The following is a 72,089-nucleotide window of genomic DNA, read 5'->3' as shown; positions in this document are numbered from 1 at the left end:
CAATCAAGGGCCAAGCTGATCCAGATTTTGTCACCTGAACTCCAAAGGATTCAAGACCACCTCAGCCACATGGGACATCAGCCAAGACGACACCACCTCAGCCATACTGCCACCTGAGTAACCACCTCATTTGAGTGGGACCCCCTTCAGCGTCTCCCTTATCAATACCAAGTGGGACACACAAGGGGTGTCCCCTCTAGAAGCCACTATTGGCTAGTAGGACCCACCCAATGCCCATGAGATTCCCTTCGTTAGGGCATTGGAGCCCAAGAGTCTCTTATATTAGTATCCCTCATTAGTGTTTTAGTTAATTCTTAGAGTAATGGATCATTTGATTTTATTTTACTTAAATTTTTTGTAATTATTTAAGAGCTCTCTTGGCCTATAAAAGCGGGCTCAACTTAGTGTAGCACCTCCAAAATATGTGATTTTTTTTAAACATTGATTTCAATATGGAACCACCAAAGGAAAAACCAATTTGACTACATTACGTAAAGAAAGTTTTTTAATAAACACCAAAAACATCATTTTACTTTTGGGTAAAATCATAGGTGAGTTACATGTATTGAAACACATCATTATTTATCAATTTAAAGCATTTATCAAATAAATGAATGTTTATGCAATTAGTCTTAAATTTAATAATCACCCACCAAAGTCAAAACCAATTTGTCTATATTATTGTAAGACTCACAAATTTTTAAGTATTTTAATATAATTTTTTATTCTATATGTTTCTTATATTTCTAGAGTATAGAGTTTTTATACTAATTAACTAGAAATATTAATGTAATAGTTGTTTGTTAAACCTGATTTAAAAAGCAATATCTAATTAGTTTAGAAAAAACTAGTTACTTCTGAATTATGCCTTAAACCATGATTTTATTTAATTACAATATTTATGTAAAGATTTTAATTTAGTGGACTAGATCAAGCTAGATGGTCTAAAGTAGAAATAAAGACTCAAAATGAAATTTCAGAAAAATAAAGACTTAAAATAAAATTTTAGAAAAATAAAGACTCAAAATAAAATTTTAGAAAAATAAAAATTCAAGATGAATTTTAAAAAAATTAAAGACTCAATATGAAATTTTGAGAAAAATAAGATCTAATATAGAATTAGCATCAATTGAGGTTGTTAAATGAAATATCAAAGAAATAATAAAATAATAATTAGTTAAAGTAAAGAGAAAAGGTAACTAAGTAGTTATGATAATTTGAATTTAACTAAATGGAAGTACAACAAGAGGGGGGAGCAATTTTTGATAATGATGAGATTTGGATTTTTGAATCCAAGTGAGATACACCCAATCCCAAGGTGAATCTCTAAAATATCATAGGTAGAACAAATAAAGTAGAGAAGCTAGAATCTCTAGCTTGAAATAGGTTTCCATATTAAGAAAATTCTACATGTGATATGGAGGTCAAGAGTTATGCTTGGGAGAAATTTTTTTAGAATTGAGATGATTAGATCTCAACCCTTGATTCCTTATAATAAATCCAAGCCATATATTTTGGATGTAATCATTACCTTAACCCTATAAATACCCCATCAATTTGTGAATGAGAGACATCCAAGAGTTCACAAACTCTTTTTTTCTCTTGTTTCTCTCCCTTATTCATGATTTTTGTATTTCCTCTTTCTTCACTTAAGTGCAGTGAAGGGTGCCAATTAAAAACTCTTCTCTACACCCCTAGTGAGTTGAAAGATCCAAGTGGAGAAGAAGATCAAAGCCTAGTTCACAAGTCAAGTGAATTTATTATTTATACATCTTGATAATTATTCAATTCGTCATCTCTCTTCTTCTATCCTCTCTCTCTCCCCAAACTATATAAACATGTGTTTCTATAATACATGTGGATATAGCAAAGGAATATGCATATTATTATTTATTTCCCTTTCTCATTTCAAGGACCATGATCAACCATAAAAATTAGTTGGTTTCATGGAGTTTTCATCCTTAAGAGTTTAAGCATCCTACAAATTTTTAATTTCTACCTAAGCATACTTAAGAAAATCATGATATTCTCTAAATTGTAGCGATTTTTGAAAATCCATGTGAATGTGGGACTTGAAACTTGATTTCATGAAAAAATCGTGTGAAGATGATGAGATCCACATATAAGAAATGCTTTCTTGAAAATGATTCATGTGAATGTGAAAATCGGATTTTTGGTTTTCAAAATTTGTATGAATACGATGGAATTCACAAGGAGAAAATAAATTATGGAAAATCCTTGAAAATATTAATGAATCTATAAATTGGAATTTGATCCTTTGAGAAATTCATATGGATGAGATATGATTCACTAAATTAGCATTTGGTTTTTCAAGTTACCTATATGAATGAAAGGGATTTCACTAAATGAGAATTTGCTTTCTTGAAGATTTAATGAAAATATGATAAGATTCACAATTTAGAATGCTTCTTGAAAATTTATAAAAAGGAAATGTATCTTGAAGACTTTAATGATCTCTTGAAAATCTACGAGTTTAGGATATGATTCACTCCATGAAAATGAATTTAGAAAAATCAGATGAATATGATTCACTCCATGAAAATGAATTTAGAAAATTTGGATGTATATGATTCAGAATGATTGTGATTTACTCAAATGAAAAATGAATTTTAGAAATTCAGATGAATATGATTTATTCAATAGGAAAATGAATTTGGAAATGTAGATGGATATGATTCACTCAAGAGAAAATGAATTTGATGAACATAATTTCTCAAAGTTAGAAGTGATTCTTGGAATGTAGCTACCCGAATCCCTAAATTTTATTGATGAAAAGCTAAAATGATAAAAAGGGGTCTCAAGAGATAGAATACGTATTTAATACATGGTTCATGAATTGATCTTAGGTTCTATCTTTGAAATTGTAAATCTGCAAATGAATCTTCAAAGGCTTGGACGATTTTTTGAAAGTACCCGAATATGCCTACATGGCTGGACAGACCCAATCCTGACCAGCATGGTCTAGACTAGGATGTCCCAATCAGACCACACGGGTCTGAACCAAACTCGGTTCAAACCTGGGTCACTAATAAAGTTGGCATAGCCAACCAAACTGAGTTCGGTTGGTCTGCACCAAATTCAACTGGAACCAGCTAGTCCAAGTGATTCGGTCTAACAACGGTTCAAGTGTGTGCTGACTGTCCCAGTTCAGACTGGACAAACCAACAACCTCTTGGTTGTACTTGAGGAAATCAGAAATAAGAAAAAAGAAAAGAAAAAGAAAGCAATTATTCTGTTTTTCTGCATTTATGGTATACAACAGGTTTCATTTCAAAAGCATACAAGATTTTAGAAATTGTATCAATATGAAACTCACACACTTTAGGAACAAGGTGTTCAAAAGGTGATACAACCATGAAAAAAAGGAAAGAGTTCATATTCAATACTTGATTAGGCCTGAGTAAATCAATATAGCAAGATTCAAGAGTTAAACACTTATGAGTGCACAATGTTGTTTCCTTAGAAGGACTAGACACGTCTATACTTAGACTCTAGTCAAATATAATTTGAAAGAATTCAGAAGTCTATGCATGCACAAGAGGCATGACAAAAACTCTACAAAGCTTATGACATAAGCTAGGCAACAATGCAATAAAAATACTCATGAGATTCGCAAAACACTCGCAAGAATAATACATATGTTCATGAAAGTGACAAATGCACATTGACGTAGAATAACGTACTTATGCTTGATATCAATATGAGAATGTCTATGTGTGATAGTGTGCTATAGTGCCTACAAAATGAAAGATTAGGTGAAGAAGAAAATGCATATGACATATACATGCATAAGTAGCATATGTTGCATAAAGGCCATTGATTTTGATGTTCATGTTTCTTATGAATTGTCTCTACATGACAATGATGTCTACATGAAATGATATTCGCATCTAAACTATCATGCTATGAATTGATGCAATGACACATGATGAACATCTCTTGACTTATGTATGAAATGAACTAACTGCAGAATGCATTAATACTCTAATAAGAGCTTGGTGGGCTGCGACCCCACACCGTGAGAGGAAGTCTCACTACATGTAGTAACTACCATATATTAAATCTTGGATATACGCCTTCACTGGCAAGGTGCTTGTTTAAGAAGCACATGATTTGTGTTGGGCATAGACCTTGTCATGACATACTGCCATGTAGAGAGTATGGGGCTGTTGAGCCTTAACACCTTGTATGATGCGAGAGCATGACTACTAAATTACCCATAATGAAGATAGAGCCATCCACATCATCTATTCACAAATTGGTTCACCTTAGAGAGGGTGGATGGTACAACCTCGAGTGACAATTGTCGCATATAGATTTAAACTACATGTCATACTGACTTGAAACATGAGGAGCTCAGCGCCTTCAGACCTTCGTCACTCGGAGTCAGGGAGGTCCAGGTCACCAGACAAAGGGTAGACCTTAGTTGCTACAACGATAGGGATTGTAATCCGAATGTACCCATGCACATATCATCTCTCGGTCCTTTGGAGGCCACGACTTGGGTTGGGATTCAGTCAGTAGGTAGTATGACAAATATATAATTTGTGTAATGAACACCGTAGTATACTCTAGCTGACATGATGACAAATATTCTTTCTGTACCAAGAGGAGTAAGCCTATCGAAACTTAATACTAACCCTGCAAATATACAATTAGTTGTGATTTATTTGAGATTATGAGCATGTTGTTCTTATTGCTATTTATGAGATTATGATTTTTATTGATATCTCATTATTATGATCATGCTATTCATATTGTTATCAAGATTGTGAACATGTCATTTCATATATGAGATTATGATCATGCTGATATTGCATAAATGAAATCATGATAGATGCTTTTGAATTACTTATCATAATGCATAATGTTTAAGTTCGTTTACTGGCTCGCAAGATTTTTAACCCCGTTTCATGGAGTGTAGGTGACGAACAATGATGCAGTGCGAGAGCTCGGTGCGGGGCGAGGCCCTAATCCAAACTTCCCTAATTATGTTTCCGATCTTGGAACTAACTGTCAAATGTCTCATCCTTATAGGATATTTTATTAAACCTTTGAATATGTATAAACTTTAAACTATCTGCAATGTTTGAAATGATAATTACTTCTCTTGGTTATGTGATGGATCTTTATTTCAAATACAGAACTCAATTCTGTAACCCATTGAAATTGTCCAACTTTTCAAAACTCAAACTATTTTTGCTTAAAAAAAGGATTAAAATTCTATGTTTTAAAGTTAGAAATTTTAGGGCGTTACAACATTGGTATTAGTGCAAGGTTAGGGAAAATGGAAGCAATGAGAGCTATGAGCGATAACCTCCAACAAGTTGTGCATGATCGCTATGCAACTATACCCTTTACAATGACCGAAACTCTATATAAGAGGTTCATGGATATGAATCCTTCATCTTTTACCAGAAAATTTGACCCAAAAGCGACAGAAAACTGGGTACGAGAAATTAAACAAATTTTCAAAGTCCTATGAATCCCTGAGGGCAGTAAGATAGACTTCTGAACTTACTGATTAAGGGAGAATGCAGAAAGATGGTGGGCTACCATTTTGAAAGTTAAGTTCCACAATGGACCAGTGTTGTGGGAACAAATTGTTAAAGTATTCTATTCAACCTATTTTCCAAAGTACAAGAAGAGCAGAAAGATGCAAGAATTCCTAGATCTTCATCAAGGAGGAACTACCATCGCAGAATACACCACCAGATTTTGAGGATTGAAATGATACTGTACAAACGTCTACAACACCGAAGAAGAACGTGCCATGAAGTTTGCACGAGGGCTCAAACAAATCTTAAGGTCAAAGATCTATACATGTGGACCTAAAACCTTGGATGAGGTCATAGAAATGGCTACTCTCCTAGAGTGAGACTGAAATAATTCTTAGAGAACCCAAAACAATCGAGGGGTTCAACAATCATCAAGTCAGAAGAGTTGGCCTAGAAAAAGATCTTACAACAAGCAATTAGGTGGTCGAAGGTTCATACCACCAAACAAGAGGTCAAGACAACAAAGGGGCACGAACAAGGGCAAACACAACCTTGCCCTCATTACAAAAATTATCATCTGGGGCAACTATGTCCCCGTAAAACCAGAGGATGTTTATATTGTGGCAAGCAGAGCCACTATGTGAAGGAATGTCGTGCAAAGATAATCGATGAATAGAGAAACGAAACGGGAACATCGCAACAACCAGCACAATGACCACGGCAGCAACAACAACAAAAGCTAGCTGGTAAAAAAGCAATAACAGGATGAGTATATGCCACCACCATAAAACAATTGACCAAGGGCGAGTTGGTGCAATATACAATACTAATCTCTGGGTGAGTGATCATGCATACATTTTGTACTTTGATTCATCTTATTTTATGCATGATTCATGTGAAAATCGATTTAAAAACTCATTTTTATCGTTGGTTTTGAGAAACCGCGTTGAAATTACATTTATCGAAAAATCATGAATTTCAAGCTTTGCCCTGCATTTTTAGTGCTTTTATTAGTTTAAAAATTTTCTTATATTTTAATTAGGTTAGGTTTTGATTAAATAATTTTAATTAGTTTAGGAAGTTTGATTTTTAGAAAATAAAACATGTTTTTCTAAATAGGGTCTTTTTTTAAATTATTGAAAACTTTAGACTTGTTTTGAAAAATCTGTTTTAACCTAATATTATATTATAAATAGTATAGTTGAGCAAAGAGGAGACGTCTTCCCCTTTTGAGATCCATGCCCCTCTCTCTCTCCTCTATTGCTTCTCTCTCTTCTCCCCCCTCTCTTCCTTCTCCAACCCGCTCCTTTCCCTTTTCTCTCCCTTCTTTTCTTTTCTTTTCTTTGCTTATCACCTTACCTTCATCCTCGCTGGTTCCTCTTCTTTCCATCCTCGGAGATGGTGATGGACGTGTGATTGCCACGGAAGACCGCTCTCATGCTCAACCCATCTATCGGAAGCAGCCCATGGTTTGTTTCTTTCGTCTTCCTCTTGTTCACCGTAGCATAGGTGCATCATAACAAGCATCGTAGTAAGCATGGCATCACATTAGCATGTTTTCGTTTCTTTGTTACATGATCGCATATTGCATCTTAGAATTGCATAGCATATCATAATCATCTTCTGAAAACTTTCAAAAAAAATAGAGAGTAACTAAAAAGAAAAAAAAGAAATATGTGTCGTTTTGATAGTCTCAGCATTTTTTTATTACTCGTTCTTTTTGTTTGACTCCCTTCAGGTTATTGCAGATTAGTGTAGTTCATTGGGTTAGGTGTGATTTAATCCGTAGCATGTTCGGTTTCATTTGATCTTACTGTAGTTCACGTGACTTGTTTTTCGTAGAAGTAGCCAGTTAGATTTATCGTTTTTCTCCTGTTTTCCTTTCTACTCGGTTTTGACGTGGAAAATGCTTGGTTATTGGCCAAATCCAAATCTGTATGGTGGGTTTATGATCTATATTAATTGAATATTCTGTTGGTAAACACAGATCAGATTCATACTTTGCATTATTGAGTAGGGTAGGTTAGCATCTTCCTGTATTAGCGTCTTTTACATGTGCTGGGTCTCAATAGCATCTTTTCTTTCACATTTTTTTTGTTACAATATCAAGTGTTACAACAGTTAGTTAGCCTTTGTTAGCGCTGTGTCTTGTTAATCATTATTCAGCCAGGATAGTTTTTATTTAGTCCTTTGCATACCACATTTGAATGTCTTTAGCAAGCAAATTTTAATATGCATTTTTTCTTAGCTGGTGCTCATTTTAATTGTTCAATCAACATTCTCTTTCTGATATTTACGTTCATAGCAGTCTCTTTTGTTTATAATTAGTTAATTTTAGTTGTGCATTTAATACATTCTATGCATCATTCATTAATCATTTTTGTTCTTAGTGCATTTTTTTTGTTCAGCCATGTTAGCATTTCCCTAGTTTACTGTTTTCTAAACTGTTATTTATTTTGTCAATCAGCGTGTTCTTGTTTCTTAGATGCATAAGTAGTTTATCACAAGTATTAATGCTAGATGTTTAGGAGTTACATTAGTTAAATGCACAGAAGATAGTCAGGCATGATATAGCTATTAGATGTTCTATTTAGTTGTTTCATTTGCATAGCTATTAGTTGCATTATTGAAGTCATTAGCAGTAGATGTAATTTGGTAATTCTTATTTGTTGTGTTTATTCCATTTTAACATTCTTAGTTATTAATTGTTTAGCTCATTAGAGGTGAATGCATTCAGCATTTTGTTCTCGTTTTCTTCTTAGTAGCATAGTCATAGTTAGTTGCTGAATTTGTTAGTGGTGAGGAATTGGTTCTAATATTTCATCTTTTAGTGTAGTTATTTATAGTTAATGCATTTATGTTTTTGTGATTTTTTATTATATTTCCGTTCAATCTTCCTGTAGATTCCTCATCTCTGCTGCGTGTTTTATGTTTGTGTTTTGCAGGGAAGCGGTTGGACATGCAAAGAGACCAATTTCATGCCCCTGAAGAGTATTCTGAGGTCTCTAAAAGGTCCCCTCAGACCCTCAGAAGTGCCCTTCAGAGAGCCCTCAAGAGGACTGCAAAGTGATATGCAAATAAGAAAAGCAAAACCTCAAAAAGAACAAGACTCGAAGCACTGAAGCCTTTCCTTTTCTTTTTAGACTAGGCTTTTATTTTATTTAATTCAATTCATTGGGTTGTATAAGGCCATTTATTTATTTTGTTTAAGCCCTCTGCATAGGGCAGTATTCTTTTAGTATTCTTTTATTGAATTAATTCTTTTTATTTTGGCAATAAAGAGTAGTTTAGATTGTGTGTTGAATACAAAGTATTTCTCGTTCCCTGAGTTTGACCCGGACTCCACCACTCGTGCGAGCCGGTTTTTATTATTTGGTGTCTGACTTTCACACTAGATTTTTTATATAAAATATCATTTTCAAAACCGTTTTCCAAAACTCACACCAGCGAGCAACCCTTACTTTATTCGATTGTGGTGCCACTCACTCTTTTATCTTGGAGAAATTCATGAAACAATTAGATATACCTGTCAAAATCCTAAACTACCTATTGGAGGTATATACTCCAACTGGTGAACATTCTTTGTGCATCACCTATGTACCGAACATAGAGGTAATGATAGCAGGGAATAACTTACCTGTTGATATAATCCTACTTTATATGATCGACTTCAATGTCATATTGGGCATGGATTGACTGTTCGAGTACCATGCATGAGTTATGTATTGAGAAGGAAAGGTTAGTTTGATAAGACCAGATTGTCTGACTATAGAATTTAAACTGTCTAAATCCACACTGAAGGGTGAAGTTAAATCATCCTTGAAAGCTCAAAGATACATTCAAAAGGGATGTACTGCTTTTCTTGTTAGTATCAATCTAGTTGAGCCTAGAACTGTGTCAATAGAAGAGTTGGATATAGTATAAGAATTCCCTTATGTATTTTCGAAGGAGTTACTTAGACTTCCACCGCAACCAGAAGTGAAATTCAACATCGAGTTAATACCTGAAACAATATCAATTTTCAAAGCACCATGCCGGATGGCGCCAGCAGAACTCGATGAGTTAAAGAAGCAACTGCAAGAGCTTATAAATCAAGGATTCATTCGACCAAGTGTATCACCTTGGGGTGCACCGATATTATTTATGAAAAAAAGGACATAACAATGAGATTGTGCATCGAATACAGGATACTCAATCAAGCTACCATCAAGAATAAGTATTCATTACCCCGTATAGAGGATCTGTTCGATCAACTATAAAAGATAAAAATGTTTTCTAAGATCGACCTTAGAACTTGGTATCATCAACTCAGGATTAAGGACAAAGACTGCCTTTTGAACAAGGTATAAACATTATGAGTTTATAGTGATGTCATTCGGACTCACTAATGAACCAGCAGCCTTCATGAATCTCATGATCGGAGCATTCTAACCTTATGTGGATACATTCATAATTTTATTCATAGATGACATCTTAATCTACTTAGAAGGTATGGAGTAACATCGAGAACACTTGAGGATCATATTAGGAGTCCTTAGAGAATATCAATTATTCACTAAATTTTTTAAGCGTCAATTTTGGCTCAAAGAAGTGATGTTTTTGGGTCATGTGATATCTGAGAATTGAATATCCATGGATCCTGCCAAGGTAGAAGCTGTACTGGATTGAAAGTTGCTGAAAAACATTAGTGACATTAGGACTTTTCTTGGTTTAGAAGGTTACTACCGGCGATTCATTCAAGACTTCTCTAGAATTGTCTTTTCTATGACCAAACTCCTACGCAAAGGAATTAAATTCGAATGGACTGACAAATGTGAGGAGAGATTTTAGATCTTAAAGACAAAGCTTATAACAACTCCAGTCTTAGCTTTGCCTTTTGGTCGAGGAGGATTTGTAGTATATATCGATGCCTCTGGAATAGGCTTAGGTTGTGTGATGATATAGAATAGCCTATGCATCACAATAATTAAAGATTCACAAATGGAACTATCCAACTCACGATTTAAAACTTATAGCAGTGATGTTCACACAAAAGCTTTGGTGATATTACTTGTATGGAGACGAGTTTGAAGTCTTCTTGGACCACAAGAGTCTCAAGTATCTTGTCTCTCAGAAATAATTGAACATGAGACAACGACAATGATTAGAATTCATTAAGGATTACAAATTTACCTCATCCTATCACTTAGAAAAGGCAAATTCATAGCAGATGCTCTTAGTCTCAAATCTGGTAGTATCCTATCTAATCTTGTGAGTAGCTGGAGCCTTGTGAAAGATTTCACCGCATGAAAACCATTTTTAAGTGATCATGGAGTCATTTAATTATCGGGTCTAACCATACAATCAAAGATCATCTCCCGAATCATAGCAGAGCAGAAGTAGGATGTGTAATACAAAAAGCTGAAAGCATAAGCACAATAGGAAGGTACATCTTTTTATATTGCAAATGATGGAAGTATCCGTATAAGTGGATGACTCTAGGCACCAGCTAACCTAGAGTTGAGGCAAGAAATTCTCCATGAAGCCCATAAGACCAAGTACACCATCCATTCTGAAGGTACTAAGATGTTTAAGGATTTGCAATAAAGTTATTGGTAGAACGACATGAAGCAAGAAATAGCGACCTACATCTCTAGGTGCTTGACTTGTCAACAAATTAAGACCAAGCACCAATGGCCTGGAGGAATGATGAAGAAAAATCGAGATTCTTCAATGGAAATAGGAAGACATTACCATGGACTTTGTGGTAAGTTTACCTAGGACTCATAGAAAATACGATGTGATTTGGATTATACTTGATAGACTCACCATGTATGCTCACTTCTTACTCATCAGGATCAATCAACCTTTGGAAAGCCTGGTTGATCTGTATATCAAGGATATCATGAAATTACACGGATTACCACTCTCAATCATCTCAGACTGTGATCCATGATTCACATCATGATTTTGGGGACAATTACAACAAACATTGGGTATGAAACTCAAGTTCAATACTATATTTTATCTACAGATCGATGGTCAATCAGAGAGGATAATTCAAACCTTAGAGAACATGCTACGAGCTTATATGCTCGATTGAAAGAATGACTAGGATATACACCTAAGTTTGGTTGAATTTGCATACAACAACAACTATCATGCAAGTATTGGTATGACTCCATATGAGGCTTTGTATGGAAGGCCATGCAGATCACCAACTTACTGGGATGACGTTGATAAGCGATCAACCGAATCACCAATCGTTTTACAATACTACACTCAGCAAGTCTAAAAGATTTGAGACAGGTTGAAAGTTGCCCAACACAGGCAGAAGAGTTACATCGACCAACTGAAATTCCACTAGAGGGGGGGTGAATAGTGAAATACGATGCAGATCGATAAAATAAAAAATAAGGCAATAAGGCACAACACAATAAACACAGGATTTATACTGGTTCGACCGAGTTACTGACCTACATCCAGTCCCCAAGTAAAACACTTGAGCCTTCCACTATAACATCCGAGTCACCGGATAAATAGTACAACACCCTCTTCCTCAGAGGTCTACTTCTCTCAACAGAGAAGGGAAACACCCTCTTCCCAAGAGGTCTACTTCTCTCAACAGAGAAGGGAAACACCCTCTTTCACAGAGGTCTACTTCTCTCAACAGAGAAGGGATACAACAGAGATCAGAAAGTTACAACACTTTCCTATAGAACCTTCAGAATGATATGCAGAGTATGAATGCACGTATGAAGATTCTCAGAATGATCTTTTTCTTTTCTTACACACTCTTGTATTTTTCTGAGAGCTTTTCTTGACTTTTTCTCTTTCTTTTTCTCTTTCTTTTTCTAAGCTCTTTTCTCAGAGTGTCAAGCAGGAATTTTTCTCGTTGAAAGCTTGCTTGTATTTTCACACTGTTCTATTTGTATATATAGTCTTTAGAAAACTAGTCGTTGTCTTTTTGAAATGATTGTCCTTTTGGGATATGAGAAGTCAGGTCATTTCAAAAACAACTTAGTGTGAAAAGATAAGTGTACTATATTGCTTTTTCAAAAAGTCTTCTTTCCATACGAAGCCTTTTTGGAGTACACTATTCGTTGGTGTATTTAGAATGAGTTATTCTTTGTATTAGGTCTTTTCTCATAATAAATGTTCTGTAGTATTTTTGAACGTTGAAGTGTAGTTTTGTCTTTATTCTAATTAATGATTTGAGGTACATAAGTACTTCTTTACTTTAAATGAGTGTAAGTACAATGAGTGCTTTGAGATATTTATTTGTACATAGTCATGTTAAGTGTTTTCTTTATGTTGTGGTTTTCAAAGTCTTCAGAGAGAATGAGGACTACAAGAAAGTCGATATTCTTTGAGAAAGATATTAACAAGGATTTCTTACAGGAGGTATTTAATGCTTGTACAAGGAGAATGATGACTTCAAGTAAGTCGACATTCTATGGTTTTGTAAAAAGGTAACTAGAGTCTTTTCAAAACATATTATATTTATATTTTATGTTTATGAGTAAGTCGACATTCTATGGGTTTGTAAAAAAGTAACTAAAGTCTTTTCAACATATATTATATTTGTATTTAATGTTTATGAGTAAGTCGACATTCTATGGGTTTGTAAAAAAGTAACTAAAGTCTTTTCAACATATATTATATTTGTATTTAATGTTTATGAGTAAGTCGACATTCTTGAGTGTGGGTTTTATTTATAAATAAATAGACATTTCTCAAATGCTTTTGAGGTGGCATTTAATGCTTAAAGAAATAAATGGTCATTTCTTATTTTAATAAAATAATATTTATTTTCTCAAATCGTCAATTCTAAAATGAATGGTTGTGAAGTACACTAAATGCTTGAGTAATACTTATATTACAAATAGTCATTTCTCAAATAAATGCTTGTGTATTATCTTTTCATAATTTATCTTTTCTTACATAAATGCTTATGTATTATGAACCAATACATCTTTTCACATTTTGTCTTTTCTTCATAAATGCTTATATATTATGAACCAAAATTTCTTACGTAAATGTGTATTATGAATTAATTCATTTTGTCTTTTTTTTTCATATTTGAAATCATTAGCTTTTATATCTTTTCAAGTTGTCTTTTTCATAAATGCATGTTAGAAGGTACAATTAATGCTTTTGAAATCATGAGCTATTATATCATGTCAAAATGTCTTTTTCATAAATGCTTGTAAGAAAGTACAATTAATGCTTTTGAAATCATGAGTTATTATATCTTGTCAAAATGTCTTTTTCATAAATGCTTGTAGGAAGTACAATGATTTGTTTCAAAAAGGTGGTTTTGAAATGCTACAATATACATAACGTATCCTTTTATGAAAGCTTAACTTTTTGTAAATAAATGGCTTGTATGATTTCAAAGCATATAGTCTAATATGAAATATGCATGCTTCTGAAGGTTCTGTTACATATGACTCTAAAGAAGAAAAAAGTCTTCATCTTGAGGAAGCCGATCTTCTTGGATAATCTTTATGAGTGTATGGCCCATCAAGCTTTTTCTTCAAAGTAGTATGATTGCATCAAATAGTTGCACTTGATCAAGTTGTCTTCACTCTTCTTAAGTGAAATAACCTTGCATCAAATACTCATTAAATACATAGCACATCATATCCAGTCATAATATAACATATTCAGTTTCACATATGAAAGCATATCATATTTATCATATCTCATGAAAGCATATCATGTATTTATCATGTATCATATATATGCATCATGAAAGCATATCATATTTATCATGTATCATCAAAACATAGTTTCTCAACATTCTCCCCTTTTTTGATGATGATAATATATGCTCCCCCTGTCACTAAGCCATATATATTATGATGATTTAAATATGATATCAGAAATAAAAAATGCATAGAAATAGTAATCATAAAAAAAATACCAAAATTAACATAAAAAAGTTTGTGTATGCTTCATGTGTATGAGATAAAGTGTTAAACGTTTTTCTCCTACATAGGAGAGGTAAGTTTTCTCTCCCCCTTTGTCATTGACAAAAAGGAGGGATCAGAGTCGAAGAGTTAATATTATAGACCAGGTTGAAGTAAGTTGAAGACAACAAGTCAAGAAATGGATTTCAAATAATACATGGGGTGATCCATTGTTTTGAGACAGAGTAAAGAAGGAAGTGAGCTCAATTCATGTGAGAGAGATGAATAGAGATAAAGTCAAGCTCAATTTTAAGTTGGGCGTATGAAGAGAGTGATGACAGACATGGATTTTCAAATAAGACATGGATAGGGACAAAAATAATTAATGAGTGATATGAGATGAAAGAGATAAATAAATGTCATGATTGCTTATTTAATATAGAAATAGTTTTTATGGAAATAGGTCATAGGGTGATCATGTGATGTGTACTTTGAAAGATATGACATTTTTGAAAGAAAAGAATGACTTAAAAAAAATGTGTCATGATTAATGTGTTTTCATATTTGTAATTTTTGTGAGTATACGTAAATATGAGAAGGACACACTTTGACTTTGAATAGTGGTAAGAGAGATGATGAGACAAAAAGATATTCATGAGTGAAGAGTAATAATTGCTTATATAAGAAGTGTTTTTATGGATATACGTGGAAGGAGTAAAAGTAGACATAAAGAAGGGTGATATGAATTTGTAGAGAGATAAGAGTGGTCATAATGTACAACAAACACTGGATGTATGACATAAAGTAAAGTTATGATTGATAGGAATTGATGTTTTGCTTGAAGGACATAGTTTTTGAAAAAGATAAATTGTAAGAGGTCAAAGATCACATATGGAGTCTCACTTCGTATGAGATAGAGAGAGAAAAAAAGTGGTACTAATAGTACTTATGAGAATAAAAAAAATGAAAGACAAGTTTTTCGAATAATTTTTCATAAAAGGTGTGAAGGATGAAAGGACGATAATAGATTGTACTGAGGATATGATATAACAAATGATGTAGTAAGATTTTACGTGAAATATGACAGCTTGATTTTGAAAAAGGTGGTGAAGAAAATAAGAAGGATAAGCACTTGATTTATTTAACATAAAGTTTAGTGAAGTGTCTTGATAGGAGGAAAGGAAGTCATGAAAAGGGATATATCACTTGAAAAAATAACATAAGTGAGGAACGCAATATCATGTTGAATCTCGGATAGCTTATCGTAAGAGAGGTTTTCACAAGAAGACAAAAGTGATAAAAGGTGTTATGAGATGAGTGATGTGAACAGAGTCATGATAGCTTTACTTAATATTATTTTTTCTTATGGATATGAGTGAAAAGGAAATAGGAGAAGGAGTTATTATTGATGTGTACTTGAAAGATGACAAGTTGAAAGACATAAAGAATGTGTCATGATGAATGTGTTTTTATGAGTGTTTAGAGTATACGTGAATATAGTTTGAAAACATGATCAGGAAATTGTTCATTTTTAAAACCTGGAGGTTGTTTTATATAAACTTGTTCATTTATAAAACCATTTAGAAAAGTACTTTTAACATTCATTTGATATAGTTTAAAATCCATATAGCTTGCATATGCTAAAAACATTCTTATAGATTCAAGTCTAGCAACAGGAGCAAATGTTCTTTGATGATCATCTTTATTAGATTCAGCTGAGTTATCTAAAAGAAAATCTGTACTTTCAAGATCATCATCATTAGTCTTATTATGAACAGATTGACCAATAGACTCATTAAAACTGACATGCATAGATTCTTCAATAGTATTAGTACTCTTATTGAAATATAGCATGCAGTATTAACAGCTTCAGCCCAAAAATATTTAGCAAGATTGTTATGTTGAAGCATAGTTCTGGCAGATTCTTGAGGGATTCTATTCTTTCTTTCTACTACACCATTTTGAGGTGCAGCTCTAGGAAAGGCAAAGTTATGTGAAATACCATGCAAGTTACAAAAAAAAGGTCATTATCAAATTCTCCTCCATGGTCACTACGAATTTTAACAATTGAAGAGGATTTTTCATATTGTAATTTTTTCATAAAATTTCACAAAACGTATTACTTTTGTTTTTCAAAAATATCACCCAAGTGAATCTTGAGTAATCATCAATAATGACAAAAGCATATTTATTATGATTAAGACAAGCATCACAAAAAAAATAGTCTCTTTTAAATGGTATTTTAGGTAACCCACGAACCAAGTTATTTTTAGCCATTTTAGAGATATATTTAAAGTTAACATGACTCATTCTCATATGCCATAAATTTTGAGAGTCATTATTTGCTTATGAGACAATGTTCAATAATATTATTCATATACATTATTTTTCTTTATAACTTTTAAAACAATATTTTCGTTTGTGTCCACTATGAGGCATGCATCATGTTTAAAACATACATTATATCCTATGTCACACATTTGACTGATGCTTAAGAGATTATGTTTTAAACCTTTAACAAGGAGAACGTCTTTGATAAGAGGTTTATCGATATTACCAATATTGCCAGTACCAATTATCAAACCTTTGTTGTTATCTCCAAAGGTGACGGTTCCTCCTTCTTTTTGATGAAGAACAACAAAAAGATCTGGATGTCCTATCATATGTTTTGAACATCCACTATCTAATATCCATCTGTTCTTCTTTTTCAATACCTGCAATAGATCAAGTAGAAACTCTTTTTGGTACCCGATCGGGTCCCTTTTTGTTAGATTTTGGAACCCATATCCATTTTGATTTGGGTTTATCAATAATCTTAGAGGAGTACAAGGAATTAAAATTAAGATTATAATACTCCTTTTTAGGTTCAAAAGAACATTTGACAAAAGTGGTCTTTTGATTCATACAAGAAGGTTTGCTGAAATGAGAGTAACCAATACCATTCTTGTAAAAAGAGAATTTTTGAGAGGATAGGAGTTTATCCAAGTTCTATTTTCTCTTGGTAAATTTGAAAACCGTTTTCATAAGGTTTCCAGTTTTACTTTTTAATTCTGAAATTTCTACTTGAAGATTTTTAGTCATGGAACTAGTAGAAGAGATTTCAGAAGTAAGCATAAAATTTTTCTTTTTCAACTCAGAATTTTCAATACTGAGTTTTTCATTTTTCTGGGAAAGCTCTAAATTTTCAGATTTTAAAACTTTATTTTTGAGACTCATTTTTCTAGATTCTTCAAATAGTTCTTGAAAAGCATCTAGAAGTTCTTCAAAGGAAAAGTCAGAAATTTCACTTACAAAGCTTTCATTTACCATAAAGCACATGTTTGCAGGTTCGGCTTCATCATCACTTGACTCTTCACTGGTGGATGGTTCTGAATCATCCCATTGAGCATGGAGAGTCTTCTTCTTGAAGAACCTTTTCTTTGGTTCCTCGACTTTAGATCTTCTCATTAGTAGAGGACAGTCACGTTTTACGTGACCTGGCTTATTGCATTGATAGCACATGGTGTCTTCTTTAGAATCCTGCTTTTCTTTGAGTATTTTGGAAAACCTGTCCTTTCTCATGAAGCGTTGGAAACTTCGGGTAAGAAGAGCCATTTCAGAATCTTTTTCTGAATCATCATCCTCTGAGAGAGTTGGGAAGGCAAGATTTTTCTCTGTAGGTTGTTCTTCTTCCCTTCTTTCCTTCATATGAACTTCATAGGCCATAAGATTGCCTATTAAGTCATCCAGAGTAAGCTTGGAAAGATCTTGGGCTTCTTCTATAGCTGTAGTCTTTTTATCCCAATCAGTTGTGAGAGATCTCAAGATCTTTTTTACTTTATCAGTCTGGGAATGAGTTTCTCCCAGAGATTTAAGATCATTGGTGATATTGGTGAATCTAGTGAACATTTCAATAATGGTTTCATCTTTGATCATCTTGAAAAGTTCGTATTTTCGAACCAATGATGAGATCTTAGCTTCTTTTACTCTGTTTGTTCCCTCATGAATAACTTCCAGAGAATGCCAAATATCATGAGCAGAATCACAAATGGATATTCTGTTAAATTCATTTTGGTCTATGGCACAATATAGAGCATTCATTGCTTTTGCATTTAAGTTTGCCATTTTTCTTTCTTCATCAGTCCATGAAGAGTAGTCTGATGTAGGAGAAGAATATGGACATTCTACAATTTTCCATACAGCAAAATCTACAGACTTAAGAAATATGGTCATTCTACATTTCCAGTAGCCATAGTTAGTGCCATTAAAAAAAGGAGGGCGAGATGAGTGTTGACCTTCAATATCACGAGCATAAGAAGTTGATGCCATTTTTGTGCCGGAAGACTTGTTATGTCGAAACCAGCAGAACCTGCTCTGATACCAAATGAAATTCCACTAGAGGGGGGGTGAATAGTGAAATACGATGCAGATCGATAAAATAAAAAATAAGGCAATAAGGCACAACACAATAAACACAGGATTTATACTGGTTCGGCCGAGTTACTGACCTACATCCAGTCCCCAAGTAAAACACTTGAGCCTTCCACTATAACATCCGAGTCACCGGATAAATAGTACAACACCCTCTTCCTCAGAGGTCTACTTCTCTCAACAGAGAAGGGAAACACCCTCTTCCCAAGAGGTCTACTTCTCTCAACAGAGAAGGGAAACACCCTCTTTCACAGAGGTCTACTTCTCTCAACAGAGAAGGGATACAACAGAGATCAGAAAGTTACAACACTTTCCTATAGAACCTTCAGAATGATATGCAGAGTATGAATGCACGTATGAAGATTCTCAGAATGATCTTTTTCTTTTCTTACACACTCTTGTATTTTTCTGAGAGCTTTTCTTGACTTTTTCTCTTTCTTTTTCTCTTTCTTTTTCTCTTTCTTTTTCTAAGCTCTTTTCTCAGAGTGTCAAGCAGGAATTTTTCTCGTTGAAAGCTTGCTTGTATTTTCACACTGTTCTATTTGTATATATAGTCTTTAGAAAACTAGTCGTTGTCTTTTTGAAATGATTGTCCTTTTGGGATATGAGAAGTCAGGTCATTTCAAAAACAACTTAGTGTGAAAAGATAAGTGTACTATATTGCTTTTTCAAAAAGTCTTCTTTCCATACGAAGCCTTTTTGGAGTACACTATTCGTTGGTGTATTTAGAATGAGTTATTCTTTGTATTAGGTCTTTTCTCATAATAAATGTTCTGTAGTATTTTTGAACGTTGAAGTGTAGTTTTGTCTTTATTCTAATTAATGATTTGAGGTACATAAGTACTTCTTTACTTTAAATGAGTGTAAGTACAATGAGTGCTTTGAGATATTTATTTGTACATAGTCATGTTAAGTGTTTTCTTTATGTTGTGGTTTTCAAAGTCTTCAGAGAGAATGAGGACTACAAGAAAGTCGATATTCTTTGAGAAAGATATTAACAAGGATTTCTTACAGGAGGTATTTAATGCTTGTACAAGGAGAATGATGACTTCAAGTAAGTCGACATTCTATGGTTTTGTAAAAAGGTAACTAGAGTCTTTTCAAAACATATTATATTTATATTTTATGTTTATGAGTAAGTCGACATTCTATGGGTTTGTAAAAAAGTAACTAAAGTCTTTTCAACATATATTATATTTGTATTTAATGTTTATGAGTAAGTCGACATTCTATGGGTTTGTAAAAAAGTAACTAAAGTCTTTTCAACATATATTATATTTGTATTTAATGTTTATGAGTAAGTCGACATTCTTGAGTGTGGGTTTTATTTATAAATAAATAGACATTTCTCAAATGCTTTTGAGGTGGCATTTAATGCTTAAAGAAATAAATGGTCATTTCTTATTTTAATAAAATAATATTTATTTTCTCAAATCGTCAATTCTAAAATGAATGGTTGTGAAGTACACTAAATGCTTGAGTAATACTTATATTACAAATAGTCATTTCTCAAATAAATGCTTGTGTATTATCTTTTCATAATTTATCTTTTCTTACATAAATGCTTATGTATTATGAACCAATACATCTTTTCACATTTTGTCTTTTCTTCATAAATGCTTATATATTATGAACCAAAATTTCTTACGTAAATGTGTATTATGAATTAATTCATTTTGTCTTTTTTTTTCATATTTGAAATCATTAGCTTTTATATCTTTTCAAGTTGTCTTTTTCATAAATGCATGTTAGAAGGTACAATTAATGCTTTTGAAATCATGAGCTATTATATCATGTCAAAATGTCTTTTTCATAAATGCTTGTAAGAAAGTACAATTAATGCTTTTGAAATCATGAGTTATTATATCTTGTCAAAATGTCTTTTTCATAAATGCTTGTAGGAAGTACAATGATTTGTTTCAAAAAGGTGGTTTTGAAATGCTACAATATACATAACGTATCCTTTTATGAAAGCTTAACTTTTTGTAAATAAATGGCTTGTATGATTTCAAAGCATATAGTCTAATATGAAATATGCATGCTTCTGAAGGTTCTGTTACATATGACTCTAAAGAAGAAAAAAGTCTTCATCTTGAGGAAGCCGATCTTCTTGGATAATCTTTATGAGTGTATGGCCCATCAAGCTTTTTCTTCAAAGTAGTATGATTGCATCAAATAGTTGCACTTGATCAAGTTGTCTTCACTCTTCTTAAGTGAAATAACCTTGCATCAAATACTCGTTAAATACATAGCACATCATATCCAGTCATAATATAACATATTCAGTTTCACATATGAAAGCATATCATATTTATCATATCTCATGAAAGCATATCATGTATTTATCATGTATCATATATATGCATCATGAAAGCATATCATATTTATCATGTATCATCAAAATATAGTTTCTCAACACCAACGTGTTGAGAACTCACCTTCGAGGAAGGAGACATGATGTTTGTGAAAGTATCTCTTACCAAGTGTGTATTTTGATTCGAAAAGAAGGGAAAATTAAGCCCGAGATTCGTTGGACCGTTCAAAATCTTGGAATGGATTGGTAAAGCAGCATACCATGTAAAATTACCGCCACAGTATGCTCAGATTCACAACATTTTCCATGTATCGATGTTACGTAAATACATTCATGACCCATTCCCACATCATTAAGTATGAGGACGTAGAGGTACAGGAGGATCTAACAGTGTCAGAGCAACCAGTGGAGATCATTGATCATCGGGATCAAGTTTTGCGATAAAAGACTATTTCGTTGGTCAAGGTATGATCACAACACCATGGCATTGAAGAATGTATATGGGAACCTGAGACCAATATGAGAGAAAAGTATCCTCACCTATTCGCATAGTCTCATGATCAGATTTTGTAGATGAAATTCTTTTCAAGAGGGGTAAGATGTAAGACTTATAAATTTTCAGGTATTTTATTATAATTCTTAATATGAAAATGTTGATTTTACTTATTGCTTATATATCTAGAGTATAGAATGCTAAGTTGATAGTACTGATTAAATTTGATTAGTCATTTTTGAATTTTGGAAAATACAACCTTGAAATTAAATTTTGGAAAATACAACCTTGAAATCAAATTTTTGGAAAATATGGCCTTGAAATTGAATTTTAGAAAATATAGCCTTGAAATTGAATTTTTGAAAAATATAGCCTTGAAATTGAATTTTTGAAAAATACATCCTTAAAATTGAATTTTTGGAAAATATAACCTTGAAATTGATTTTTTGGAAAATATATCCTTGAAATTATTTTTTTTAAATATAACCCTGAAATTGAATTTTAGAAAATATAGCCTTGAAATTGAATTTTTGAAAATAAAACCTTGAAATTAAAATTTGGAAAAATATAGCCTTGAAATTGATTTTTTGGAAAATATATCCTTGAAATTGAATTTTTTAAAATATAACCTTGAAATTGAATTTTGGAAAATATAGCCTTGAAATTAAAATTTTGAAAATATAACCTTGAAATTAAAATTTGGAAAAATATAGCCTTGAAATTGAATTTTGAAAAAATATAGCCTTAAGATAGAATTTTAGAAAATTAAAGACTCAATATGGAATTTTTAGAAAACTGATATCCAATATGGAATTAGCATTGATTGAGGTTGTCAAATAGAATATTTAAGAAATGATAAAATAGAAAAGATAACTAAGTAGTAATGATAGTTTGAATCTAACCAAAAGGAATAATAAAAAGTTAAAGTAACTAGAAAGGACAACAAAGTAGCAATGACAAATTTGAATTGCACTAAATGAAAGTACACTAGAGGGGTGGGGCAATTTTTCATAATGATTAGATATTGGATTTCTTGAATCCAAGTAAGATGCAATAAATCCTATGTAAATCTCCAAATATTTCTTAGGTGGAACAAATAAAGTAAAGGCTAAAATATCTAGCTTAAATAGGTTTTCATATTAGGAAAATTCAACATGAGATATGAGGGTCAAGGGTTATGCTTGGGAGAAAAGTTTTGAGAATTGAGATGACCTAATTGCAACCCTTTATTCCTTATATTTGATAAAAGCTACTCATCTTGGAAGTAATCAATACCTTTCCCATATAAATACCCCATCAATTGGAGAGGTTTATGCATCCAAGAGTTTATCTCTTCCCTCTCTCTCTTGTTTTTCTCTCCTATCATGTTTTTAGGGTTTTTTCTTCTTTCTTCACTTATGAGTAGTGAAGGGTACCTCTTAGGAACTCTTCTCTACCCTTTTAGTGTTTTGAAAGATCCAAGAGAATGAGTAGCTCAAGCCTAAGTTTCTCAAGTCAAGGTAAGTAAATTTATTATTTATGCATCTTGATAATTATTCAATTTTCCTCTCTCCTAATCTCTCTCTCCTCAACTATATAAACATGTGTTTCCATAAAATATGTGGATATGGAAAAAGGGTATGCATATTGTTATTTTTTCTATCTTGTATCTCTTTCTCAAGCTATATGATTTTTGTGCCATATTCATGTTTGAAAAAAAAAGATTTCAAATTTATATGATAGTTCATCACCATAGAAGAATTAGTGGATGTTATAGAGTTTTTACTTCTAAGAATTTAGACATTCTACAAATTTTAATTTCATCCAAACCTACCTAAGAAAAATCATGCTACATTCCAAATGGGAGGATTTTTGAAAAATTGTGTGAATATGGAGATTATAGTTTTAGTCTATAGAAATTCGTGTGAAAAGGATATGACTTGGTTATGAGAAATGCATTCTTGAAATTTATTTATGTGGATATGAAAAATTGCATTATCAAAGTTTGTATGAAGTGATGAAAAGTAATTGAAAAAAAAGCAATTTAAAAAAAAATGTACAACCATGATTAATGGAGATGTGTCCAAAGTAATTTAGATAAATTGAAAATAAAACAGAAGAAATTCGGATAGTTGTGATTTATCCAAATAAAAATAGATTTTTGAAATTCGGATTCTCTCAATAAAATTAGATTTTTCGAATAATTGTGATTCATCCATTAACAATGGATTTTTGAAATTCGGATTCACTTAATGAAGTTGGATTTAAAGAAATTCGGATACTGATGATTCATTCAATAAAATTTGATTTTTGAAATTCGGATTCACTTAATGAAATTGAATTTGAAGAAATTCAAATAATGATGATTCATTCAATAAAATTTGATTTTTTTTTTGAAATTCGGATTCACTTAATGAAATTATATTTAAAGAAATTCGGATAACGATGATTTATTCAATAAAATTTGATTTTTGAAATTTGAATTCACTCAAATGGATTTTTAGAAATTCAGCTTCATTCAAATGGGTCTTTGAAAATTCAGATTCACTCAAATGGATTTTTTGGAAATCCAGATTCACTCAAATGAATTTAAAGATATTCAGATAATCTCAGTCAATAGAAATGTATTTTTAGAAATTCAAATTCACTCAAATGGATCTTTGGAAATACGGATTCACTCAAATGGATCTTTGAGAAAATGTCAAAAATATTCTACAAAGGGACCTCTTTTTAAAATGCTTGAGTCGTATATGGATATAGTACCAATACGAAGTTCATACAAGTGTTTGGAAGGTGATACAACTACGAATGAAAAGAAAAGAGCTCGTATCCAATACTCGATTACGCCAAGTAAATCCATTGACATGAGTCAAAAACAAAAATGCCTAGATGTACATAATGTTGTTGCCTTAGAGTGTGACTAGACACATCTATACTTCGGCTCTAGTCAATACAATTTCGAAAGAATTCATACACCTATACCATGCAAGAGACATGACCGAACTCTACAAAGCTTATGACATAAGCTAGACAACAATGCGATATCCGCCAAATACTCACGAGAGTGACGCATATGCTCACCAATGTGATAAAGGCACATTGACAAAGAATAATGAACTTATGTTTGATATCAACATGTGAATGTCTATGCATAGGTTGAACACATTTGTGTTATGAGCTATGTTGCCTACAAAATGAAAGGCTAAGCAAAGAAAGCGATACATACGACAAATACATGTATAAGTAGCATATGTTGCATAAGGGCTAGTGATTACGATGCTCATGTTTTACTTATTTTAATTGCTATGCTATGAGTTGATATATAATGAACATCTCTTATGTGTGTAGAATACACTAACTGCAAAAAAAAGCATTAGTGCTCTGCTGAGAGCGGGATGGCCATGATCCCATAGCGTGAGAGAAAGTCTCACTACTTATACTAACTCTCACACATTTAATCTTGTATTTACGCCATCATTAGCAAGGTGCTTTTCGAAGGGGCATGTGATTTGGGTTGGGCATAGACCTTGTCATGATATAATGTCATGTGGGGAGTATGGGGCTATTAATCCTTAACACCTCGTTTGACACGAGAGCATGACTACTAACATTACCCATAATGAAGATGGAGTCGTCTATGTCACCCATTCACAAATTGGTTCACCAAGAGAGGGTGGATTGTACAACCTCGAGTGACAATTGTCACATGTAGGTTTTTAAAACTACATGTCATACCGATTTGAAAAATGAGGAGCAAAGCGTCCTCAAACCTCTGTCACTCCGAGTCAGGGAGGTCTAGATCACCAAACAAAGGGTAGCCCTTAGTTGCTGCAACGATAGGGATTGCAATCTGAATGTACCCATGCATCGATCATCTCTCGGTCCATTAGAGGCTGTGGCTTGGGTTGGGGATCTGGTCAGCAGAAACTATGGTAAATATACCACTTTGCATAATGAACACCGTAGTATTTTTCGTTGTCACGATGAACACCTCTGAGTACCTAGAGGAGTAAGACTATCGAAACTTAATACTAACCCTGCTAACTCGCTAACATAGTTAGTTGCAATTTATTTGAGATTATGTCATTATTTCTAAAATTACGTTATTTTTATTAGTATCTCATTATTATGATTATATTATTGATGTTGTTATCAAGCTTATGAATATGTCATTTTATAATTTTAGAATGTTAGTCATATTGATGTTGTATATCGGAGAACGTGATAGATATTTGATTTCTTATCATAATGCATGATGTTTAAGTTTGCTTACAATTCTCAACAATTACCTCAAATTTATGTAATTTGGTGGTCTTCAAGTTAAGTGACTTTGCCGCCTCTTTCTTTATGAAGCTATGTGTTGCTCCGGTGTTCATAAGAATATATACTTGTTATCCATTTAGCTTGCCTTCAAGCTTCATGGAATGGAGACCCGATATCCCTGAGAGGGCATGATATTCTTTATTCACTTCATCACATTCTTCTAATGTCTCCTCATTTTCAAGTCCATCCTCCTCTTCCTCACGGATTTGGAGAATTTTGAGACTCTTACACTTGTGGCTTGAATTCCAAGGATCGTCAAATCGAAAATACTCACCTTTTCTTCTTTTCTCATTGAGTTGTGCTTGGGTCACAAACTCGGTTCTTGGCTTTTGAAAGCCTACTTTTTTCTCCACTCTTACAGAAAGCTTGACATGCTTGGGAATTTTTGTAGTGAGCTAATTAGTTGTATACACATTTGAAGCAAGGACTTCAATTCATAACTCATCTTTAAGACCTCTCACTTATGAGCTAAAAGGAGTCGCTTGATCCATTGGTGAAAGCATAAAGCATATCTCTTTAAATTCACTTTGATAATCATCAAGAGTGACTCTTTGCTTAAGTGGCTTAAGAGTGGCACTATGATTGACCATCATAGTTGGCCCAAATCTTTCCATAAGATCTTGTTGAAAGGTGTTCCAATCCGGTTTCTCATACATGACTTCATACCACAAATACCACATAAGTGCACTCTTCTTTAACCAATCAATGACCTCATCAACTTTGCAGTCACAAGAAGTTTGGTGGTAAGTAAAGTAGTGGAGGGCTTTAAAGATCCACTCCCGTGGATTTTCTCCCTTAAAAGTAGAAAGCTCAACTATTATCTTTGGCTTTTGAGCATAGTTTCAATTAGGAACTTCATGCACCCATTCCTCTTCTTTTCCTCGGTTATCATGAGCTTAGATTGGTGTACTTCTCTCATGTGTTCTTCCCACAAATGCATTAACATTTTGAGTGAGTTGTAACATGAGCATTTTCAACTTTTTCATTCTTGCATTGTCTTCACCATATCTTTGAGTCATTTTTCTCATGAAATTGACATGTGTCTCAACAAAGAAGGAACAAGTGAATTCCTCGCCCCTATAATGTGAGCTTGACCCTTCTTAGGGTATATGGCCTTTACTAGCTCTAATACCACTTGGTGGGACCTTCGATTTAGGATCTATATTTGAAGACAATTGACCTTGAATTAGGTCCTCAAAAATCAAATGCGTGGAGGATTGGTGTTCTTGAGCTATTTGTCTAAGCTCCTTACATTTTTGAGCTCAGGTTTGTGGCTCCACTTGTGTAGTGTATGCTTATAGTGATTCTTCCACTAGTTTCACTACACTATTACAAGGCTTAAGAGGGGTTTTGTCTAGTTTGTGGCTAGTTTACAAGCTTCAAGTAAAAGAAATAAATTGAGCTAGCTTCAACACACAAGGGAAGGCTCAATGGCCTGATTCGACTACACTTAGCCACTTACACTACTCTGCCACACGACAGTTTACAAGTATTACAAACTAATTGTCATCGAGGGAGGTTCTTCAGCTGACAAACTCAAGCAGAGTGTGCTACTCCTGTGGAAGTCTGGAGCAGAAGATGCGCTGCACTAATGTGAGGTGCACTGACATGTGCAACGCTCAGGCCTGCAAGGATGCACACTGTAGGGAAAATCTTGCATGGAATGCGCAATAGTTGTGTCACACAAGTGTGCATTGTTGCACTGGCGCACTAGAGTCAGCGGTTGCGTCGATCCGGTGTGTGGGCTACAGATGCATGCGAGCGTGCAAAGATGCAATAGCCTACGTCGGGGAGGTTGCGCGGCACTGAAGCGTGCATTGCGTGAGGTGTGGCAGTTGTTGAGGTGTGCGGTAGCGCATGGCGTGGCACGGTCTGACTTGCACACGAGCAAAGTGCAGCAAGTCAGAAGGAAGAGGAACGATTTAATCTTGGGCCTGTGGAGCTAGTCCACTCGATCTGCTCACTTTGAATAGAAGAGCAAGTGTTTTCCCTCATTAAGCGGCAAGGCATTCCTCGCTGGGCGGGAAACCTCCCTTAGTTAAGTGGAAATAATGAAAGGTCTTGCTGCAAACACATCATTCGATGAAGTGTGGAGGTCATAGGCACATGGCAGAATGTGTAAGTATGTGCATTGGATAGAACTTAGAACAAACTGTAAAGGAGTCAAGTACTCACCAGTTCTACGTAGTAAGCGCTGTTCTCATGATGTCTTCGCAGGTGCATTGAAGATGCAAGGGATCCGCGGTGATTCATCGGATGTGCGATAAGTACGATCAAGGCAATTCGCCTGATGAATGCCTGAATCCAAGTCGGTTAGCCTTAAGCTAGCCGGCGTTGGCCGAAAGGAGCTTTTATAAGCAAATACCTCCAATATCTTCAATGGAGATCCTAATGCTCGTAAGCACAAAGAGGAAATTCCTCTCCCAAAAGATAAAAGTCTTATTCAATTTTCAAAGATTCAAAGATTACAAATATGAGCTGAAGTCGCTTATTTATAGGATTTACAAAACCACAAACCAGCAAAATAAAAACCCGCCAATTTGGTTGAAAACCAACCGGTTTTCCAACTGCCCAAGCCCACTTGCACAAGTGGTCCCCAAGGTGACGCGCCAATGTACATTTGTTAGTGTGAGGCTGGCTGCCCTATCACATGCTCAACTGACGGTGCTGCTGAGTTCAAGTGCTGCACTAGCTGAACTGGCCTAGTTGTCGCTGTGATTGTTGGCCGACCGAGTGCTCATGCTGTGTGGCTGCGCCTGGCTGACACTACCTGAATGGTGTAATCCTTCGGTTTGCATAAGATCCTTAGTTGTGCAAACATAGAATTTCACATCTTAGATTCTGAAACCCTCAAAACTCTATGCACATAGCCTGGGGATCATACAAGATATCCATGTATTTGGGATCCTAAGATCTAAAATCATGTTAAATTTGTAACCTGAAGCAATCAAATGCACCATAAATATGCTTTTAGATTTTTCGAATTCTAATTTAAAAATAGTGCTCAAATGTATGTCCCTGCCCTACCATCACTACGGCTCTGTTTGGGAGCCGTGTTGAGGAGATGAAAATGAGAGATGAGGCTGAAGTTGTCAACAACATCCTTGCGAGGATGTTGAAAATAGCTCATCTCTGCTCTTCAACACCAGCCTCGTCTCCCAAAAGGAGTTTCCCAAACACATGTGGGGGTAGGTAGGCAGGGACGCACCCAAAAACTTTTATTGGTGGGGTGGGGGCCAAACATAAACCAATTTTTTTTTTTACTAAGAGGGCCCCCCAGTCCTAATGTAGGTCCGTCTCGAGGGTAGGTGGTATTATTTACACCTTCATTAAATATCATCTCTCCTTCCATCTCAGGCTCCCAAACAGAGGCTAATATTAGGATGGGACTCCCATGAAGCTTACATTGAACCCGGATCTGATTAAGGTATAGTACATATAATTGAGTTGGATCTTGTACACTTTTAGTTGAACTAGATTCAGATTCAGATTCAGATTCAGTTTCGGATGTATGAATGCTAAAAACAAAATATGAATTCAATTATCGATTGGATATATGGTTTTGTTTATCAAATTCAATCATGTGGACTCGGATTTGAATATCGGACCCGAAACCCCAAATCATGTACATCTCTATCCACTGTTGCCTAGAGTTTGGTGTTCTATGTAAAAGTAGGAAAACCTAAAATTTCTAGGAAAATGTTGGACTCGGTTGAATTGCATTACAGAGCTGTGGCGACTACTTTTCTTTTTCCACCATGGATTGAGACTACATTTGGCTCCAAATGTGAATCAGATTCTCAGAATTGCGAGAGTATTATTCATGTTTGGTCGTTTCTACTTTTTTTTTTTTTCTCAACGTGTGAAAATTTGAAATTTCCATTTCACAGTGTTTATGTGTGAAAATGAGTTTTTGTCAATTGACCAAATCTGATTCATTTACATTTTACACGTATGGTGTGATACCATTTCACACAGTCAATCCTGCAATTGGAATCACATTCCCATTTTCAGATGTGTTAATGATACATTTGCACAGGTGAATTATCATTGCACTTGGATTGAAAGTGCTGATCCACCGTGATTGCTCCCATTACTGGAGCAAAATCTCTCTGACTAGCGACCGCTGAAAAGCCTAATAGGCTATCAATCGCAAATAGCACGAGAATAGATTAGGTGATATGACAAATCATCCATCTTTGGTGTCTTGGCATTGTCACCGTCCATTCAAAGAGATCAATGGCTGCAATTGGGGCCATTAATAATAACGATGATGCCGCGTGAGTCGCCAGTGTTGGCGCTGCTTGTTTGCATAACGAATGGCAGTGATGATTCATGAAGGGAACAGTTTGTGACAAAGGCAAAACACCAAGGATCCGTGATTCGGCATATCACCCAAATCTGTTCCCCAAAATAGCATGACCTATTAGATTCACACACAGAGATAACACCAGTGTCACAAACTTGACGGATATTGAAAGCTTGTCAAAAATGACCATCGTTTGATTGGTCATCTGACGAGAGAGAGAGAGAGACGCACTTTTCTTGAAGCAAGAATTTACAGAGGTGAATCTCACTTGTCGTGAGTTTCAAACAGGAAAATGAAAATAACGAAAATTTGAATATTAAAAAAGAAGAAAACGTTTAATATGTCAAAGTCATATAGGAAAAACATTTTTTTTTTTTGCTTTAAAGTCGAAAGCAAACGCGTGAGAATAAAGCAATAGAGTGGAAAAACGACAAGGAAATTAAAACGTGATTGTCCATTGTTTGTTGGACCTGCCTGGTTGTTGGTAAGCTTATTAGGTAGGATATATGATTGTCCGTAGGATCACAGCCAACTTGGACCCAGATCCTGTTGGCATGTGTTCAATGTGTTGGTGACTTTTTAGGATGTTATTCATGGTAAGATCCATAATGGACCCTGCCTAGTTGCTCATAATTAAGCTTACTAAGTCGGATACAGTTAGGTAATTGATCCATATCTTACTTGGACCTATGCCTTGTTTGTGTGTGAGATCTGGATCCAACTCGTCTCAAACTAATTGTCTGGTAGATTTTGAGAAAACTTGGGAACTTTTACACAAATAGGCTGGTGTGGGCATTGGATCTGGCTAGGTCAATCCAATTAGGGCTTGATTGACCTGAAGGCCTGGCCTACAGCTAGGCCAGCTTGGCCCAAGTTTATTTGGGTTAATGTTTGATCATAAAGCCCACAGCTAGAGGGGTAATTCGCCCCGCATGGTCCACTTACACCCGGCTTGATGACCAACTCTAGTCAGATGTGGACATATCTTAGACCTTTGTCTAACAAAATGAAAGTTTAAATGGTGTATCGGTAAACAAATGGGGGTGCTCAATGGTGTAACAGAATGGATCTCTGTCATATATCGATGGATCCATGTCCGGGTTTGACTTAAACAGAGATTAGTCCAGATATGACCAAGCCTACATGGTTGGTTGGAAATGCAATATGGATTCACATGCAACTTGCTAGAACAAGCTGGACTTGGATCTAATTGAGAATTATGGTCTGATCCATCGGAAACTAACCTGAATTGCAGACCTTATAGAGAGATTGTTAAGAGGAAGGAGATAGGGAACGATTGAGAAAAACGTGATGTCAAGAAGAACGTGATTCATCCTTTTATTTTGTAAGGATGATCAATATTTACATTTGACTCATTGGCCATGTTATATATCAGCCACAAAAGGTGAACCGATTCCTACAAAACAGGAAAATTACAACAGTATATACGATAATGATATGGTAAAGATAAACAATAGCATTTGTGGTAAAGTGAGCACAAATGTAGCAACTGCCTACGACCATTGAACTCCCTATATTTGAAGATAACGGCAGTTACTAAAGTTAGCACAAATGTATTAACTGCCCACGATCATTGACTTCTGATCTTTGAAGATAACGGCAATTGCTAAAGTTGACACATATGTAACAAGTGCTCACGATCTTTGAAGATACAAATGGGGATGAGTTTGACACTCCTCAAGTTGGCTCTTGAGAATGAATCAAGCCCAACTTGCCAAGTAAATATTGAAATTGATCTCGGCCGAGTGCCTTGGTGAAATTTGATACATTCGTGAAAGATCGGATTGGCCTACAAAGCAGATTGATTATCACAATATAAAATTGTTGGTGCATCAGAGGGAAAACCAAGATCTTTTAGTAAATACTTTAACCAGATAATCTTACTGGCAGCCATGGCCATAGATCTGTATTCAACCGCTTCTGCAGGTGATCATGAAATAGTGTTATATTTCTTGGTTTTCTAAGAGAGAGGATTGTCTCCCAAAAAAGTGCAATATTCTATGGTAGAGCATCTTGTGATAGGATAACCAGCCCAATCTGAATCAGTATAGCATGAAAGTTGTATAGTACTACTTGTACTTAATAAAATTCTTTTTTAGATGTTCTCTTCAAATATTTAAGCAGTTTCATAGTTGCATGAAAGATAAAATTCTTTTTTCATATGTTCTCTTCAAATATTTAAGCAGTTTCATAATTGCATCCCAGTGAGGCTGACGAGGTTCCTACATGAACTGGCTAAGAATGTGAACTGAATACATGATGTCAGAGCGTGTAATAGTTGAATATATAAGCCTTCCCACAAGTTGTTGGTATGAAGATGGATCTTTAAGAGTTTCTCTGGCATGAGTCAACTTTAAGTGTTGCTTTATCGAAATGTCACTGGGCTTGAATCCAAGATATCTGACGTCTTTTAATAGATCCAAAATGTACTTTCTTTGATTTAAGAATATCTCTTGTGGAGAGTGGGCAATCTCAATTCCTAGAAAATATTTTAATTTTTTTAAGTCTTTAATATGAAATTGTTCATGAAGTAGAGCCTTTGGTTTGGATATTAGGAGGTCATCATTGCCAGTGATAATGACAATATCCACGTAAACAAGAATGAATATCCTCTTGGTTCTCATTATCAAGAAAAATAATGAATAATCAGCCAAGGATGGCTTAAAACGTGCTTGCTTTAGAGCTTGGAAAAAGTTTGCAAACCATTGTTTGGACGTCTATTTAAGTTCATAAAGAGATTTGTTTAGGCGACAAACTAGTTTTCCTTCCTTTGTGGTATATTCGAGTGGCATTTTCATGCATATTTTTTTCTCTAGATTCATGTGTAAAAAGACATTGTTAACATCTAATTGATACAAGAGTCAATTAGAAATGATTGCGCCGTAACAAGTTTGGCAACTGGGGTGAAAGTATCATGATAGTCTAGTCATTCTTGTTGTGTGTACTTCTTTGCCACCAAACATGCCTTGTACCTTTTGATGCTGCCATCGAAATTATATTTGATTTTGAAACCTCATTTATTTTTAATCGCTTTCTTTCTTGGGAGTAAGTCAGTAATAGTTCAAGTATTGTTTTCTTTCAACGCCTTAATCTCAACTGTCATGACTTCACATCATTTCTCATCCTTCGTAGTAGTGCGGTGATCTCCGGTTATCCGAATGATGTAAAAAAAAAATAGATTATCATTCAACTCACCGATAGTTGATTCTGATCCATGATCGCCAGATCCGTTGCTTTGAATCGACCTAGCACCTTCATAAAGATCGCTCAAAACAAAATTATCTCACTAGCTTTGATACCATGTTAAGAGGAATGAGGTAGGGAACGATTGAGAAAAACGTGATGTCAAGAAGAACGTGATTCATTCTTTTATTTTGTAAAGATGATCAATATTTACATTAACTCGTTAGCCATGTTATATATCAGCCACAAAAGGTGAACTGATTCGTAAAAAAAAAGGAAAATTACAACAGTGTATACGATAATGATATGGTAAAGACAAACAATTGCATTTGGGCTAAAGTTAGCACAAATGTAGCAACAGACTCCGATCATTGAACTCTCTAACTTTGAAGATAACTGCAGTTATTAAAGTTAGCACAAATGTAGCAACTGCCCACGATCTTTGATATTTAAGAGCGATGGTCAAAAGGTTCCAAGGTCGACCCTAATGGGACCCAAGATCGATACATGAGGCTGAACCCAAGACCACATCCAGCTGGATATAATCCTGTTAAAGGACTCTGAAGTTGGTTCTGGACTTGCACCCACTAGGACAAGCCCATTCAGGTTGCAGCGGAGGTAAGGGTGAAAACAGATCAGACTTGGTGAGACCACTAATCTGGATCCAATACATTTTTCTCAGATATGGATCTTAAAATAAGATCTGAATTTGTTTTCAAGGTTCAGATGAAATCTAATCCATTATCATATATTTACATCAAAAGCACTTATTTTCAGTTTTTTTTTTAGCAGATTTAGAATGATCATGTAAAATTTCAGATCAGGAATACACTCTATATCTCATTGGATTAAAATGCTCAACAATAGGATTCAGATTTGGATCAGCTATCATGGAGCCCATACACGCTCTGTTTCCACCCCTAAACCTAGAAGCAGTAGGGGCCACCAATTCAAATTTGACCTAACATGTGGGAACAGGGTGGTGAGCTACCGTGTCAAGCATAGAGTTTAATTTGTATTCCAAGGACCAAGAAGACCATGCATGGAAACCCCCCCTGCTTAAGCAACGTACACTAGAAGAAATTCAAGATGCAAAATTTATGCCTCTAGACATTGACCTAAAATATTGTTTCCAGTAGGCTCAGGCCTTTAGGTACATAGGAATGAGCAATTAATCAAATCCAAGACATCTAATCTACACCCATTCATGACCCCATTGGTGGAACCCCCATTACCCCCAAATTGAAAAATAATATAGGGCATGAACTCAACATGTTACAAACAATTTAATGTTGTGCACTTAATTCTCATTCTCATTTTTCTAATCTTTCTTTCTTACCCAATTCTTAAGAGTTGGATAATATTTTTTAATCCATATTCACACTAAAAGACTCATGCGTAAGTTCAAAGGGACCATATCATCTTCTACTTCTACAGTCCCTCATCATGTTCTAGAATCACCCATGCCTACCCCTTTTCATTTTAAAAAGTGAGGTACTTGTCCTTGGATTCTTTCAAATAGCATGCTGCCATGAACATCATTTAAATATATTCATGGATTTGGTGAATAGAGTGGTTGACCAGTGTCCAAACTTATTCATCCATCATGAATATGCATTTGGCATCGGCCCTCATGATTTGGCAGGGGGACCATCCCTAAACTAGAACACCTCCAAATATAAAAAGTAAAGAGAAAAGCTTTACCTAGATATGAAGCTCGGGAATAGGTTGAGATGGAACCTTAGCATCCTATGGCCAGTGTTTTATCCCATAGGTCGGGAAATTTCATGTGAATTCAAAGCATGTTAAAAATTCTCTTTTTTTTCGCAATGCTAACATGATTTTTTACCTTTTAACTTTTATATGTTTTTTTTTTGTTTTTTTATCTATTTCCATATATTTATAATATTATATATGTTGGCATATTCTCAGCATTTTCCCCTAATACTAAATTATCAATTTTCATGACACTCACTCGTTGGAAAATTCCTGACACAAAGATTTGTGACATTGGCTAAAACAAAGCCTAATAAAAGGCAGCATCAGCCCCAAAACAACCTTATTGATAGGTTTTGATCTGCAAATGCTTTGGTTTTCATTCATGTGGCAAGTTGATAACAGGGGCGGAGGCACGTTTGGGCCAGCACCCTGACCTGATAAGGTGTGTAAAGTCTATGAATTTTTTGGATTTTTGAAAATAATAAGGGGTTATCCCCGTATTTTTCTGGATAATTAATTGACAGTTAATTATTGATGAGATTTAAGATTTTATCAAGTTATTTAACATTTATTTGAAATTTACTAGTTTTTAAATAAGTATTTGGATTGGATCTCAATGGGAGGTCCACGAGGATCGACTCCCATGAAATCCAGCTCCAATTGTTCCACTTAAACACATAAGATCTATTTGGATCTTATAGTTTAAATGAGTTTTGATCCAGAGAGATCTAAATTCATGATCTGGATTCTGATCCATTCGATTGGGCCTGATCCAAGTTAAAAAGAAACTTCAAATTTGGATCTAGAAAGGGATCTAAGTTACTCAAACCATAGGATTGAGATTTAGATCCATGATGTGAATCCAATCTCAAATCAAGTTGGATCCATAAGAGATCTAAAGTGTTAAACACATTGGCTTTAGAATTGGATCCACTTAGATGGATCAATTCTAAACAAATAAATAAATAAGTGTGCATATATATATATATATATATATATATATATATATATATATATATATATGGATTAGGATCCTCTTAAATTGAATTGGATCCATTAGATGGACCCAATTGACATTAACACAAAAAAATATGAAAGAATATATATGTATACATGTGAGTATATATATTATTTATTTAAAAAGGGGTATATATATTGTTGGATCAAAGATCCAAATGAGACCCCAAGTGGGTCTCATTTAAAAAACATAGGGGTTGGGTCTATTTGGACCCAACCCAACCTATAACACCAACCATATGGGTTGGATCCAACCTAACTCACAAATTCTAACTCTAAATATGTTTGGGTTGGATGGGATCAAACCCAACCCGATATACCCCACTGCTTCACCCAACCCAAACACCTGTTTTCTCTTCTCTATAAGAACTCGACCCCCCCCCCCCCCTTTTCTGCAAATCTTGTTGTCTCCCTCTCCACCGCCTTTCTCCCACTATCTGTGGAGGTCACCAGAAACCACCCGAGGTGGTTTCCCTTGCCAACATCCTCCCTTCCCCTGCCACTTTCTGCCTCCCCTCCCCTCAACTGGAGGCAGTCCTGACAGGACCACCCGCTTCCACACCCCCTTTATGCCCCTCTCCTCTCTCTGGTTTGTTGCTGTCAGTGCCACCGCCCATCTTCTCTCCCTTTTCCCTCTCTTCTCTATTGAGTGCATACTCTCATTTCCCCTCCTTCATTACATGCTTCCAGCCACCGCTAGGAAGCAGCTCTGCTCCCCCATCCACCGCCCCCCCCTGCTCTACCTTTTTTTTTTTTTTTGCTTTTTTGGCAAAGCGGAAGAGTCGTCCGGATCTTCCCCTTCCTCTTCTTTCCTGCTTACTTGTGAGGGGTTGTCCCTCAGCAAGTGAGGGGTCGGCCCTCACATCTCAAAGAAAGAAAGAAAATAAAGAAAAGAAAGAAAGAAGAAAGGAAAAAAAAGGGGGACAACCTCTGAATTGCTATCGTCACCACCCGGTCATGTGGGTTCTTTTGTCACAACCGCTTCAGGAACCATGCTACTTCCGCCTTCACCATGCTTGATCTGCTATCATGTCCAATGAACATGCATAACAGTGCAAAACTGTATGGGTTTTTGTTTGAGTAACACAAATTATGAGGCATGATCGAGCCTCCACCGATATTCTGATTCGCCAAGGAATCACATATATTTCCAGATAGGAAAAATACCTATGGTGTTCGTATTTTTATGGTTTTGATATATGTATTTAATTACATAAATATTACAATAGCATGCTTTAAATTATGCATGTATTTATTGATGTGTGCATACCTTAATTTATGTATGCTTTCTTTATTTAAATAAAGCATGCATTTATTTTCATATGCAGTATTGTGTATGCTTGCTTTGTTTAAATTATGCATGAATCTATTTACATATGCAATTTTGTGTATGCCTGCTTTATTTAAATCGCAGATGCATCTATTTACTATGCAATTTTGTGGATGCTTGTTTTATTTAAATTACACAAACATTTATTTACGTATCCATTTTTGCATATGCTTGCTTTATTTAAATTACACATAATTTATTTATGTGTTCACACTTTAATGTGCATATGTGTGCCTTAATTCACTTTTAAAAAGCATGTCCGTATCTTGACTTACGAATGCATGTATGCAAGATTTTATGTTCGCATGCATCCGATACTTTATGAAATAAACAAGAGATTTATGTTTGCATGTGTGTAAAATTTTATATTCACATGCATCTGATACTTTGCAAAATAATCAAAAGATTTATGTTCACTTGTATGTAAGATTTTACGTTTGCATGCATCTGATATTTTGAGAAATAATAAAGAGATTTACATCTGCTTGTGTGTGAGACTTTGCATTTGCATGTATTCGATATTTTGCAAAATAATCAAGAGATTTATGACATATATGCGAGATTTTATATTCGCATGCATCTGATATTTTGCAAAATAATCAAGACATTTACGTATGCATATGTTCTCATGTGTTGCATGTTTTACAAATAAAATATGATACCTACATTAGCATGCATTAAAAATTTTATGTTCGCATGCATTGGACATTTTTCTTTCAAATACGAAAGAGTCAATCTTTTGAAAACTAGATTTATGGTTATTACAGTTGTACCATGAGACATGCAAGACATGCCCATACACTGATGAATGAGTTGGAGTTTAATGCAGACCTCATAGTGCAACAATGCACCATACTATGAAAAATCACATGGAAGCCAAATTTTGAGATCGCCTTCATAGGCAAGATGCTCAATCGGTTTAGAAAACCAAAGCATAGCGAATGAGTTACATCAATACATAAACTTAAAAACCTGCCCAAAATAGGTAGATGATGCCTATTAGTATGAGGCAAGTACAAATATGGTAAAATCTTCTTAATCAAAGAGGACTCATTAACTCATTCTTCCTTAATTTTCATCAAGAGATAGAATAAGAGGTACAAGATTCGTTGGACAATGTTATTAACAATTATGCTACTCAAATAGCAATTAATCAATATCCGCAGTTATCAAAGTTAGGAGACATGACTACTAATAATTATCCTAGGTGGTAGATCCCATAACTTTTATAGTAAGTTAGGATGCATCCTCGTTTGTCTCAATCTCTGGGAAATTCTCATTCGGTAGCTATATTGTTTCTTTTAAAGTGGATTCAGCTAGTCATTCGGGGTATCAACTTATATAAAATAATAAACCCTCGAATGGTCTCAGTCTATCTCTACGATTTTGTCCTATGAGTATCTATAGATAGGATAATATCAAAACAAAAACATGATATTCACACTGCTAATCGAAATAGAAATGATGCCCTACATATACAAATTTGCATACCATTCAGTTGCATGTTTTACAATATTATTGATATAACTTATACATGGTTGATTACCTTGACTATTCATCATAGATGTATTAATTATGTACAACTATGTGACATTGTTGTACCTACCAAGCTTGATGTAGTCTGACCTCTTATCATTTTAGGGGATGAGCAGAATGTCATTACAAGCGATGGCAGAATGACGTAAACCAATCAAAGAACCACATTTCTACTTAGTTTTGCTTTCTGGATGTACTAGACATTTTTTAAATATTGTTTGTTAAATAATTGTTGATTTAGTCAAGTTTTAAAATGAAATGTTTTATCCATTTTTGAATCTCTGAATGTAAAGATAGACCCAAATTCAATAAGACTAGGATCTAGTCTTTGTTATCATGTACTCCTTTGCAACCTGCATAAGGTTACTAACTTAGATCCTTTTTCAAACTAATTTCCGGCACACTTTCATTTTAACTCTAAAAGGAGATTCAATTTCAAAAGTTTTAAAATTTTCAAGTTAGGAGTTTTGAGGCATTACAAGGTAGATAGTGCCCAGTGCTTGACATATATATAAATATATATATAGAGAGAACTGAACATATTAGGCCCCTTTTTCTCATTCTACCCCATTAGGCCCCATAGTTTGAAATGCTTTATGATAGATCTGAACCGTTAGATGTGTTTAGCATGCTCAATTTAGTGGGAATCGACTCTTGGATCATGTTTTTTTTGACGAAAAAAACATGTTTATGAATTAAAAAGACTTCCATAGCCAGTGATTTTAGATCACCGGAAAAACTTGTATACGGGTTAGATTTCGATGATCCAAAAGCTGGTTCCCACTAAACAAAACCTATAGATCACATTTGCGGTGTTAGATGTGAGAAAATTGCAAAAAACTAGATTTTTTAAAGGTGCCTAACAAGGCAGAATGAGAAAAGGGGGTAGCACCAGCGCATTACTCACACACACATATATATATATACCTAGCATGATTAGGCCCATGAGCCTAATGGGTGAGTCATGGGTTGGGGTTTTCCTAATGGGCCAGTCTGTAATTGATGAGCCAAGGCGCAGACCGGTCAGACCGATCACAGGCCCAGTCCATTAGTGGGTCAAGCCAGCCCACCCTCACCATCTGTAAAGTCGGGTCAAGGTGGGCACAGTCCGACCTGACCCATACCACTGGACTCCATCCTCCTCTCTCTCTCTCTCTCAACCTGGCAGATTGCATCCTGCTCTTTGCCATCTAGCGGCCTCTCTGACGCATATCCCTGGCCGTGGTGGTTGGGTGTCCTTCTTCTTCTTCTTCTTTCCAATTGTTTTTTTTGTATATTTGATGGGTCTTGATTTTAAAAGCTTTGTTTGTTTGTTTTCTTAATTAGCATAATATATTGTTAGAGTTAACATTTTTTAGTTAGTTATTTTTTGAAATAGCATGAATATTCAATTAAGGTTTTAGGGTTTTAGGGTTTTTTGTGTTTTTTTTTTTTTCAATTTGCATTAGTTATGAATAATGAATACTTGATTTTGGTTAGAATATTAGGGGTTTTATTTTTTTCAATTACCATAAATCCATGATTTATTTTAAGATTTTAGAAATTGATTTGGACTTTTCCAAATGACATGGATATATAATTATAGTTTTAGGGTTTTTTATGTACTATTTTTTAATTATCATTAAGCATGACTATTAAATAATGATTGATTTTTGCAATCAAACCCTTAAATCTTTGATTTTTATTAGGATTTATGTGTTTTATTTTGGTTTCTTAAATAAAGTAAATATTTAATTAGAAATTTTATTTTTTTAATTTGCATATATATATATATATATATATATATATATATATATATGAATTATGCTTGCTTGGATTTAAGGTTTTTATTTGTTTTTTTTTATTACATAAATGTTTACTTTATGGTTTTAAGTTTTTTTAATTACCATTAGGCATGAATTCATGAATATTATGTAATTTCAGTTTGGTCAAAATATTAAGGTTTTTTCAATTCATCATAAGTGCATAATTTATGATGTTTGTAGGAATTAGGTTCTTGTTTTGGTTTTTTCGAAATGACTGAAATTAATTATAGTTTTAAAGTTCATCTAAATTTTTGTTTTCGATTATCAATAGGCAATCCATGAATATTGCATGATGTAATTTTAGCTAAAATATTAAGGTTTTTCTATCAATTAGCATAAATGCATAATTTATGGTGTTTATAGTAATTAGGATTATGATTTTTTTAGAATGACATAAATATTTTGTTTATAGTTTTAAGATTTTTTGTGTTTTTTTATAATTACCATTAGGCATAAATCCGTGAATATTGTGTGATTTGAATTTTGATTAGAATATTAGAGATTTTTTTATCAATTAACATAAATGCATAATTTTATGATGTTTATAGGAATTAGGGTTTTGATTTGGTTTTTTAGAATGACCTATTTGGGTTTTTTAAACAATATGTTAGTATAGTTTGTTAGTAATTACTTGTTCCTTTTTACTTTGTGTTTATGCCCACACAAGTTTAGAATAAGCCTGAACTATATATATATATATATATATATATATATATATATATATATATATATAGAGAGAGAGAGAGAGAGAGAGAGAGAGAGAGAGAGAGATGAAAAAGTTGGTTCCTCTTAACTGTCTTTTTGGTTTTTTCCATCAAGGAAAAGATGCTAAGTTGAATGAGCCAAAAGCCAATATCGTAACCATCTTCTCTATTTTTCAGCAAGAAAGAAAAAGTTAGCCCCTTTCGTTTCGCCCAAGGGACATCATCGGGGAGCATATATGACCTTTTCTCATGTAGGAGTAGACAGCAAAGGGAGGATCCTCTAACATCTTATGCCTATCTATTGGTTTTTGCGTTGCAAAATTTGGAGCCAATCATAGAACTATTGATTTTGGTTGGGCTCTAAATACTCCTTTCCTTGTATTGAACAAAAAGCCACATTTTTGGAGTTTTGTATGTAGTTCAGTAAGCCCATAGTGCTTTCGCTTAGATAATGCTAATTTTCAATGTTCCAAGCCATGTTTGGCAAATTAAACTATATAGATGTGTTCATCATGTTCAATTTATTAGGAATTGATTCAGTGAAATATATGATTTTATGAATATTTAAATTTATGAAAAGTTTAAGCCGGCGATTTTTGAAGCCTTATAAATTCTTACTCACATATCATAATCAGATTATTTAACACTACAAGAAAAATGCGTATTGGTGACGGATTCTATTCGTCGCTAATCTGTCACTATACATGTTTACAACGGATTTTGCGACGGACTAGCGACGGATAACATTCATCGCATATGCCTAGTCGCTAAATTGCGACAGAATTTAGCTGTCGCCAATCCGTCGCTATGTTGCGATGACTTAGCGACGGATTATGTACGTCGTGAATTCATCGTTAAACAAAGACCGATTTGGTTAAGCGACAAAATTTAATCTATCGCTATTTCCGTCGCTACCATTTATCGACAGATGAGTATCTGTCTCTAATGTCCGTCGCTAATTGCCGACAAACATTAGCAACAGTTTAAATTTCGTCGCTACTCTGACTGCTTCAAATTGGCGATGGAGTAGCGATGGATAATATTCGTCGCTACTTCGTCGCTAATTTGTAATAAAAATTTATTTATTTTTTTAAATATTTTGAAAATCAAGAAAATTTTCTTGTACAATTCATATATCCTGCTTATAAAAAAATAGTACAAATAAAAAATGCATACAAATTAAACAGAAATGCTAAGTTAAGCAAACTTTAACTACCAAGTACAGTCCTTGCGAAGTTATAATTAGTTACAAGTTTGTCAAACAAATTAAACAAAAAAATCTTATCCTCGTCAAGATTTTGGGCATAATCCTCTTCATTTTCTCGATTTGCCCATTCCCCCATGCCTCCATCAGCTCCTCTACGCTGATCATCTCCAGCATCCTACAAAAGAGAACCAAAATGTTAGTATTTATAAACAAAACATAATGAAATAAATTATATGCAATCCACCTAATCTAATGCAACAAAGTAAATGGCTGAATGACACATGGACTAGTAATAAACTGAAGGACATTAACAAAATTATAAGGAAAATTTTATAGCAATTCAATCATGCATACCTGACGGGCACCTGAGCTCATGTTGAATGCAGATGAAGTTCTTCTATCCTAAAAAAAGTTGCATAACTCATTACGGACAAGGTTGGGAATGTCTTCATTTAAAAAGTGTTGCATTTTGTCCTCAAGATGCTGACAAACACCATCCCAAGACATAGCAGGGTCAATAGGACGTTGGGAGTTGATGCTGCAGGGAGAACTCTGTAAGCCCGGGCTGCAGGAGGCAATGACTGGTGTGGTGTTCATGTTACTCCCAAACCCGAATACACAACCCTTTTTGGGTTTACCTGTAGCAGTCACCCATGCTGCAGGATCAGAAGACGGATGCTGAGTGGAGTCATCGCCATATCGTTGTATCATTTGCTGCTCGTATGACTCCTATAAAATAATAATTAGAATATGAATTAATAATTAATAATTATAATGTTTATGATAACATAATTTAAAGTAACTTGTATATTACAATGTTTATTAATACAATAACTATATATCGTTGTTGCTCTTGCCTTCTCTGATACAAAATCTTTTGTGCTCTTACGTTTATGTGTTTCAACAAACACATCCTTGTAAGGCACAATGCTTCCTTTTTCTACTTTTTGCAATGTGATATGATATAAAAAATCGATTAATAAGTATGCAGAAATACTTACAAATTTGATGATATATATATATATATATATATATATATATATATATATATATATATATATATATATATATATATATATTAATGACTTACCATTTTCTTTTGGTGGATCCCAAAAGTCCTAGATCCACCTGTGTGTAGATGTGCATCGGGCATCGTTGTTCGATTTTGTGTAGCCTTTGCTGAGCAGTTTCAAAAATCATTACTCGCCCACTTGTCACACATTCTCTCCCAATAATCTCTCCTGACAGTAGCCGACCCATGGCTCTTCTACTGCAGTAGATCATCTATCCCACCAGTTGCTTTTTTTGTTACAGTCTTTATATTGTGCAGCATGTCGACAAATCGATTGGCAGCCACCTTCTGTCACCCTACCCTCGCGTCCTTCTCCTTGTTTGCACTCGCGAAGCGATGGGAGGCGTACAAATACTTTCAGAACATTAGCACACATAAATATAAAACACTGCTTGTTATGATAAATGATTACATACCATGAATGAGAAAATTAAGTTGTCCAACACCTCTCTCGGGTACTCTTTACCTTGCGCTACCGGTCCTGGAAGATGATGCAGTAATGACTTTATAATTCTTTGTATTACTTCTTGTTGCTCAAACCTCGCACTACACATGAAAAGATACACATTAACAATTGACTGTTAATATATATTTTTTATAAGTTAAATATTGAACTAGTGACAATGAAACACTTACGGTCGACCATCGATATACACTATTTGAATTACTTGTCGTGGGTCACACTGAAAAGACTCTGCATCCGGCGTAGGTGGGTCATGTGTAGGCGAAATAGCACCTACAGAACAATGAGTTAGAAATTCACATAATATAAATTTTAACTAATAAAATATATAATTATTTAAATGATATACTGATCGAAGGACCCCGTGAAGATGAAGGCTCAGACTGGCTACCACTGGGTGCTCGACGACTATGTCCTCCACAAACCATATTCTAACAAATAAAAATATACTACAATACATTCAAGCATTGCAATACATTTCAATATATTCAAATCAATACAATACATTTCAAATCATTCAAATCAATACAATACATTTCAAATCATTCAAATCAAATTGAAAAAAACTTCATGCAAGACATTCAAACATTGCAATACATTTCAATATATTCAAATCAATACAACATTCAAATCATTCTAATCATTCAGATCAAATTGAAAAAACCTTCATGCAAGACATTCAAACATTGTAACACATTTCAATATATTCAAATCAATACAATACATTTCAATACATTCAAATCATTCTAATCATTCAGATCCTTCAGATCAAATTGAAAAAAACTTCATGCAAGACATTCAAACATTGCAATACATTTCAATATATTCAAATCAATACAATACATTTCAATACATTTAAATCATTCTAATCATTCAGATCATTTAGATCAAATTGAAAAAACCTTCATGCAAGACATTCAAACATTGCAACACATTTCAATATATTCAAATCAATACAATACATTTTAATACATTCAAATCATTCAGATCAAATTGAAAAAAACTTCATGCAAGACATTCAAACATTATAATACATTTCAATATATTCAAATCAATACAATACATTTCAATACATTTAAATCATTCTAATCATTCAGATCAAATTGAAAAAAACTTCATGCAAGACATTCAAACATTGCAACATATTTCAATATATTCAAATCAATACAATACATTTCAATATATTGAAATCATTCAGATCATTCAGATCAAATTGAAAAAAACTTCATGCAAGACATTCAAACATTGCAATACATTTCAATATATTCAAATCAATATAATACATTTCAATACGTTCAAATCATTCTAATCATTCAGATCAAATTGAAAAGAACTTCATGCAAGACATTCAAACATTGTAATACATTTCAATATATTCAAATCAGTACAATACATTCAAATCATTCAAATTATTCAGATCATTCACATCAAATTGAAAAAACCCTCATGCAAGACATTCAAACATTGCAACATATTTCAATATATTCAAATCAATATAATACATTTCAATACATTCAAATCATTTTAATCATTCAGATCAAATTGAAAAACACTTCATGCAAAACATTCAAACATTGCAATACATTTCAATATATTCAAATCAATACAATACATTTCAATACATTCAAAATATTCTAATCATTCAGATCAAATTATATTACAAGTTGTATTTCACTAGCTCGTGAATGACTCATCATCACTTGTCTGACTTTCATAGTGTTCTTCTTCCTCCTCCTCCTCTTCGTCATCATCTTCTTCTTCTTCATTTAGCGCCCATCTACTTCGTATATCATTTGGATTGCATTCTTCCATGCATGTGTCATCAGCCAATGAAGATATGACATGCATACCATGTGCGACATCATGACCATAAGAGAAGTCATATATATCCTCTGATTGATAGTATTCACCCTCTTCAGCAATCTTGTCTTCCTGTAACTGATCATACTCGGGGTATAGTTTAGACTTCACCTTACAAATTGCCCACCATTCATTTCTATCTGACTTCTTTGTACTCGGATATGAAGTATAGTACACTTGTTGAGCTTGCGAGACTAATATGAATGGTTCATATGTTCCAAACCTTGACTTACCATTTACCTCCACAATGCCTGAGACTTTGTCGACTCTAGTTGTTGTGGGATCAATCCATTGACACTTGAATAAAGTTAAGCTATTATTTGTGCCTAAGTAAGTAACTCCATTATTTCTTCTATAACACCATGGAAGTCATATTCATTTTCACCATAGCTGCTACCCTTGACGCACACGCCACTATTCATCATTGACTTGTTGACACCGTAGTTTTATGTATGGAAACGATAACCATTTATGATATACCCGTTGTAACACTGCACAACTTTAGACAGACAATTTTGTAAATCACATATTCCTTGATCTTTAACATCACCATGGCGGACCTACAAACACAAACAAGGACTATGATCACGACAAATTGAGTATTTTATTATTGTATAAAGGGAAATAATGTATGCAATCGTCCTTACCAACTCTTTCAACCATGCCACAAATTTATTTTTGCGTTCTTTCTGTACTTCTGCATCAGTGAGTTATGGAAGTTTTCTTTGCAACTCCAGATCAAATCGTCTACACTTAACATAAACTTATTTTACAGAACCATGTACACACGTATAGAACTTAATGTCTACACAAGCTTGGAGGAAGGTTGGACCAGGGATCAGTAGAGACAAGAAAAGATTTTGATGCTTCATACACAAGCTTGGAGGAAGGTTATATGGGGTGACAAATACCGGCCAACACGAGTATGGGGTTGATCTACCCCCAAATGGATTAAATCCATCTGTACATAAACCTAGCCTAAGATTTCTCACTTCCAAAGCAAAGTTCTGATGAGTACGATCAAAGTGTCTCCAAGCTTTTGCGTCAGCAGGATGTGTAATCTTGTCTTCATCATGTCAAACTTTATTTGCATGTCATATCATTTGTTTAGCTGTCCTCAAAGACATATAAAGACGTTGCAATCTAGGGGTGAGAGAGAAGTAACAGAGTGACTTATACGACACTTCTTTTGACCATGTGCTACCATTTCCCTTTGTTTTTGGCTTGAACCAAGGATGTCCACATGATGGACATGATCTACTTTTTTCTTGATCTTTAAAATACAACATGCAGTGATTGGGACAAGCATCTATCTTTTGATACCCCATACCTAGAGCATTGATCATAATCTTCGCACGGTAGAGATTTTGTGGCAATTTCTCATCTTTGGGCAACATACTCTTTACAATAGAGCACAGACGGTCAAAACATGATTGACTCAAATTAAACTCGCACTTCAAATTCAGTAGTTGAAGAACTGCAGACAGGATAGTGTGACTCTTGTAACCATTTCATAGTGGTTCATCAGCATCTCTAAGTCATAGAATGTACTAGCTGCATCGTTTATTGCTTCTTTCTCTACCCTAGTTGGTGCATCACTATGTCCCACACTAGAACTCATTTCCGGTCCTGCGACATCAAATATCAGGTCCACATATGGATTATCATGCACCACATCCACCCTTGCGTCATAATTATTTCAAAATTCTTTACCATGAAGCATCTAATTTTGATAACCACTAACAAAACCCTTCCTATATAAGTGATGTCTAATGCCATGAGGTTCTACAAATCGATTTTTCTTACACATCGTGCAGGGACATCTGATCCGACCGATGGGATTCACTGTACTGACACTTGCCATTGCGAATTCAATAAAACTATCAACATCATCCATATATTCATGCAACACATCATTATCAACTATCCTACGATACATCCATTCACAGTTTGCAGTCATTTTGTCCGATAATATTACAGATATTTTTATCACCAGTTAAAAGAAAATCTTAATAATGTTATGATAAAAAAATATCTAATTTATCTATTAATTATCAAGTGAGACAGAGGGGCGACCTCCTGTCAACATCACCAAGTTGATGAATATAAATAGACTGATAGAGATACTGAAACAAACATATATCTAATTCCTACACACAAGAGGGCTTAAAACATCGAAACAATATTATTAATTTTATAAACCTACAAAATGAAAACCTACAAAATGGGCCGGTTGGTAAATTGAATATGCTAATAGATTTTTGATATATTTTTTTGAAATTCTGACCCTATAAATGTGTTTAGCATCATCAACACTTGGATAATGCTTTTGGATGAAATAATTGGTATTTAGAGCCTCAGAAATTTATAAAAATTATATGTCATTGATTTTTGAAACCTTATAAAAATCTATCTGTGTATTTAAATCAAATGCTTGAAGAAATGAATTCTAAATAAATGTTTGTGAGCAATTTTTTGTTTAAACTTTCATGTGCAATACACCATCACATCATATTTATACACATCACGAGGATATTTACAAATTTGAAATCAAATTAAATAGAACGATACATTCATTTAAATAAAAAATTCATGATACAATTTCACATGGAAGGCATAATCAAATGAAAAATAACTTCATGCAAGATGGATACAGACACATCAAACATTGCAATATATTCAAATCATTCATATCAAAACAATATCAAATACGTACCTGCAACAAACACACTCCAATATCCCGCTAACTACTACCATGCCTAGCATGAAATCCATACTCCAAAAATAAGAACACTTCTATTCTCATATATTAAAATCATGCTCAGCATGATCTCCAAACTCCATCAAAGCAGTCCTAGATATCAACAACTAAGTGAGTGTGTGAACAGTAAAGTGTTGCATCCAATAAATTAAATAGCATGTGATGCACTTGCATCACTTACTCACCACGGGTATTTATCCGATTTGCATTGTTTTTGTCACTTACTTACCATGGGTGGCGAGACACAAGCGAGATCCGTTGAGAAATCTGCAAGAGACACTGTGTTAAAATGAAGTCACTTTCTGCCGAAAAGAAAAAAAAAATCAGTCAACAAGGCACTTAATCGTGCACCAACAACTTATCTAGAGCTCAAAGCTATAAACTAAATATTGAATAAGATTCACAAGCAAACCAACATACTATATTGGGCCCTTGGTTCTTGCAATACTTTATCAAAACAACAACCAGTCAACTATTCAATGAAGAATAATTTAAATATCATAAAATTTTAATGTTGTGTGAGGATACTTTCATAAGAATGTTGTTTGAACAACAACATAACATTAAACAAGTCTGAACTTAGTAATACAGAAAAATAGTAGCATATTTACCTTTTTACCCATTTAAATTCAAATGTTTTCTTATTTGTGAAAAATCGAAATGCTTCACCCCTGAATTGGTTTGGTGCCAACACAAGTCAATTAATTAACTCGAGTCACAAGTTGACTCGCTGAGTTTTCCAACTATGCTTGCAGGTGTGGTCACCATGGTTTGTTTAGTATGAAAGGACCTTTCAATGATCTAATTACAACATATGAGCAGGTTTTTATAAAGTTTCAAAAATCAATGGTCCAAAATTTTTATAAATTTCAAGACTTATAACAAAATCATATTTTTCTCATAAAAATACATAATTCAAGAATTAGTTTTTAGCAAATGGACCATGTTAAACACATATATTGGGGTCTGATTTAAAAAAACAGAACCTGAAACATAAAGAATTAGCACCTTAAGCACATTATGATGCTTTAAATATCATTAGTCATTAAGATAATAAATACGTAAACGGTAAATGATTAACTTTTAATCCTATTTATTTTTAGGAAATACGCTGGTGGCTCGAAGAAAAGAAAGGTAGATTTGAGCTTTAAGGTGAGATTTAGGACAATGTCTCAGGTCGAAATAATGGACGATGGCTACAGATGGAGGAAATATGGAAAGAAGTCTGCAGATATGGAACTTAGTAACACCAATGAAAAATCACAAAACAGAGACGAGAAACCAAAACCTACGAGAAATTTCCATGTAAATAAATCACGATCAGGCTTCTTACCTTATGCAAATCGTCAGTAATTCCACCACCACAACCACCTATCAGCCTCAGACCCAGGAACGAACTTCGCACCTCTCTTCTCGGCACAACACCCTAACAGGCACCCAATACAGAAGTCAAAATAAAACCCAACCTTAAAACCAAAAAAAGAAAAAAAAACTAAACAGAAGGCGGAACCATCTTCTGCAACCAATGGCTGCCGCCATCGGCCTCACCGGAGCCATCTTCTGCAACCGAGAAGGCGACAACTCTGTTTTTACAACATCAAAAGGGGATTTCTTCCCTTTTGCTTCCGCCGAGAGGCCGGTGGTGGCTGACGACGGTCGCCATCGCTATTGATCGACCGTCAGGGCCAACTGCCCAAGTTGGCGACCGACAGCCATGATCGATTGTCGGTGGAGGCAGCAACCCCGACAAAAAAAAATGTGCTAACACTTACCTATGTTGGGGTTTCCGTCCTGGGTCGTCCTCCAGACAGGGGGGTGACCTTCATCGGGGGTCGCCGATTCATTGGCAGCCTAGCGTTTCGACGGAGAGAGGGAGGGGGCGGTAGCCGGAGAGAGGGAAAGGGCAGTCGACGGAGAGCGGCATGGGTGACAGAGAGAGAGAGAGAGCGGCGTCGGTGAGAGCCAAAAAAAATGAATTTGTGCCCTAGGGCGTCTTACATCGACATTTAGCGACGGAGGGGCGACGGATTGTTTTCGTCGTAAACCCTATCGCTAACTAGTGACGAAAAACAATCTGTCGCTAAGTGCGCCAGGTTTTGCGACATAAAACTTTGATTGTGAATCTGTCGCTACTTAGCGACGAAATATTTTTCATCGCTAATTTCATAAATATTTACGTAATTAGCGACAGATGGTTTGCTCTCGCTAATCCGTCGGAATGTTGTGACAGAAAAAATCCGTCGTAAAGTTTCGTCACTAATTAGCATTTTGCTTGTAGTGTAAAAGTCTATTTCTACTAAATCTATAAGGCTAGATTCCAAAAAAAAGAAATCAAAGTTGAAAATTAAGAGTATATATATATATATATTAGAAGAGTAGGTGGTAGCTACCTACCACTTTTCTAGCCTACTTGTCTTTTCAAGGGTTTTTTCATATTTTCCTTAAATCTAACCATACAAATGTGTCCTACATGCTTGACCTTATAGGAATCAACTCTTGGATCCTCTAATTCTATAAAGCCTTGAAATTTTGAGAGTACAAATAAATAAAGCAAACACTTATTGAGTTGGAAATCCCTTTCTAGGTTTTAAGATTCATTTTTGGATGAATTGAATGTTCATTTGCTTATTTTTGGCCAATAAGGGTAGAATTGGCATTTATAAAATTATTTTGGGCATTTAACTATTAATTATATTTAATTTACAATTAAATATGTATTTTTTATGGTGTTTATGAATTGTTGGAGTGATTTCACTAAGTTTTGAAGTTAACTAGATGTAATCGTTAACCTACACGTAGATTTTAATCATAAGGGTATAATTGGCATTTATAGAATTATTTCAAAAAATTAATCATTAAATGTGTTTAATTTATGATTAAATATATGTATTTGATTGTGTTTGTGACTATTCAAAATGATTTCATAGTGTTTAGTAGTCAACTAGATGTATTTAGTTAGCTCACGAGTAATTTTTATATTATAGGGGTATTTTGGTAAAAAATAATTAAGTGACAATTTTAATTGTTTTACCAGATATTTAAATATTCCTAATATGAGTTTTAAAATTTAAAATAATATTTTTAGAAACACTTTTGAACTATTTTGACTCAAACCAAATGGGTGACCCATCGAGTGAAGCTTATGGATTTAGATGCAGGCCCATTTGGATCTGCATTGGGGTCCAATTGAGGCACCGACCCACCTAGGGAAGGGCACCCAGTTGAATGAGTTTTGCCCATTTGGGTTTGGGGTTGGACCCGACCCACCTCAAGACCCAACTTAAGAACCCATTTAGGGTTGTTGCAAAATGGAAAGAGGGGTTTTCCTTTTGGCCAACTGACTCTCTCTCTCCTCTCCTTGAGATTCACGCCCAAGCCAGCAGCTTAAGAGCTTTGAGATTTGCACCCAGCACCTTGGGATTCATGCTAACTGCAGGGGATTGTTCTTCATAATCATCTTGTTCTTATTCTTCTATCTTCTTGTTCTCTCCATAGCCAACCACCATAGAAGGATTTGTTGGGGGAGCTACAGCTTGGGGAAGCATGTAACAATAAGAAGGAAGCCTTGGAAGGCATGCCAGCAACTAGGAACACGCCCAGCAGTGAGGAACTCAGATGATCAGACCAGGTACCCACCAATTTGTGCAATTTGTCGAATTTAGGGAAAATTTCCCTAAACCTAGTTGTTGACTTTTGGTGTAGTAGCAAACCCCTTCACCACGATTTCCATGCAGCTTGTAGCAGCACTCATCGGCGTGGAAACCCCCCAACTAAACCCTCATTGTGCCACATTTTAGGGATTTTTTGTGTTTGCACTCGCACACCAAGTGTTAAATCATTTCTCATTGTTGTGGTTCATTGCGGATTGCGAAACTCTTAGGTATTTTAGGTTTTATTGCATGGTTTTAGTAATTCTATGAGGGTAGGAACTCTTAACTAAATTTTTAGAATGCTTATCTAGATTGTTTTATCACAATCATGTATTATAGCTTAGTTAAATTATGTATGTAGCATAGTTCTAGTTTTCATGTAAATAGGTTGTATACATGCATAATAGTTAGGATTTGCTAATTTAAGATTAATTAGCAATTATAATATGTATTTAGAATTATTTAGTTAACATAATAAACTCTATTTTATGTTTTGTATATTCTGGAATTTTAGTTTTTGTCTTGAGAATTGCATCACATGCTAAGTGTTTGGTGAAATGCCCAAGAGAGAAACATTTTCAGATTTGAAACTGATAATGGATATATTTTAAAATCAGTTTTTAAGTGACGTTTATGTGTATTTAAAACTAAGTTTTGGTATACATTTATGCTATGATTTTGACTGCCATTATATGCATCATAAATGCATGCGAACATGTGTGAATGTGCATAGTTAAATAGGTTCAGTTTTGAGTAAGTGTTCATGTATCATTGATATCCATATTTGAATATGGTTATATGCATATGTTAATTCAAGTTTTAGGTGTTTGTATCATGTGTAAATGCATGCGCTATTTTCCTATATGACTTTTCATGTTGGTACTGCAAAAATACAATACTTAATGCTAAGTATCGCAAGTGCCTATAAGCCAATGCCCATTTGAAAAATGTAATGCCTGTGAAATTGCGTAAATTACCCATGGTAAGTATGTATGATGCAATGCATAGTACAAATATTAAAAGAAGTTTTAAGGTTATGCAGAGCATGATTTAAATGTATAGGATTTAAAGTGTTTTTCTTGTTGTGGTACAGAAATTATGCTTGACATGATTTTAAAATAGCATAATATAAAGTATTTTTGCATGTACATGTTTGTAAATATATGATTGAAATAAATGTATGCATGATATGGGTTTATGATTGAAATAAATTCATGAATGAAATGAATGCATTAACAAAATGAATGGATGTGTGAAATGATGACTATGAAACATGTCATGTATATTATGAATGTATTATGCATGAGAGCATGCATTAAATATGACATGTATCATGCATAATAATATATATGAATTGTATTATGTATTATACACATGAGCATGGGTATGATGATAACATGCATCATGCATCGAAGCATAAATAAAGTGTATTATGTATCATACAGGAGAGAAGTAAAATTTTTTATTAAAAAAACATTATCCATGTTTCGTTTCCTAGCAAATTGGCCATGCCAAACATATCTATAGGGTTAGACTTTGCAAAAAAGAACTTGAAAACACGTGTTCACTTGCGATAGGGTAGAAAGGTGGTAGGTAGCTACCATTATATATATATATATATATATATATATATATATATATATATATATATATATATATATATATATATGGGAATGAAAATCTCCCCAATGGAAACCCTCCCAAATAAAATTTTTTTGGTATTTTTTTCAAAATTTTGACCATACAAATGTGTTCAACATGATTGATTTAATATAAATCAACACTTGGATCATGAATTTTGGATAAAAAAGTGGCATTCAGAGCCTTAAAATTTTATGAAAATTATACGCCATTGATTTTAAAACTTATAAAAACCTATCCACACATCAAAATCACATGCTCCAAAAACGGATTTTGATAAAAACAAGCATATAGATCACATATGTACAATTGAAATTTTGAAAAAATACCAAAAATCCAATAAAACATCCATTGGGGAGGTTTGGGAGGGTTTTCCATTGGAGAGGTTTTCATTTCCCTATATAAGAATATGGGAACTAGAGTATGAACTAGGCATTTCTGATACTTTTTTTTGTAAATTTGACCATGCAGATATGTTCAACATGGTTAATTTGATAGGAATCAACTATTAGATCATCTTTTTTACTAAAAAAAAAAATGATTTTTGGATGCCTGAATATTTACGAAAATTCTAAATCATCGATTTTCAAGCCTTAAAATTTCTTGCTTATGCATCACAATCAGATGATTCAACCTCCCGTCCCTTTAAAACCAAGCATATAAATCACTTTTGTATGGTCAGATTAAAAAGAAAAAAAGAAAAACCAATCAAAATCTTGATTCACACACTCTATATATAGAGAGAGATAGAGAGTCTATTATGGCTTTGAACCACCATACAATATGGTACTACACATCGTTATTTGCAAAGGTATAACGACCGAGTGTTGGATCTAACTGTACAAATATGTTGATGCAGAGTTGGAGCAGGACATTGTTTGAGTTCACAAGATCCAATTGAATCTGTTTTTGCCATTTGGTTTTTATTTGAAATCTTTATGTTGCAGTGGATATCAAAACTCGTGACTCATTCACATCAAAATTTAAAATGTTTATCAAAACTAAGAAGTTAGAATATGCTCGAATTAGAAATCTCTTTTATAAATAGATTAGAGAATAATGATATTAAGCAATTAAATTTAGAGTTTAGATGAAATAGTTTAAAATATTTTCAATTTTTGTTATTTTTATAGAATTTCCAGTTGTTTTTATTCCTAAAAAATCTAGTTTCAAGAGGTTTTAGAATGACCTAAAATAACTTTCTGGATTCAACTTTAACATGTGAAAATAGCAAACAGTCATACTAAACATGATCCAAAGGATAGTTTTTATTTTAAAATATTAGGTCAATATAAATCAAGATGAGTTACAATTGCTTGATATATGTATATAAATATATACATATATATAGTTTTTGGTGCAAATGTGCATACGGTATCAATGAGCCTAAACTCATAGGTTCAAGTTTTTTTTTACTGAATTTGATCCTACAGATGTGTTCAACATAGTTAATTTGTTAGAGTTCAACCCTTGGATCATGGCTTTTTATTAAAAATATATATTTTTAAGTCATGAAAAGATGCTCATACATGTTTTTTGATTTTTGAATCACCAAAATAACTTGTACACATACTAGATTTTGTTGACTCAAAAGTTGATCCCACTACAACAAAGCAGTAGATTAGCGACGACCACATTCCGTCGCTAATCCATCGCTAATCCATCGCTAACATGGTTAGCGACGGATTAGCGACAACTAGGCGACAGTATGCTTACGTCGCGAATATTTCGACACTAACTGGCGACAGAATTATTCTGTCGCCAGGTCCGTTGCTAATTGCGACGGAATAACAAGCGTTATATTCCGTCGCCAATCCGCCAGTACTAAACGGCGACCACGGCTTGGCGACGGATTTACTTCCGTCGGTATGCCGTCGCTAGATTAATATGAATAACGACGGATGGTTCCGTCGCTAATCTGTCGCAAACACAAAAAAAAATTAAAAAAAATTTATTTGAAAATTAAATACCGAGAACTGTACAATTTCTATTTCCTGTACAATTTATATTTCCTGTAAATGAAAAACAAACCACACAAAAAATTTCATATAACAAGAATCTACAACAATTAATCATTCCACCTTAAAATTAAGAAGTTTAATTATTTACAATTCAACAATTACAATTAGGAAACATAAAAAAAATAGAACTTCTTCAACACAGTCCTCTAATCATCGCCAAGATTTTGTGCGTCTTCTTGTTCATTGTCTTTATCTGTCCCTTCAGCTCCACTATGCTGATTATCGCTAGCAGCCTACACAAGAAAAGAACAGTCAGTATTGATAAACAAAATATAATGAAATAAATTACACACTATATGTGATTCTATCATGTGTGATCTAAGGCAATAAAAAAACTCTATATGTGATTCTATCATGCTCATATGTGCTCTAAGGCAGACAAAAAGTTATATATATATATATATATATATATATATATATATATATATGTGTGTGTGTGTGTGTGTGTGTGTGTGTGTGTGTGATTCTATCATGCTCATATGTGTGCTAAGGCAGTCAAAAAATTGAATATGTGATTATAGCATGTTCATATGTGTTCTAAGGCATCTAGAAAAACTCTATATGTGATTCTACCATGCTCAGATGTGCTTTAAGGCAGGCAAAAAACTATATATGTGATTCGATCATGCTCGTATGTGTGTTAAGGCAGTCAAAAAATTGAATATGTGATTATAGCATGCTCATATGTGCTCTAAGGCAGGCAAAGCAAAAAAATTTATATGTGATTCTATCATAAATGATATATAGCATGTTCATATGTGTTCTAAGGCAGTAAAAAAACTCTATATGTTATTATAGCATGCTCATATGTGTGCTAAGGCAGTCAAAAAACTGAATATGTGATTATAATATGCTCATATGTGTTCTTAGGCAATCAAAAAACTGAATATGTGATTATAGCATGCTCATATGTATTCTAATGCAGTCAAAAAAACTTTATATGTGATTCTATCATGCTCATATGTGTTCTTAGGCAGGCAAAAAAACTTTATATGTGATTATAGCATGCTCATATGTGCTCTAATGCAATAAAAAAACTCTATATGTTATTATAGCATGCTCATATGTGCTCTAAGGCAGTCAAAAAACTGAATATGTGATTATAACATGCTCATATGTGTTCTTAGGCAGTCAAAAAACTGAATATGTGATTATAGCATGCTCATATGTGTTCTAATGCAGTCAAAAAAACTTTATATGTGATTCTATCATGCTCATATGTGTTCTTAGGCAGGCAAAAAAACTTTATATGTGATTATAGCATGCTCATATGTGCTCTAATGTAATAAAAAAACTCTATATGTTATTATAGCATGCTCATATGTGCTCTAAGGCAGTCAAAAAACTGAATATGTGATTATAACATGCTCATATGTGTTCTTAGGCAGGAAAAAAGTTATATATGTGATTCGATTATGCTCATATGTGTTCTAAGGCAGACAAAAAACTGAATATGTGATTATACCTGAGAGGGACCTGGAATCGAAGATCCCCTATCCTGAACAGCGGCCTTGATCTCATTTCGGAGAAAGAAGGCGACGGTGTATTAGAAGTAGTTATTCAGTGATTCATTAATGATCTGGCGTACATCATCACCGGAAAGAATAGTCGGCTGCTTGGAGCTTATGTCGGCGCAAGAAGTCGGTGAGCCGTAACTGGAAGAACCAATAATTGGTGAAGTGTTCATATTACTCCCAAACCCGAACACGCGACCTTTTTTGGGTTAACCTGCTGCTGTAACGCCTCGGATTTCCAAAACGAAGCTAAGTTAAAATTTTCATGAATTTCTTTTTTTTTTTTTCTTTGCAGCGGAATTTAGAAAAGCTTTTAGCAGCGGAATCAGACGATAATGAGTCGTCAGTTTTAGAAAACTCCGAGCACGTTGCAGGTATGTGGCCAAGCAACTCATTGACCACCAAAGTGTTCCATTTATCGAAAACCACATGTTTATTACAACACTACTGCTTAGAAAAGCAGTGTAGGTTCAATAAAAAGGAAGCAGTACAACTCTGTCTAGAGAAACCCTGGAACTCGATGCCGCCTTGCTCCGCATATCGCCACGCAGGTACAATACCTGAAAACCCCATGAACGGGGTCAGAACCACTGATGGTCTGGTAAGTATGCAGTCATACATCCATTCAACTCAAGTACGATAATGACCACTCAGGGTCGCAATACGCAATAACGACGCTCAAGCCTCCAAGACTTAGCGTATATCGCAAGAGCCTCCGTAGGGCTATGAGTTGAACATCCGCTCGAGTCCTCGTGACTTAGAGCAAGCCTTTTCAGGGCTGTGATTTGAATAGCCGCTTAAGTCTCCACGACTTAGCCATGACCTCTTCCGAGTCTCAAAGTGATGTCTAGCTCAAGTCTTCATACTTGGCACATCCGTATCCCACGCATCTAAGGACAACTCCTCGAGCTTCGCTTAGTCGTGCGGATACAACACGGGTCTTTGCCCAGTCGGTCCAGTAGTATACCGAACATGACACCTTCACAAAGGTTATGCAAGACTGACTCAACACGTCATCCACTCATACATTCAAAGCATCGCTGTACCTAGAACTAATGCATTGTTTGATAATTAACCGCTCCCGCCTTTGGTATGCAGGTAGAGCTATTGTCCGGGCATCAACGCGACGTTCTGGGGGTTGATTATTCTATGTATTTTAGATACCCCAGAGGCCTGTTGACCCTATCCATAGTAGGGCAGTGTGTTGCAACTGGGTGAACCCTACTAGGCCCATATTCGGATGCATCCTCTACTTGCAGTAGTTGGGTTTAATCCTTAGATCTTAAGGATAACCACGACCCCAAAACCCATGAGTGACTGAGGCCATCGTGGACTCTATCAGGTCCAAAGTAAAATAAATGTCACTCAAGGCTGTACCATCACTGTCATTCCACAGTGAGCATAATTCCTGAAGGGGTCTGCCAGTCTTACAATTACTTGGACAGAATCTGCATGCCATTTAGGCAGCCCGTGCTTTCAGCACTACGGGAGTATGTACCCGACCCCATTCAGTCTTCCCCAACACAGTCATTACTGAGGGGGTACCCCTAACACGATCTTCAACCGCGGGGTATGTGCGACCTTAAGTCTTATTCATATGCATGCAGAACACCGCTCTTTGGCACTTCGGCCACCACGAGCATCACACCTCTTTGGGTGGAAACAACACACTCTGGCTCTTCGGCCCTTACGAGTCTGGTTGTGTAACCGTTCTCAATGAGCATGCATATGACTCGATCTAAATAGATCGGCTACTCGGCGTATTTTTACGCAACGAGTCCAAACCTAGTCAAGGCACAACCTCTACTCTGGCTCGACGGCCCTTACAAGCAAGTTGCCCTTGCAGGCACAAGGATACGAGCCGATCTGGCATCGTTCCATCAACGGACATCATTATGTCGTTCCATTGGTTCCGGCAGCTCTTCTGCCGACCATTTCGTCAGCACCTCCCCTGCTCTACCGGCAGTGGTGCGACGAACCCTTCTACGTTGTAGAGGGCAAACCATGAACTGGGTAGCACTCTGCTATATGTCAGAGTATCCTGCTACGTTCTTTCTGAGCTATTCTTAGCTTCTTTAGAAATTTCAGCAGCACTTCCTCTCTTTTACGGAGAAAGCGTGCGTTTCTTTTATCCATTTCAGCGGCATCTCCCCTCTTTGGTAGGAAATCGCCACGCTTAATTCGGGAAATGGATGCGCACCGTTGTGCGTACTTTGCATCCATCAAGGTTGCAGGAACCCTGGGCCATAGCCAGGCCATACGAAATTGACTTAGTCATTACGTAAAGAGCATTTTGCCAAAAAGCGAAGCCTTTCCAATAGGGGCTTCATTCGTCAAGCAGAATCTTGAACGAGGAGCGGTCAAGGAATCACATGGGCGATTTGGAGTTGATCTCCATTTGAACGCTCATTTATGCGCTATATATGTAGTATAAGCAGAAGCCTGTGCTTTATACAGCGGCGGCGTAAAGAAATGCATATACTATTATTCAGGGTGTGTAACTGAACGAAATATTCTACATATATAACAAAGCAGAAGCCTTGGCATCGTTCGACGCGACGGCGTAAGTAAAGACATTGCAGAAAGCAGGAGCCTTGGCATCGTTCGACGCGACGGCGTAAGTAAATGCATAATCGGAAGTGCAGTAATCGGAAGTGCAAAAAACAGGGAGCCTTGGCATCATACGACGCGACGGCAAAGGTAAATTACATAGCTTGTGCGATATAAGACGCGTCGGCAAGATCAGCAGATATACACCTAGATCTGTATCCAACGATAGTTACGAGGCGAGCGAGTGAACACCGAAGTGTCCTAGAGGGCTCAACCAAGAACTAGGGTGAGATACTATTTTTGAAGAACGCATATACTGCGCATTCGAACATATATATCCGACGATAGTTACGAGGCGAGCGCGTGAACACCGAAGCGTCCTAGAGGGCTCAACCAAGAACTAAAGCAAGATACTACTTTAGAAAGTATATTCTATATACAAACAATCAAATACTTGAGAGAGATGGATCAACGAAGCGAACTTACTTCAAATCGTGGAAGAAACGGCTCCGGGTGGCTTCTTTGGCTTCGAGCCTTCCTTCGAGAGGTCAGACTAAGTCAGATGAAACTGACTTAGTTGAGAAAGAGGTAGAGCAGGTCAAGCTACTCAACCTAAGTGGTTTGAACCAAACAGGGTTCAATCCAAGTCAACTGGGTTCAGCGGGTTCGAACTCAGCTCAAGTAGGCTAAGTCTGGGTTCAGAAACCCAAACCGGAATCAGGACTAAAAAGGACTTTGACTTTGACTTTAAACCCAACTAGGTTCAAGTCAAGTCAACTGGGTTTGGACCAGGTCAAGTGGGTTCATACCCAGGTCAGGTGGGTTAGGACCAGGTTAGGCAGGCTCAGGCTAAGTCAGGCAGGCTCAGACCAGGTCAGGTGGGCTCAGGTGGGCTAGGCTAGGTAGGGGAGGTTTAGGAGAGAGAGAGAAGGCAAGAGAGAGAGGGGGGGTCGATTTTTATGAGAAGAGAGAGAGTGGGGAGGGCTATTTATAGCCCAAGCCCACCTCCTCTTGGATTTTCTCATGCCCCTTCTACCCCCTTGGCTTCTTTTTAATTCCAAGAGGTTCCTTGGTGTGGGGCCCACCTAGATATTTCCATGGGATATTTTGTGGGTCCCACCAGATATTTTCTGAGGAATATTTCTGTGGGTCCCACCAATATTTCTGTGGGTCCCGCAAGAATTTCGGGTTTTCGGCGATTTTTTTCCGAAAAATTCTGAGTACGTCATTCCCTTCGTATTGACGTAACTAAGAAAGTTGGCTCGCAGGAATCCTTTGATTTCATTCAGGTAGGAAGTTATGGCTTCCAGAGTGTTTGAGCATATATTCGCGATTCGACGAATATCCTAAGTATAACTGGTTCGCAGGAATTGATTCGTTTTGCATTCTGAGAAGAAATGCTATTTTTACCGGTAAATGCCTTATGAATTTTATTCAGATATTTTCTGAAAAATTGCGGGTCTTACAGCTGCAGTCACCCATGCTGTAGGATCAAATGATGGATGTTGAGTAGCATCATCGCCATATCACTCTACCATCTGTTGCTCATATTCCTCCTACAAAATAATGTTTAAAGTATTCATTAATAATTAATGATAACATTATGATAACTTGCATATATATTGCAATGATTATTAATAGAATTAATACATACCGTTGTCGTTCTCGCCTTCTCTGATACGAAGACTCTAGTGGTCTTCCGTTTATGTGTTTCTACAAACACATCCTTATATGGTACATTGCCTCCTTTTTCTGCTTCCTGCGAAGTTAAATGACAAAAGATTTAGTACACAAGTTTGCAACAATACTTATAAAATTAATACTATATATTGATGAGTTACCATTTTCTTTAGGTGGCTCCCAAATGTCTTAGATCCATCTGTGTGTAGATGGGCTTCGGGCATCTTCGATCGATTTTGTGCAGCCTTCGCAGAGCGATTTCTAAATGCATCTCCCGCCCACTTATCGCACATTTCATCCTAGTAATCTCTCCTGATAGTAATAGGACCATGGCCCTTCCACAGTAATGGATCATCTACTATGCCAGATGCTTTTTTTGCTGCAGTCTTTATAGTGTGCAGCATGTCTGCAAATTGATTGACAGCCACCTTCTGCCACACCTTCCTTGCATCATTTTCTTCCACCGTAGTTGCGAAGCGATTCGAAGCCTACAAATATTTTCAAAAAGTTAGTAGACATTGCTTAAATAAATTAAATATGAAACACATTAACTATGAGGAACAACTGTATACCATGAATGGGGACCACAATCTGTCTAACACCTCCTTTGGGTACTCTTTCCATTGAGCAACGGGTCCTGGTAGATGTTGAAGAAGTGAATTTCTAATCTCCCGTACTACTTCTTGTGGCTCAAACCTCGTGCTGCACATGAATTGTTACACAGTAAATATCAATATAAAATATTTAAAAGATATGCAATAATTGAAAACAAAATACTTACGGTCGATTATCGATATACACTATTTGAATGAGTCTTCTTGTGCAAGCCTGAGAAGACCCTGTTTCCTGTGTTGGCTGTTGACTTGTGTGATCAACTGGTGTAGCTGGGTCGTGTACAGGCGCAACATCATCTGTAAAAAAATACATTAGAAATTCTCAGAATGCGCATTTGAACTAATCAAGCATCCAATTAGTTATATGATATACCTATCACAGGAGCCCATGAAGATGAAGGCTGAGTCTGACTACTACTGGATGAGCGACCACTATAACCTCCACGAACCATATTCTAACAAATAACATATGTCATACAATACATTCAAATAATTCACATCAAGTATTACAATGCATTCAAGTCATTCACATCAAGCATTGCAATGCATTCAAATAATTCAAATCATTCACATCAAGTATTGCACTAATTCAAATCATTCGTTGCATAAATTATAATACATTCAGATAATTGAAATCATTCACATCAAGTATTACAATGCATTCGAATCATTCGTATCAAGTATTACAATACATTCAAATAAAATTTTTAATCATTCACACCAAGTATTGCAATACAACTCACATCAAGTATTACAATGCATTTAAATAGAGGTTTGTAGTATAAGATTTTGCTCACTAGCTTGAGAATTCTTCCTCGTCACTAGTTTGACTTTCTTTTTCTTCTTCTTCTTCTTCTTCATTGTTTGCCCATCCACTTGGTACATCATTTGGATCACATTCCTCTATGAATGTTTCATCGGCCAATGGAGATATGACATGCATATCATGCGCAACATTGTGACCATAAGCGAAGTCATAGACATCATCTGATTGATAGTAATCACTGTCTTCAGCTAACTCATCTTCCTGTAACTGATCATACTCGGGGGTATAGTTTGGATTTCACCTTGCAAACTGCCCACCATTCATTTCTATCTGACTTTTTTATACTCGGATATGAAGTATAATAAACTTGTTGAGCTTGCGAGGCTAATATGAATGGTTCATATGTTCCAAACCTGGATTTATGATTCACCTCCACAATGCCTGAAGCTTTGTCGAGTCTTGTTGCAGTTGGATCAAACCAATGACACTTGAATATCGTAACTCTGTTATTCATGCCTAAGTAAGTCAACTTCATTATTTCCTCTATAACACCGTAGTAATCATGTTCATTTTCACCGTAGCTGCTACCCTTGACACACACACCACTATTTATCGTTGATTTGTTTATACCGTAGTCTTTTGTATGGAATCAATAACCATTTACGATATACCCGTTGTAGCATTGCACAACTTTGGTCGGACCATTTTCTAAATCACATATTCCTTGATCTTTAACATCACCATGGTGAACCTACGCACAGACATAAACAATGATTGTGATCACGATCAATTAAGTAACTTAGTGTTGTTTATAAGTACAAAATTTATGTTAGCTTCTTTACCAACTGTTTCAACCACTCCACAAACTTAGTTTCACGTTCTTTTTGTACTTCTGCATCAGTGAGATGTGAAACTTCGCTTTGCAACTCCAGATCAAATCGTCTGCAAACCACAAATACTTATATTACCGAGCCATGTATCCACATATAGAACATAAAAGGATTTATAATTGAGTTGCATATACATATACTTACTCGATGTATGGGTCGATCGCTGAGCAATTAAAAAGAATATAGATGTGTGCTGCATTTTGCTCTCGATCTGTCAATAGCCTTGATCGACAACTACCAAATGCATGCCCAAGTGGTTGAAATATCGACAACTTGTCAGCTACAGTTACTTGTTCTTCATCATCGTTACGGGGCGGGCATGTGTAACGTGTTGGAATATGAGGTTCGAAGTACATAGATGAGAAATTTGAAATCTCTTCTAAAGTGTACGCCTCACAAATAGAGCCTTCTACTCTGGCTTTATTACGAACCTTTTTTTTTAGGTCGAGCATGCATCTGACAATAATATACATTTCAAATTTTAAATATCTGTCATTAAAGAGACAAATATAAAAAAACATATACCTTTCAAATAGGTACATCCATTGATATTGCACAGGGCCACCAACCCTTAGTTCATATGGCAGATGTATGATCAAATGTTCCATAACATCGAAAAATGCTAGCGGAAATATCTTTTCTAGCAGACAAACAGTGGTGATGACAGAGTCCTCGAGATTCTTTACATCTGATACAACGATCTCCGATGCGCACAATGTTCTGAAAAATCCGCTCAACTCAGACAATACCCCCCATATAGGTTTGTCTAACATATCATGGAGTGCTAGGGGTATCAATCGTTGCATAAAGATATGACAATCATGGCTCTTCAACCCATATAATTGTCCATCGTCAATCTTCACAGCCCGAGTAATGTTAGAGACATATCCATCTGAAAATCTCAGTTGTCTTAACCATTGACATACATGTTTTATTTCATCAGGTTCGAGCACGTACTTCGCCTTTGGTTTCAGTACTTTGCCATTATACTCTTTGAGTTCCAATTCTGGTCTTTTACATATTAATTTTAAATCCATACGGGCCTTCGGATTATCCTTCGTTTTTCCTTTAATATTCATTACTGTATTGAACACATTATCAAATACATTTTTCTCTACATGCATCACATCCAAATTATGTCGTATCAATAGGGTCGGCCAATACGGTAGTTCCCAAAAAATAGATTTTTTCGTCCAATTGTGATCCTTCCCAAATCCACGGAAGGGTGTAGGACTACGGGCATCTGTTAATACATCTGGAAAGTATCACAATCTTCTTAGAATCTCTATGCCGGACAATCTTGAGGATGGACCTTCCGTTTCAGTTGTGCCTGCTTTAAATGCATTCTTTTGACGTCGAAACGGATTATCGCTGGGTAGAAATCGACGATGACACTCAAACCAGCAAGGCTTCCTTCCATGCCTCAATCTAAAAACTTTGGAATCCTCCATGCAGTACGGACAAACCAACCTCCCATGTGTGCTTCAACCAGATAACATACCATATGTAGGGAAGTCACTGATTGTCTATAGAACAACGGCCTTCATGTTGAAATTTTGTTTTTTGTGGGCATCATACGTGGTAACATCGTCATCCCACAATACTTTTAGTTCATCAATCAATGGCCTTAGATATACATCAAGATTTTGGCCAGGTGAGGTCGGACCAGGGATCAACAGAGACAAGAAAAGATTTGGACGTTTCATACACAAGCTTGGTGGAAGGTTGTATGGAGCTACAAATACTGGCCAACATGAGTATGGAGTTGATCTACCCCCAAATGGATTAAATCTATCTGTACATAGACCGAGTCTAACATTTTGCACTTCCATTGCGAAGTTCTGATGAGTACGATCAAAGTGCTTCCAAGCTTCAGCATCAACAGGATGCGTGATCTTGTTTTCATCGTGTCGAACTTTATTTGCATGCCATCTCATGTGTTTAGCTGTCCTTGAAGACATATACAATCGCTGCAATCTAGGAGTGATAGGAAAGTAGCGGAGCGACTTGTATGAAACTTCTTTTGATCTCGTGCTACCATTGCCTCTTGTTTTTGGCTTGAACCGAGGATGCCCACATGACGGGCATGATATGTCATTTTCCTGATCCTTGAAATACAATATGCAGTGATTTGGACAAGCATCAATCTTTTTGTAACCCATACCTAGAGCGTTGACCATAACTTTCGCACGATAGAAATTTTGTGGCAATTTCTCATCTTTGGGCAACATACTCTTCACAATCATGCACAAACGGTCAAAACATGATTTACTCAAATTATACTCGGACTTCAAATTCATTAGTTGAAGAACTGCAGACAAAATAGTGTGACTCTCACAACCGTTCCAAAGTGGCTCATCAGCATCTCTAAGTAAATCATAAAATCTACTTAGAGTTCTTCATCTACGGCAGCTCTTACATCACTAGAACTCATAGTAGAACTCAGTTCTGTTCCTGCGGCATCAAATATCAAATCCGTATATGGATTATCGTGCACCACATTCACCCGTGCATCAAAATCGTTTCTAAATTCTTCTCCATGAAATATCCAGTTCTGATAATCACTCACAAAACCCTTCCTGTATAGGTGATGTCTAACGCTATGAGGTTCTACAAATCGATTATTCTTACAAATCTTGCAGGGACACCTAATCTGACCTGTAGGATCCACTGTACTGACACTTGCCATTGCAAATTCAATAAAACTGTCAACACCATCCATATATTCATGCGATAACTCATTGTCCACTATCCTACGGTACATTCATTCACGGTTTGCAGTCATTCTGTCGTATGATGTTACGAATAGTATCCTAACGAATTAAAAAAAAAACAATTAGAATGCTACGATGAAGAAAATATCAAATTTATCATGCAATATACTATGTCAAACAATAACAAGAATTTTGATGCATGCATTGATAACTTAATATTTTCATGTGCAAACTATTAATGACACGATACAATCATTTGAAGCATGCTTTTATTATAAAATTTCACATGAAAGTCAAAATCAAATTGAAAGTAACTACATGCAAGCATGGATACAATTACATCAAACATTGCAATATATTATAATCATTCATATCAAACAAATGGCAAACATGTACCTGCAGCAAACACACTTCAATATCTTACTAACTACTACCATGCTTAGCATGGACTCCGTACTCTAAAAATAAGAACACTTCCATATTCCTACATTAAAATCATGCTCAGCATGATCTCCGAACTCCAACAAAGCAACCCTAAATATCAACAACTAAGTGAGTGTGTGAACAATAAAGTGTTACATCTAATAAATTAAATAACGTGTGATACACTTGCATCACTTACTCACCACGGGTATTTACCCGATTTGCATTGTTTTTGTCATTTACTTACCATAGGTGGCTGAGCACGAGTTGGTTCCGTTGAAAAATCTGCACAAAAAATGCAGTTTTAAAAAAAACTCGCCACAAAAAAAGGAAGTTGTTCCGGCAAGGGGTCGACTCTCCTGCTGTTTCGGTAGAGGGTCGACCCCCTTACGGAACATAGGGGGTTAACTGACCCCCAGCCTTTCCGCCAGTGAGTCGACCCCCTGCCGGGGTCGACCTGCCGAAAAGGCAGGGGGTCGACCCCCTGTCGGAAACGCAAGGGGTTAACCCCCTGTCTGTTCCAGCATGGGGGTTAACCCCCTGCCGGAAAAGCAGGGGATCGACCCCCCATGCCGGAAACGCAAGGGTTAAACCCCTGCGTTTCTGGCACGGAAGAGAGTTAAACCCCCTGCCTTTATGGCAGGGGGTTTAACCCCTGTTGGAAACGCAGGGGTTAAACCACCTGCGTTTCAGGCAGGGGGTCGACCCCCCCTGCCGTGCCGTAAAGGCATGGGGGGTTGACCCCCTGCCGGAAAGGCAGGGGGTTTAAACCCCCTGTCGTGCCGTCATCCCTTTACGACACGACAGGGGGTCGACCCCCCTGTCTTTCCGGCACGGCAGGGGGTTTAACCTCCTGCCTTTCCGGCAGGGGGTTTAACCCCCTGCCTTTCCGGCAGGGGGTCAACCCCCCCTGCCGGGGTCGACTTGCTGGAAACGCAGGGGTTAACCCACCTGCGTTTCCGGCAGGGGATCGACCCCCCCTCCCGGAAACGCAGGGGGTTGACCCCCTCTGCCGAAAACGCAGGGAGTTAAACCCGCTGCGTTTCCGGTAGGGAAGGGGTTAAACCCCCTGTCGTAAAGGCATGGGGGGTCGACCCTTTGCCGGAAAGGCAGGGGGTTTAACCCCCTGTCGTGCCGTCATCCCTTTACGGCACGACAGGGGGTCGACCCCCCTGCCTTTCCGGCAGAGGGTCAGCCCCCCATGCCGAAAAGCACGGCAGGGGGTTAAACCCCCTGCCTTTCCGGCAGGGGGTCGACCCCCCATGCCTTTCCGGCAGGGGGTCGACCCCCCATGCCGGAAAGGCAGGGGGTTTATCCCCTTCTTGAAACACGTAGGGCGGGCGAACCTGTCTTTGGCGAGGCGACGGTCGGTCGGCGGGGCGGCGGCTGAAGGCGTCGGGCTGCGTAGGGAGGGCGGGAGAGAGGAAACAGGAAAAGAGGGTAAAGGGTTCTGATCAGATTTACGCAAAAATTAGCGATGGATTGGCGACGGAAATTTTTCGTCGCTAAGCCGACGTAAATATATACAACTCCTTAGCGACGGAATATGTTTGTCGCTCACGGCATCGCTAAGTAGCGACGGAAAAATACCGTCGCCCCATCCGTCGCTAACCGCAGCATGTTGTTGCGACAAAACTGGTCCGTCGCTAAGCCGTCGCTACGTAGCGACGGCTTAGCGACGGACCATTTTCCATCGCTACATCTGTGAATATCACGAAACGTAGCGACGGATTAGTGACGGTCGCTAAGTCGTCGCTAATTGGCGACGAAAAAATGTCGTCGCTACTATCCGTCGCTAATTAGCAATTTTCTTGTAGTGTCCCCACCAAACAGTCCACATGTAGATCATATTTATATTCATTTAAAAGAATACGAGCAATAAGATATTGTTTGTTTCAACTCATTGATATCATGTGCACATCTACACCAAATATATATCTATATATATATATATATCTATATATATATATATATATATATATATATATAGATATAGTGAGAGATAGCTTCCTACCGCTCACCTAATGGGTTGTCAGTGCACTCGTGCGCATCGTTCATTGCGTGTGTGTTTTGCATGTGATAAAAGACAATGGGCTTTTAACAACACTTTTGAAGCATCGCTAAAGGCATTATCAGTGCTTGTTAAAGTTTTTTTTATATTTAGCGGTGCTTTACAAGAGCCACTAAAGGCCCTTTATACACAGGCAAATGCCGAGCATCCATCACGTGTGCGATGGACTCTCAGCATGCATTTGTTTGCATCAGGCACAAAAAGTAGTGGACAACTACCACTTTATATATATATATATATATATATATATATATATATATATATATATATATATATATATAGAGAGAGAGAGAGAGAGAGAGATGGGAACATGCTAAAGGGGTACGATGCTAAATGAAACATGGCAAACAAGTGTGTGTGTAAAAATGTTGACTATACTCTAGAGTACATTACCCTCTAGCAAAAACTCATAGGTGCGAGGGAAATTATGAAAGAGAATAGATCTGACGTTGGATCAGATCATTCATAATCTGAAATACAATAACATGCAAGAACGTAAACACATGCACACACAAATTTTTACGTGGTTTGGCTAAGTTGTACCTATGTCCACGGAAATCTCTCTCTTGTTCAACATTTTTTGTGAGAGAGTTGAGGTTTATATAAATAGGCTCATTTGATTACAAGAGGGAATTGGTTTCTTGAACTTTTCTTATTCAAATGATCTTGATTCTCAAAATTACATATTTTTAAAACTCTCTTTTCAGTAGATTCCTTCAAGATTTCTTGATCCATGTGTAAGTCCTTGAAGTCTTCTTGATTAATGAGGTTTATGTGTAAATCCCTTTTTAAGTTGGACTCCTTATTTCTTTGGGGGACTTGATCTACATTGAAACCATGTGGGCTCATTGTAGGATGCCCATCTTGATCATCTTCTTTATCACCCCCTGCAAGCTCATCTCGATAGCTGTGAGATTAGGCTTGGATCTAATGTCTTCAAACCGCCTAGTGAGTAGATATTTGGTTAAGATATCTGTTAGTTGATGTTCTAACACAATGAATTTAACTTCAACTTTCTTCCTTTTTGCCAGGTATGTGGCTTTGAGGTTATTGCATCATACTATTAGAATTTTCTATTGGTTAGCATGTAACTCATGTAAACGATATCCTAACCGTGTGAATTCAAACACAACTCCTGCAAGAGTTTTATTTTTGACCTCAGTACTTGATTTGGAAATAATTTGTTGCTTGAATGGGTTCTAAGAAATTAAGTTTGTGTCAAGAAAGGTAAGGTAACCACTAGTGGAGCATCTATCATCTAGGCATCTTGCCCAGTCTGCATCTATGTACCTTGATAATTGTAAGGATTTACTTTTATGAATATGAAGATTGTACATCACCGTCCTCTTGAGATAACAAAGGATTCGCTTGACATGATTCCAGTGACCTTGGATTAGAGCGTACATAAACTAACAGGCTTTATTGACTGCATAAGCAATATTTGGGCATGTAAACGTGATATATTGGAGTGCCCCAATGATGTTTCGATAATGAGTGATATCTTGGAATGGCTCCCCTTGGAACTTTAATAGGGCAACATTAACTACAGTTGGAGAGGTTAGAGGTTTTGCCTCTAGCATATGGCTTTGTTTGAGCACATCCAAGATATATTTCTTTTGAGAAAGAATCAATCAATTGAATGCTCGAAATATGCACAACCTCAACTATGCATACAAGAAACTAACAAGTAGGACTCACTTGATAAAGCATGCATGAGACGAGGTTCCAACCAGGCAAGCAACATGAGATGAATTGACTGACTCGGTTATGGCTCTTATACCATGAAAGAGAATAGATCTGACGTTGGATCAGATCTTTCGTAATCTAAAATGTAATAACATGTGAGAACGCAAACACATGTAGACTCAGATTTTTACGTGGTTCGGCCAGGGAGTGCCTACTCCTACGGAAATCTCTCTCTTGTTCAACATTTTTCTTGAGAGAGGAGAAGTTTATATAAATAAGCTCATTTGATTGCAAGAGAGAATAGGTTTCTTGAACCTTTCCTCTTTAGATGATCTTGACTCTCAAGATTACATAATTTTAGAATTCTCTTTTGAGTAGATTTCTTTAGGATTTCATCATCCATGTGTGAGTCTTTCGAGTTTTCTTGATTAATGAGGTTCATGCATGAATCCTTCCTGATTGTGGGCCCACTGTAGGACACCCATCTTGATCATCTTCTTTATCAAATTATTGGTGTTCTCTGTTTATGTTAGATAATGTTATTCATTATTTGTTGCGTTGTGTTAAGGATAGAATTTTGTCAGATAAATTACACAAATTACCCTATAAAGGGTTATCCAAAGAGCCCACCAAAGGGTACAAGTGTCACAAATGTAGTATGAAATAATTATGGGATACATGACACTTTTTTAATGTGGTTTCTATTCTTGAGCTTGGTCTTTCCGGATAAGATAAGCTACACCAGCCAACCTTTTTGCGTATACTCGGTATATGCTTGGTAAAATCATCGGTATCCTCAAACTAAATCATATTAAAATCCAAAAGCATGCCTTTGAAATATAAAAAAAGAAAAGAAATAATAAAGAAAATAAAGGAAGCCACCCAAGATCCACATATAGGCGTGTCAACGGGTCAGACCTTGTTCGGACTGCAATGAGCCTAACCTGGAT

Source organism: Nuphar pumila, chromosome 5 (assembly GCF_984573655.1).
Source record: "Nuphar pumila chromosome 5, dmNupPumi1.hap1.1, whole genome shotgun sequence".
In the NCBI taxonomy this organism is placed as follows: domain Eukaryota; kingdom Viridiplantae; phylum Streptophyta; class Magnoliopsida; order Nymphaeales; family Nymphaeaceae; genus Nuphar; species Nuphar pumila.
Note: the sequence above shows the minus strand (reverse complement) of the source record.